This window comes from Nerophis ophidion, linkage group LG22 (genome assembly GCF_033978795.1).
Source record: "Nerophis ophidion isolate RoL-2023_Sa linkage group LG22, RoL_Noph_v1.0, whole genome shotgun sequence".
Lineage (NCBI taxonomy): Eukaryota > Metazoa > Chordata > Actinopteri > Syngnathiformes > Syngnathidae > Nerophis > Nerophis ophidion.
The window spans coordinates 4010285-4080335 of record NC_084632.1 but is presented as its reverse complement, the minus strand read 5'-3'; the positions used below and the strand labels follow the sequence as shown (position 1 = coordinate 4080335).

At 40.4% G+C, this 70051-nt stretch overlaps 3 protein-coding genes across 7 annotated transcripts in view; 2 read left to right on the top strand and 1 right to left on the bottom strand.

Moving 5' to 3' along the window:
- Nucleotides 1-11593: 11593 nt before the first annotated feature.
- On the bottom strand, nt 11594-44082 carry clcc1 (chloride channel CLIC-like 1). 3 transcript variants are annotated; one of them, XR_009803637.1, is made up of 11 exons: nt 43650-44082; nt 41941-42051; nt 39933-40043; nt 36436-36657; nt 26905-27045; nt 26745-26844; nt 20522-20619; nt 17339-17485; nt 15081-16487; nt 14610-14740; nt 11594-13563 (listed from the first exon to the last, which is right to left on the bottom strand). XR_009803637.1 is itself a non-coding variant. In XM_061883053.1 (10 exons), the coding sequence occupies exons 1-10, from the start codon at nt 43776-43778 to the stop codon at nt 14660-14662; spliced, it is 2547 nt and encodes an 848-aa protein (XP_061739037.1). In that variant the 5' UTR covers nt 43779-44082; the 3' UTR covers nt 14419-14659. The 3 variants fall into 3 exon arrangements, 2 of the variants coding, with proteins under 2 accessions (XP_061739037.1, XP_061739038.1); XM_061883053.1 differs by lacking the exon at nt 11594-13563 and having other exon boundaries at nt 14419-14740; XM_061883054.1 differs by lacking the exon at nt 11594-13563 and having other exon boundaries at nt 14419-14740; nt 41941-42048; nt 43650-44081.
- On the top strand, nt 43676-59615 carry plaat1 (phospholipase A and acyltransferase 1). Of its 3 annotated transcripts, XM_061883057.1 has the most exons (6): nt 43676-44134; nt 48897-48948; nt 51343-51392; nt 51555-51693; nt 54578-54846; nt 59411-59615. In XM_061883057.1, exons 3-6 carry the CDS (start codon nt 51366-51368, stop codon nt 59510-59512), a joined length of 537 nt encoding a protein of 178 aa, XP_061739041.1. In that variant the 5' UTR covers nt 43676-44134; nt 48897-48948; nt 51343-51365; the 3' UTR covers nt 59513-59615. The 3 variants fall into 3 exon arrangements, with proteins under 3 accessions (XP_061739041.1, XP_061739042.1, XP_061739040.1); XM_061883056.1 differs by lacking the exon at nt 43676-44134 and having other exon boundaries at nt 48735-48948; XM_061883058.1 differs by lacking the exons at nt 43676-44134; nt 51343-51392 and having other exon boundaries at nt 48733-48948.
- Nucleotides 59616-65020: 5405 nt separating this feature from the next.
- Nucleotides 65021-70051, top strand: part of LOC133540446 (uncharacterized) — a 7217-nt gene continuing 2186 nt past the window's right edge. The window contains exons 1-2 of the mRNA XM_061883052.1: nt 65021-65310; nt 69977-70051. The exon at nt 69977-70051 is cut by the window's right edge and continues 2186 nt beyond it. Coding sequence (XP_061739036.1) covers nt 65094-65310; nt 69977-70051 — 292 coding nt within the window. The 5' untranslated portion in view covers nt 65021-65093. The remainder of the gene's footprint in view (nt 65311-69976) is intronic.

Here is a 70051-nt window from a genome sequence, read left to right as displayed (position 1 = left end):
TAGCATTACTGCTAATGTAGCATCATTTGAAAAGTCACCCGCTAAAGAATGAAAAGTGCTTGAAACTCCGCATGTCAACATCTCCGTTCTGTGCCACACCCACAAAATGCCAAGGCAACCATTTCCACATAAACACCGTATTTCCACATCAACACCGTATGAAAAAAAAATAGTCAACAACAGAAGGAGATAAGGTCCGCAGGAACCTACCACATAGTGAAGGACATACACTATTTGATTTCCTATTATGCAGCTCATTTTCATTTGACACTTACTGAAATATCTTGTGTGACATCATGCACAAAAGTGCACTTATTTGTTTTTAACTATTGTAGTGGCGTTCTGTACAAAAAGTGCACTTTAATTTAGTGTTGTTTTGATATGTCATCTTAGTGACATCATGCACAAAAGTGCACTCATAGCTTATTTTAAAATGTCTCTGACAATCTTGCACTTTCTGTTTTGGAAATGACATGAATGTTTGTGCCACTGCTTAATAACTGTTTAATAAATACACTTTTGGTAAATTGACTTGGTTGTGATTTCGCTCTCTGCATTAAATGAGATTTTCTTATTTAAACGGGGATAGCAGGTCCATTCTATGTGTCATACTTGATCATTTCGCGATATTGCCATATTTTTGGCGAAAGGATTTAGTAGAGAACATCGACGATAAAGTTCGCAACTTTTGGTCGCTAAGAGAAAAGCCTTGCCTGTACCGGAAGTAGCAGACGATGACGTCACCCGTTGATAGCTCCTCACATCCTCACATTGTTTTAAATAGGAACCTCCAACAAAAAGAGCTATTCGGTCCGAGAAAACGAGAATGTCCCCATTAATTTGAGCGAGGATGAAAGATTCCTGTTTAAGGATATTGATAGCGACGGACTAGAAAAAAAAAAAAAAACGAGATTGCATTGGGACGGATTCAGATGTTTTTCAATCAATCAATCAATGTTTATTTATATAGCCCCAAATCACAAATGTCTCAAAGGACTGCACAAATCATTACGACTACAACATCCTCGGAAGAACCCACAAAAGGGCAAGGAAAACTCACACCCAGTGGGCAGGGAGAATTCACATCCAGTGGGACGCCAGTGACAATGCTGACTATGAGAAACCTTGGAGAGGACCTCAGATGTGGGCAACCCCCCATCCCCTCTAGGGGACCGAAAGCAATGGATGTCGAGCGGGTCTAACATGATACTGTGAAAGTTCAATCCATAGTGGCTCCAACACAGCCGCGAGACACATTTTAGACACATTTACTAGGATAATTCTGGGAAATCCCTTATATTTCTATTGTGTTGCTAGTGTTTTAGTGAGATTAAAAGTACCTGATAGTCGGAAGGGTGTGTCCACGGGTGTCTTGAGGCCAGTGTCTGATGGAAGTCGGCGGCAGCTGTACGGACGGCACAAGCTCAGCAGATCTCCGGTAAGTGGCGACTTTTTACCACAATTTTCTCACCGAAAACTGCTGGTTGACATTTGGTCGGGATCCATGTTCTCTTGACCGCTCTTATTCATAGGAAAGCTTCATCACCGGGAATTTTAAACAAGGACTCACCGTGTGAGCTAGGCTTCCCAACTCCATCTTTCTATTGTGACTTCTCCATTATTAATTGAACAAATTGCAAAAGATTCAGCAACACAGATCTCCAAAATACTGTGTAATTATGTGGTTAAAGCAGACGACTTTTAGCTGTGTGTGTGTGCAGCGCTCATACTTCCTAACAGTCCATGACGTCACACGTACACGTCATCATTACACGATGTTTTCAACAAGAAACTCCCGGGAAATTTAAAATTGCAATTTAGTAAACTAAAAATGCCGTATTAGCATGTGTTGCAATGTTAATATTTCATCATTGATATATAAACTATCAGACTGCGTGGTCGCTAGTAGTGGCTTTCAGTAGGCAAAGTAGCATATATGAATGCAGTATGAAGAAGAATGTTTTAATGTAGACACATAGAATCATCATACTGCTGTGATTATATGCATCAAGTGTTCATTCAAGGCTAGGGCAAAATATGGAGATATATATGTTGTATCGCCATGTGGTCTAAAAATATCGAGACATTAAAAAAAAAGGCCATATCGCCCAGCCCTACTTGCAGTGTATGTTAAACGTCGATGGAGGGTTTTGAAGTTGCTTTAGAGCAGAGGTGACCATTGCGTTGATCGCGAGCTACTGGTGGATCGTGGAGGGTGTCAGTCGATCTCCAGCCAGGCAGTTAAAAAATAGATCTAAAAATTGGCGATCATCAATCTTTACCAAGACGTCACTTGATTGACATTCATGGCACCTGAGGGTCTTGTAGCGATGACGCTGGCTGCCGAGAGAAGGGTGAGAAACACTTTATTTCCACAGGCTCTCTCGCCGTACCTGCTGTCAAAACTCTAAAGACTGACCGCACAGTTCCTGTCTACGCAATAAAAGCCATGCTTCATCTGGTCTGCGCTAACAAAATAAGAGTCTCAGAAAGCTAGCGGCTCGGACAGGTTAGCTAGCGAGGGTCGGCCGACCTATCTCACGAGATCTGGCTCCTTGATTAACACGTTGGTTTCCTACCTGGTCAACAAAATGCTCCAAGTTTATCAACACTTACGCCATACAAAGAAGGAGTTCTACAAAGAATGAGAAGTTAGCAAGGTATGGAGTTTGCCGCCAATGTATTTCTTGTAAAGCAGGGGTAGGGAACCTATGGCTCTGGAGCCAGATGTGGCTCTTTTGATGACAGCATCTGGCTCTCAGATAAATCTTAGCTGACATTGCTTAACACGATAAGTAATGAATAATTCTGCTGGAATTCACAGTGCTAAAAATAAAGTTCTAAATATAAAACATTCTCATGCATTTAAATCCATCCATCCGTTTCCTACCGCACCTGTTCAAGAAGTCGCATTAATGGTAAGAAGTACTTTATGTCACTATGGGGGGGGGGCAGCTTGCTGCGGGGTCGTTCTCCCAGGAAGGTAGACGGACTACTCGGGACTAGGCATTAAGGTAAAAACATGACTTAATTTAAACTAAAAAAAGATACAAACAAAAATCGCTCACAGCGGAGGCACAACTTGGGCTAAGGAAGAAAGCTAACACATAAACAGACTATGAACATAAATCAAACAAAACTTACTTGGCATGGCATGAAGCACGAAACTATGGCAAGGCATGAAACAAGTCAGCACAGAGCAAGAAAAGATCATATTGACGCCAGGGCGACTGACTGGCAAAGACAAGCTTAAATACTGCCTCTGATTAGTGCTCGGGAAGCAGGTGAGTGGGCATTTTGTCCACCAGAGACAGGTGGACAAAATGAATAACCAAGGAAACCAGACAAGGGAGTGGAACAAAACAGGAACTTAAAGAGTCCAAAGGACAAACAGCACATGGCCAAACAAAAACATGATCAACAGACATGACATTTTATTTATTATTGGTTAGCTTCAGAATAACAATGTTATGAAAAAGAATAAGAGACTTATTACACTCTAAAAATGTTGGTCTTACTTAAAAATGCACACATTTAGTTGTATTCAGTGTTAAAAAATATGATATGGCTCTCACGGAAATACATTTTGCAATATTTGGCTTTCATGGCTCTCTCAGCCAAAAAGGTTCCCAACACCTGTTGTAAAGTGTTTAAAAAGGAGTATGGAAGTTAGACAAATAAGATGCTAAAAAGAACCACTTTCATTTGGTATTGGACAGAAAGGAGTGGGTTTTTTCTCCGTTCAAAGATGTGGACGTTATCAGCACTGCTGTCTGATTCCAATCAATGCAAGTCATCAGAATCAGGTCATACATCAGGGGTCACCAACGCGGTGCCCGTAAGGACCAGATGAGTCGCCCGCTGGCCTGTTCTAAAAATAGCTCAAATAGCAGCACTTACCAGTGAGTTCCCTCTATTTTTTAAATTGTATTTATTTACTAGCAAGCTGGTCTCGCTTTGCTCGACATTTTTAATTCTAAGAGAGACAAAACTCAAATAGAATTTGAAAATCCAGGAAAATATTTTAAAGACTTGGTCTTCACTTGTTTAAGCAAACTCATTTATTTTTTTACTTTGCTTCTTATAACTTTCAGTAAGACAATTTTAGAGAAAAAATACAACCTTAAAAATGATTTTAGGATTTTTAAACACATTATTAAACACATATCAAACACAAAATGAACATTGCAATTTAGTAAAATTGCAATTCAGTAAACTAAAAAGGCCGTATTGGCATGTGTTGCAATGTTAATATTTCATCATTGATATATAAACTATCAGACTGTGTGGTCGCTAGTAGTGGCTTTCAGTAGGCCTTTAAAGCCACTACTAGCGACCACGCAGTCTGATAGTTTATATATCAATGATGAAATATTAACATTGCAACACATGCCAATACGGCCTTTTTAGTTAATCCATCCATCAATTTTCTACCGCTTATTCCTTTTTGGGGTCGCGGGGGGTGCTGGCGCCTATCTCAGCTACAATCGGGCAGAAGGCGGGGTACACCCTGGACAAGTCGCCCCTCATCGCAGGGCCAACACAGATAGACAGACAACATTCACACACTAGGGACCATTTAGTGTTGCCAATCAACCTATCCCCAGGTGCATGTCTTTGGAGGTGGGAGGGGCCTATCCCCAGGTGCATGTCTGTGGAGGTGGGAGGAAACCGGAGTACCCGGAGGGAACCCACGCAGTCACGGGGAGAACATGCAAACTCCACACAGAAAGATCCCGAGCCTGGATTAAAACCCAGGACTGCAGGAACTTCGTATTGTGAGGCAAACGCACTAACCCCTCTGCCACCGTGAAGCCCCCTTTTTTTTTTAGTTAACTAAATTGCAATTTTAAATTTCCCGGGACTTTTTTCTTGAAAACGTTGTGTAATGACGACGTGTACGCGTGACGTCACGGGCTGTTAGGAAATATGAGCGCTGAGCACACACACAGCTAAAAGTCGTCTGCTTTAACCGCAAAATTACACAGTATTCTGGACATCTGTGTTGCTGAATCTTTTGCAATTTGTTCAATTAATAATGGAGAAGTCAAAGTAGAAAGATGGAGTTGGGAAGCTTTAGCCACACAAACACATGGTGATTCCTTCTTTAAAATTCACAGAGTTGAAACTTTGCTAAATAAATAAATGGGTTGTACTTGTATAGCCCTTTTCTACCTTCAAGGTACTCAAAGCGCTTTGACATTACTTCCACATTTACCCATTCACACACACATTCACACACTGATGGAGGGAGCTGCCATGCAAGGCGCTAACCAGCACGCATCAGGAGCAAGGGTGAAGTGTCTTGCTCAAAGACACAATGGACGTGACGAGGTTGGTACTAGGTGGGAATTGAACCAGGGACCCTCGGGTTGCGCATAGCCACTCTTCCACTGCGCCATGCCGTCCCCAATGGATCCGATCAGAGCGGACATGGATCCCAACTGAATGTCAACCAGCAGGTTTCGGTGAGTAAATTGTGGTTAAAAAGTCGCCAGTTACCGGATATCAGCTGAGCTTGTGCCATCCATACAGCTGCAGTCAACATCCGGTCGTGGACGTACACTTCCGAACTATCGGGTACTTTTAATTCACTAAAGGAAGGACAGCTCCAGACTTGAGAAACTGATCAGGCGGGGCGGTTCTACAATGGGAATGAAAGTGGACTCACTGGTGAGTGTGGCAGAGAAGAGGACTGTTGACAAACTAGTGAGCATCCTGGATGATGCCAGTCACCCTCTGCATAGTGTTATCAGTAGCCAGAGGAGCCTGTTCAGTTCTAGACTGCTTCATCCCAAGTGCAGGACTAATAGACTCAAAAACTCCTTTGTCCCACACGCCATTAGACTGTACAACTCCTCTCTGGGGCGGGGGGCAAGGGGTACTCAAATGACAGGGGATGCAAAACAATAACAGTGCAATACATTTTCATAACATGGTCACTTATACTTGCGGTCATGACCCAAAGCTCATGACCATAGGTGAGGATGGGAATGTAGATCGACCGGTAAATTGAGAGCTTTGCTCTCCGGTTCAAGTCCTTCTTCACCACAACGGATCGAACGCCTCCCTAGGGAGGTGTTTAGGGCACGTCCAAGCGGTAGGAGGCCACGGGGAAGACCCAGGACACGTTGGGAAGACTATGTCTCCCGGCTGGCCTGGGAACGCCTCGGGATCCCCCGGGAAGAGCTAGACGAAGAGGCTGGGGAGAGGGAAGTCTGGGTTTCCCTGCTTAGGCTGTTGCCCCTGCGACCCAACCTCGGATAAGCAGAAGAAGATGGATGGATGGATGGAACATGGTCACTACTGCCTACATTGTCTTGTTATATTCTTATTTTACTGTTATATTTTTATTCCCATTGTTGCTTTTTATTTTTTATTGTTATTGTAATATTTCTCTATTTTGTTTCCATTTAAATCCCCATTATTTACTTTTTACTTTTATTTAGATTGATCTCAACTCTGTAGACTGCTGCTGGAATTTTAATTTTCCTGAAGGAACTCTCCTGAAGGAATCAATAAAGTACTATCTATCTAAAACACTAGCAACACAATAGAAAGATAAGGGATTTCCCAGAATTATCTTAGTAAATGTCTCTAAAAACATCAGAATCCGTCTCAATGCAATCGCTTTTTTTTATTTTTATCTAGTCCGTCGCTATCGTTATCCTCAAACACGAATCTTTCATCCATCCATCCATCCATTTTCTACCGCTTATTCCCTTTCGGAGTCGCGGGGGGTGCTGGCGCCTATCTCAGCTACAATCGGGCGGAAGGCGGGGTACACCCTGGACAAGTCGCCACCTCATCGCAGGGCTTCATCCTCACTCAAATTAATGGGGAAATTGTGGTTTTCTCAGTCCGAATAGCTCTTTTTGTTGGAGGCTCCCATTAAAATCAATGTGAATATGTGAGGAGCCATCAACATGTGACGTCATCGTCTGCGACTTCCGGTAGCGGCAGGGCTTTTCTCCAGTTGCGAACTTTATTGTGGATGTTCTCTACTAAATCCTTTCAGCAAAAATATGGCAATATCGCGAAATGATCAAGTATGACACATAGAATGGACCTGCTATCCCCGTTTAAATAAGAACATCTCATTTCAGTAGGCCTTTAAGTGTTGAAAGTTAAACAAAAATAATAATAAAAATGTATCACTTTCTGAGGGGGGCACATTTTGGATTCCAAATATACTTAGTGGTATTTTATTTATCTTTTCACTGTGATTATTCCAAAATATAAAATAATTAAAATCAATGGTGTACTGCATTATTGATCTTTTAGGGCTCTAATTACTAAATACTGCATATTTCAGTTTTACTATGAATAACAAAGTTGTTGTTTTTTTTAAGTTGATATAAAGATTTACTGTAAGCGTTAAAAAAAAAAAAAATAATGTAACAAACAGTTCAGGGTGTCCCTCCAGTGTTGACGTAAGAGGTCTATATAAAGGTGGGTTGTGGAAGAAGGTGAGATAGGTATATGGAGAGAGGTGTAAAGAAGGGAACAATAAAGTGGTGGAGACCGGACCTGCTCTCATGACTCCCTTTTATTATTTTATTTTATCAGTACCCAAATTATGCGAACCCAGGACACTCGGCTACATTGGTGGCAGCGGTGGGATTATTTTAACTGCTGTGTTAAAAAAAAGAAAAGAAAAAGAAGAAAGTTTTACACGGGACACGTGAGTTTCCAGTTAGCTGCTAAGCTTCCCGGCCGTTTTGCGGACACGTGGTGTGGCGACCACGACCCTTTTCAAGCCCGGAGGCGCTGTTTGACGGACACTCACACGGCATGAAAGTCGAAAGTGGACTTTTGTTTTAACCGCTCCTTTCACCGACGGAGGGAGCCGACCGTGACTGCAACCAGGAGCTGGTGAGGATTTTCGGATCCTCCCGACTCGTCCCGTGGGAGACTGGGGGCAGCTTTTAAACAAAGACAATTAACCTCCGTCTTGTGTTAGGGTCGGCACCGACCCGTTTTGGTTTTTAAATGCATAAAAACACCACATACATTTATTTTTTTGCATCAAAGCTTTTTGACTTTGTCAGGAACCTCTTTGTCAAAAAAATAAAACATTTTAATTTTTTTCACTAAATTATAAAATGCTCTGGTAGAAATTATGCCCTTGGTGTTGTTAGGGTCGGTTTCGACCCAGTTATAAAAATAAGATGATAAAGCAATGATAAGAGCCAAAACTGAACACACTGCCAGCCAGCTCCTCTCCCAATCATGTGAGCTTTAGTGGATTCTCATTTTACCTTGTTATCCTGTACAAAAACAAACAAAAGACGGACACTAAAAGTGTCACTTTTTGCCACTCTGATTTTGTTTTTTTATTAGTTTTGGAACTAGTAATCTATTTCTCTTGGGTTTCATTTGCTTGATTGGTTGTTGTTTGTTTGATGTTGGATTTCTGTTGCTGAAAAAAATACTTTTTAGCCTTTTTCTTGAAGTAAATATATATGGGTCGAAATTGACCCGTAACACCATAGATGTTACTATAGTTAAAATTCTTAAAATGAAAAAATAAATAAAACACATTTATTTAAGAGATGTGTTCTAATACCCCTTAGTAATAGTTAGGTAACACAACAACCTTTTTTAATTTATATAATTCTCTTGAGGTTCGTTTTACCATTTTTAAAAATTGAAATCGAGGGGTATACTGACAAAATAAGGCCCAATGGCCCCAACCAAAAATATTACAACCAATATTTTCAAGGATAAGGAAGCCAAACGAGGTAACCAAGAGATGAGAAACAAATTGGATGATAGATAATTGTTTTTAGTGTATTTTACAGCTGATTTAAGACATGGGTCAAAACCGACCCGTTAACATAAGAGATGGTAACAGAAAGCTAACACAAGAGGAAGGTTAATGGACCGGTTCGGGGCCAACCTGTCGGCGAGTGTGCGTGCTCCGGGGGAGAGCGTGGAGGTGTTTGCTGCGGGCGTGGCCCGGCTGGTTGCCGAGGCGTTCCCGCGGTCTTGCTGCCGGCCCTTCGCGCCAAGATTCAGCCGAGGGTGGCGTGAGAAGTACAGAGCGTGTCGGACCCGTCGGTGCCCTTAACGTCCCCGTGGGCGGGTCCCAGGTTTGTCGGCCCACGGAGGGTGATCATGGACGTTCTGGATGTGGCCCGGATGTTCCCATGGGGGGCCCAGGGTGTTTCCCCTTCAATTAGACTCTGTATGTTGCTTGAAAAAAAATAAAAATAAATAACGCGTACCACTGCCTATAACCCCAAGTCTGATGGCATGATGGAGCGTCATAAACGAACTATCTCACAAATGGACTATCTTGCAGGGGGTCACTGGGGCGACCTCCTGCGCACAACCGGACTATCTCGCAGGGGGTGAAGTCTGGGTTTCCCTGCTTAGGCTGTTGCCCCTGCGACCCGACCTCAGATAAGCGGAAGAAGATGGATGGAAAATGGTCACTACGGCCTACTTTGTCTTGTTATATTCTTATTTTACTGTTATATTTTTATTCCCATTGTTGCTTTTTATTTTTTATTGTTATTGTAATATTTCTTTATTTTTTTTCCATTTAAACCCCCATTATTTACTTGTTACTTTTATTTAAATTGATCTCAACTCTGTAGACTGCTGCTGGAATTTTAATTTTCCTGAAGGAACTCTCCTGAAGGAATCAATAAAGTACTATCTATCTATGTAAAACACTAGCAACACAATAGAAAGATAAGGGATTTCCCAGAATTATCTTAGTAAATGTCTCTAAAAACATCAGAATCAGTCTCAATGCAATCGCTTTTTTTTTTTTCTTGTCCGTCGCTATCGTTATCCTCAAACACGAATCTTTCATCCTCACTCAAATTAATGGGGAAATTGTGGTTTTCTCAGTCCGAATAGCTCTTTTTGTTGGAGGCTCCCATTAAAATCAATGTGAATATGTGAGGAGCCATCAACATGTGACGTCATCGTCTGCGACTTCCGGTAGAGGCAGGGCTTTTCTCCAGTTGCGAACTTTATCGTGGATGTTCTCTACTAAATCCTTTCAGCAAAAATATGGCAATATCGCGAAATGATCAAGTATGACACATGGAATGGACCTGCTATCCCCGTTTAAATAAGAAAATCTCATTTCAGTAGGCCTTTAAGTGTTGAAAGTTAAACAAAAATAATAATAAAAATGTATCACTTTCTGAGGGGGGCACATTTTGGATTCCAAATATACTTAGTGGTATTTTATTTATCTTTTCACTGTGATTATTCCAAAATATAAAATAATTAAAATCAATGGCGTACTGCATTATTGATCTTTTAGAGCTCTAATTACTAAATACTGCATATTTCAGTTTTACTATGAATAACAAAGTTGTTGTTTTTTTTAAGTTGATATATTTACTGTAAGCGTTAAAAAAATAATAATAATGTAACAAACAGTTCAGGGTGTCCCTCCAGTGTTGACGTAAGAGGTCTATATAAAGGTGTGTTGTGGAAGAAGGTGAGATAGGTATATGGAGAGAGGTGTAAAGAAGGGAACAATAAAGTGGTGGAGACCGGACCTGCTCTCATGACTCCCTTTTATTATTTTATTTTATCAGTACCCAAATTATGCGAACCCAGGACACTCGGCTACAATAATAATAAAAATAAGAAAATCTCATTTCAGTAGGCCTTTAAATGTGCTGACACTTCTTTGGTCCTGCCACTAGATGGAGATGTTGACCGGTTCAAGATGGCGGCCCCACGGCTCTGAATGCAGCGTCGATAAATAAAACAAACCTTTCACCGGCTCGGAGAGGTTAGTTAGCGAGGGTCGGCCGACCTATATCACGACATCTGGCTCCTTGATTAACTTGTTGGTTTCTTACCTGGTCAACAAAATGCTCCAAGTTTATCAACACTTACGCTAGAAAGAATGAGAAGCTAATGCTAAACACTCTTTTCTAACCTCATGACAATGGGTCTAACCTTCAATAAACACAGCCATCCTTTAAGTTTTAGTGACTGTTAATGAGTTAAATCTACACTTACAATAATTTCAAACAACACAATTTATCCTTAATGTAATTTATAAAATATATTAAACACTCACCTTTATAGTAAAGTTTCTTTGTTGAAAACAAGAGTCCAAGCGGCGCCATAAGATCACTCCGCGTCTAGTCACCTGTTGGCACCGGCTGGGCGGGTCAGCTTCATAAGATCCATCCGCAATGAAAAATAGTACGCTTTTGTTCAGCGTTTTTCTCAACATTTTAGATTGAATGTAAACACACAACTTACCTTCATGTGTTATGTTTCCGCCTTTGAACATTAAAATGGTTTAAAAATGTTTTTGTAGGATTGAAAGAGGAGATTTTTCCACTTTCACTTGCATGCCATCCTCCTCCTACCCCCTGCTGGTCAAATAACGCCCACACACTATGGAACATGTGATCAATAACTAATATGCACTTAATAAGGTTGAGATTATGAACAAAAAGCATCTTGGGGCTTTTGAGGGAACCAATTTTTGTTTCGTCGGCTGGGGGTCTCGAAATGTAACCCTAAGGAATAGCGGGTCTATACTGTGTTTTTAGAAACACCCAAGTCCTGTTAAATAAAGGATCTTTGACTGGCATAGGCATCATGTTTGGATGACTTTTATACCCCAATATTTCATCCATTAAATAAATAAAAAAAAACATGAATATGAAGAGCCTTGTAGTGTCATTTTACACAAAATAAAATAAGGCATTTGTTGACTATCCCTGGGTTGTTACCTCAAAAATAAATGATTGCAACAAGAAAATGAAAATAATTTCCCAAAATACAGTCAAGTCGTGAATAAAAATAAATACATAGTCATGTTGCAAAGTTCTCCAGTGAATTAGTCGCACCAAATAAATGAGAATCAATAAAAAAATAAAAAATAATCGCTTTGAAAAATGATTGAAAGCATTTGTTGTGAGCAAAGTTTCAAAAAAGCAACTCAATGATTGAGTTTATTGATAGTTAATTAGTAGAAGAAGTGAGTGTTACTATCGGATGAATAATTAGTTTGTTGATAGTTGATTAGTACAAAAAGTGAGTGTTTCTGTCAGATGAATTATTAGTTTATTGATAGTTGCTTAGTACAAAAGTGGGTTTTACTGTCAGATGAATTATTAGTTTATTGATAGTTGATTAGTACAAAAAGTGAGTGTTACTATCAGATGAATTATTAGTTTATTGATAATTGCTTAGTACAAAAGTGGGTTTTACTGTCAGATGAGTTATTAGTTTATTGATAGTTGATTAGTACAAAAAGTGAGCGTTACTGTCAGATGAATTATTAGTTTATTGATAGTTGCTTAGTACAAAAGTGGGTTTTACTGTCAGATGAGTTATTAGTTTATTGATAGTTGCTTAGTACAAAAGTGGGTTTTACTGTCAGATGAATTATTAGTTTATTGATAGTTGCTTAGTACAAAAGTGGGTTTTACTGTCAGATGAGTTATTAGTTTATTGATAGTTGATTAGTACAAAAGTGGGTTTTACTGTCAGATGAGTTATTAGTTTATTGATAGTTGCTTAGTACAAAAAGTGAGCGTTACTGTCGGATGAGTTATTAGTTTATTGATAGTTGCTTAGTACAAAAGTGGGTTTTACTGTCAGATGAATTATTAGTTTATTGATAGTTGCTTAGTACAAAAGTGGGTTTTACTGTCGGATGAGTTATTAGTTTATTGATAGTTGCTTAGTACAAAAGTGGGTTTTACTGTCAGATGAATTATTAGTTTATTGATAGTTGCTTAGTACAAAAGTGGGTTTTACTGTCAGATGAGTTATTAGTTTATTGATAGTTGATTAGTACAAAAGTGGGTTTTACTGTCAGATGAGTTATTAGTCTATTGATAGTTGCTTAGTACAAAAAGTGAGCGTTACTGTCGGATGAGTTATTAGTTTATTGATAGTTGCTTAGTACAAAAGTGGGTTTTACTGTCAGATGAATTATTAGTTTATTGATAGTTGCTTAGTACAAAAGTGGGTTTTACTGTCGGATGAGTTATTAGTTTATTGATAGTTGCTTAGTACAAAAGTGGGTTTTACTGTCAGATGAATTATTAGTTTATTGATAGTTGCTTAGTACAAAAGTGGGTTTTACTGTCAGATGAGTTATTAGTTTATTGATAGTTGATTAGTACAAAAAGTGAGCGTTACTGTCAGATGAATTATTAGTTTATTGATAGTTGCTTAGTACAAAAGTGGGTTTTACTGTCAGATGAGTTATTAGTTTATTGATAGTTGCTTAGTACAAAAAGTGAGCGTTACTGTCGGATGAGTTATTAGTTTATTGATAGTTGCTTAGTACAAAAGTGGGTTTTACTGTCAGATGAATTATTAGTTTATTGATAGTTGCTTAGTACAAAAGTGGGTTTTACTGTCGGATGAGTTATTAGTTTATTGATAGTTGCTTAGTACAAAAGTGGGTTTTACTGTCAGATGAATTATTAGTTTATTGATAGTTGCTTAGTACAAAAGTGGGTTTTACTGTCAGATGAGTTATTAGTTTATTGATAGTTGATTAGTACAAAAAGTGAGCGTTACTGTCAGATGAATTATTAGTTTATTGATAGTTGCTTAGTACAAAAGTGGGTTTTACTGTCAGATGAATTATTAGTTTATTGATAGTTGATAGTATAAAAAGTGAGTGTTACAGTCAGATGAATTATTAGTTTATTGATAGTTGCTTAGTACAAAAGTGGGTTTTACTGCCAGATGAATTATTAGTTTATTGATAGTTGCTTAGTACAAAAAGTGAGCGTTACTGTCAGATGAGTTATTAGTTTATTGATAGTTGCTTAGTACAACAAGTGAGCGTTACTGTCAGATGAGTTATTAGTTTATTGATAGTTGCTTAGTACAAAAGTGGGTTTTACTGTCAGATGAATTATTAGTTTATTGATAGTTGATAGTATAAAAAGTGAGTGTTACAGTCAGATGAATTATTAGTTTATTGATAGTTGCTTAGTACAAACGTGGGTTTTACTGCCAGATGAATTATTAGTTTATTGATAGTTGCTTAGTATAAAAAGTGAGTGTTACTATCAGATGAATTATTAGTTTATTGATGGTTGCTTAGTACAAAAAGTGAGCATTCCGTTCAGATGAATTATTAGTTTATTGATAGTTGCTTAGTACAAAAGTGGGTTTTACTGTCAGATGAGTTATTAGTTTATGGATAGTTGCTTAGTACAAAAGTGGGTTTTACTGTCAGATGAATTATTAGTTTATTGATAGTTGATAGTATAAAAAGTGAGTGTTACAGTCACATGAATTATTAATTTATTGATAGTTGCTTAGTACAAACGTGGGTTTTACTGTCAGATGAATTATTAGTTTATGTTGCTTAGTACAAACGTGGGTTTTACTGTCAGATGAATTATTAGTTTATTGATAGTTGCTTAGTATAAAAAGTGAGTGTTACTATCAGATGAATTATTAGTTTATTGATGGTTGCTTAGTACAAAAAGTGAGCATTCCGTTCAGATGAATTATTAGTTTATTGATAGTTGATTAGTACAAAAGTGAGTGTTGCTGTCAGATGAATTATTAGTTTATTGATAGTTGATTAGTACAAACCTGGGTTTTACTGTCAGATGAATTATTAGTTTATTGATGGTTGATTAGTATAAAAAGTGAGCGTTACTGTCAGATGACCGGCTTGGTGTCATGATGTTTGCTGCTCTGGTGTGCCAAGCGTCTCCACGTCCTTCAAACATATTGAGTCTCCACTTGAGGTTGTTTGTTCCTGCAAGAACATCAACAAATCACTGGGGTAAAAAAAAAAAAAAAAGTACTCACATAAACTTCATGAATTATTTTATATTTGAAAAGCTTTTATCGAGACGTGTCTTATTTTTTTATGAAAAAGGACTGGGTCTGTGTTTATGAAGAAAGATGCTTATTTAGATCACTGTACTTGGTACTCAGGTATAACACTTCTATTGGAGCAACTAAAAAAAAAAATCAAGAGCATTGTGGGAGCTCCTTTTAAAAGTGCTGACTTTCACAGAAGAGTAGTAACAATTAGTGGTGCTTTGGCTGGTGCAGGATAATAATTTAATCTTCAGCAGTAAAAGTTGTCTTACCTTGCCTCCATCTTCAGGTGTGTGTTTATGCTGGTCAGTACTGCCCACCAGTTCCTTTGTTTTGATGTCATGCTGAGAGGCCACACCATCTTCAGGTGTGTGTTTATGCCTGTCAATACTGCCTACTAGTTCCTTTGTTTTGGTGTCATGCTGAGATGCCACACCATCTTCAAGTGTGTGTTTATGCTTGTCAATACTGCCCACCAGTTCCTTTGTTTTGGTGTCATGCTGAGAGGCCACACCATCTTCAAGTGTGTGTTTCTGCTGGTCAATACTGCCCACTAGTTCCTTTGTTTTGATGTCATGCTGAGATGCCACACCATCTTCAAGTGTGTGTTTATGCTTGTCAATACTGCCCACTAGTTCCTTTGTTTTGATGTCATGCTGAGATGCCACACCATCTTCAAGTGTGTGTTTCTGCTGGTCAATACTGCCCACCAGTTCCTTTGTTTTGGTGTCATGCTGAGATGCCACACCATCTTCAAGTGTGTGTTTATGCTTGTCAATACTGCCCACCAGTTCCTTTGTTTTGGTGTCATGCTGAGAGGCCACACCATCTTCAAGTGTGTGTTTCTGCTGGTCAATACTGCCCACTAGTTCCTTTGTTTTGATGTCATGCTGAGATGCCACACCATCTTCAAGTGTGTGTTTATGCTTGTCAATACTGCCCACTAGTTCCTTTGTTTTGGTGTCATGCTGAGATGCCACACCATCTTCAAGTGTGTGTTTATGCTTGTCAATACTGCCCACTAGTTCCTTTGTTTTGATGTCATGCTGAGATGCCACACCATCTTCAAGTGTGTGTTTATGCTTGTCAATACTGCCCACTAGTTCCTTTGTTTTGATGTCATGCTGAGATGCCACACCATCTTCAAGTGTGTGTTTCTGCTGGTCAATACTGCCCACCAGTTCCTTTGTTTTGGTGTCATGCTGAGATGCCACACCATCTTCAAGTGTGTGTTTCTGCTGGTCAATACTGCCCACCAGTTCCTTTGTTTTGGTGTCATGCTGAGAGGCCACACCATGTCCTTCCCGGGTCTCCGGCCTGCTCTGGGCTTGAGTGTCGCTGTCGGTTCCTGAGGGACTGTGGTCTCCCTGACCCATCTCCACGCCCTGTCTACTGTCCAACTCGTACTCGCCGTGCGTACTCGCCGTGCGTAGCGTCTCCACAAACATCCTGCTGACAACTGCCCGGGCTCTGTGAGAGCCGTTCGTGGGCGATGAGGCCTCGTTACCACGGATCTGTGGAGAGCGTGGGCGTGCGTTCACTTCCTCGGCGCGACCCCCGTCCTCGATTGACCGGCGACCAGGCTGATCCGGTTCTGGGAGAGGCGGGTCAGTTCGATGGCGTAGAGGTGCGGTGATACCGTAGCGGAAGGCGGCCTGCACGCTTCCGTACATGAACACCTGAAACAAAGATGACAACGTCTTTGATTCGCAAACTGAAAAATAATCCAGTGTATTACTAATCTAGATACACTTTCGGGGTCCTAATATATCAATCAAATTTTCGCTAAGATGGGTAGAGGTATTAATCGAGTAGCAACAATATTGCTACTACGGATCATTTTAACAAAAACTCCTCAAAACAGCCCACTGCCTATAATATGGGCTTTTTAAACATAAGATCCTTGTCTCCCAATAACGTTTTGGGAGACAAGGGCGGTCATTAGAGACAAAAATGTTAACCGTCATTGGTCTCAGCGAAACCTGGTTCAAACCAGACGATTTTTTTGCGCTGAATGAGGCCTCTCCTCCTAACTATACCAATGCGCATATTGCTCGTCCCCTTAAAATGGCTTATCGGTTTAATAACTTTTTTTTTCTCTTTCCCTTTTTCTTTTCTTTTATTTTAATTGGATTTGCATATGTTCTACATCTGGATCTGTGTACTGTTATTTTATTTTTATTTATAGAATTGTCTTTCTTTTCCTTTTTCCTTTCTTTTATTGTAACTGTATCTGTATACTGTTATCTTATTATTATGAGAATGTTATTTTTCTTTTCCATTTCTTTTATTTGTAACTGGATTCATCTATGTTTTGTAACTGGATCGGTGTATTATTATTTTACTTTGAACTTTTGAAAAGGACCCCAGGAAGACTAGTCTGGCATTTGTGCGTCGGCTAAATTTTAATTTTCCTGAGGGAACTCTCCTGAAGGAATCAATATAGTACTATCTATCTATCCATCTATCTATTTAATCTAATGGGGATCCTCAATCAACAATAGACAATAAACAATCCAAGAGTCTTTACCAAAATGGAAAGCACGATGGTGAGGAGGACTGGGATCTGCAGCGTTATTGGGAGATCTTGGAGGAGCGCTCGGAGGAACTCGCTGATCCCGTGGCCGATGTGTTTGAGTGGCTCGGTGATGAAGGTCGTCATGGTTACTGAAATCGCCTGCAAAGGAGTGAGAGACACTACATTTAGCCAGCTAGATCAAAGTGGATGAAAGGTGTATCTTGTTTGTTCAATGAAGGTATTTGGAGCGCAGCTCCGCCTCCACAAGCCCAGGGAGTGACTGTGCAGTACCACACGTACAAACCAACATTTATCGCTTCATTAAATGCGAAGAATACACAACTTAGAGAGACTTTCCTGTGGCTTGGCAACACTTTCAACACCACTGCTGTACTTCTTTCAACCAAAGTGGACATTTTCTGAACGCTAATTTATTTTTTTGCACATGGAAGAAAAAAAAGAAAAAAATAGAGCAAAAAGACATAACGTAATGAAAAAAGCAGAAATGTTGATGCTAATAATGAATAAAAACAAAGATTTGTCTTTGTTTAGGGCTATATAAGTAAACATTGATTGATTGATTTAGTCTTTTTATTAGCATATTTCATTAGACTGCCACCATGTTGAAAGACTATTATTAAGAATATTGTTTGTTTTATACACTTGAAGGCTCCACGCTACTTCTCTTCTTTTTACAATGTCAAATAGATTAATTAATATTTATTAGCGTTGCTGTTTTTTTAATGTATTTTTTGCCAGCTCATACTGTTATGTCCATTCTAATCCTAAATATTCCACACTTGGTTGAAATGTATTTCCAACATGTTTACAGTATCAATATAAGTCACTTTCTCTTTACATATCCAAAAAGGAGTAGGAAGAAGCAAGGCTTATCTAATCTGCCCCCTTTCCCACTATTTAGCAATAACTAAGACATACACTAGATTGCCAAAAGTATTTGGCCACCCATCCAAATGTTGAGAATCAGGTATCAAATCAAACACTTAGGCATGGAGACTGTTTCTACAAACATTTGTGAAAGAATGGGCCCGCTCTCAGTGATTTCCGGCATGGAACTGTCACAGGATGCCACCTGTGCAACTAATCCAGTTGCGAAATTTCTTCGCTCTTAAATATTCCAAAGTCAACTTTCGGCTTTAGTATAAGAAAACGGAAGAGTTTGGGAACAACAGCAACTCAGCCACGTAAACTGACAGAGGGGTCAGCGGAGGCTGAAGCGCATAGTGCAAAGACATTCTGCACGGTCAGTTGCCACAGAGCTCCAAACTTCATGTGACCTTCCAATTAGCCCACGTACAGTACGCAGAGAGCTTCATGGAATGGGTTTCCATGGCCGATCAGCCCGATCTAAGCCATAAATCACCAAGTCCAATGCAAAGTGTGGGATGCAGTGGTGTAAAGCACATCGCCACTAGCTTGTAATGCAGTGGAGACACGTTCTCTGGACTGATAAATCACGCTTTTCCATCAGTTCAACCCAGAAGTTTTTGAATCACTTCCACTTTTCAATAAAGGAGTTAGTTTAAAAGTCTGTTTTTTTTTTAAATGGTGGTATCGAACCAGTATGGAGAAATGTAAAAATGGATAGGTCTAGACCAGGGGTCACCAACCTTTTTGAAAGCAAGAGCTACTTCTTGGGTACTGATTAATGCGAAGGGCTACCAGTTTGATACACACTTAAATAAATTGCCAGAAATAGCCAATTTGCTCAATTTATCTTTGATATATACTGTATATATATATATATATATATATATATATATATATACACACATATATATACATATATATATATATATATATATATATATATATATATACTCACATATATATACATATATATATATATATATATATATATATATATATATATATATATATATATAAATGGGTATTTTTGTCTGTCATTCCGTCATACATTTTCTTTCCTTTTACGGAAGGTTTTTTGTAGAGAATAAATGATGAAAAAAAACTCTTAAATGAACGATTTAAAAGAGGAGAAAACAGGGAAAAAAATGAAAATTTAATTTTGAAACGTAGTTTCTCTTCAATTTCGACTCTTTAAAAGTCAAAATTCAACCGAAAAAAAGAAGAGAAAAACTACCTAATTCGAATCTTTTGGAAAAAAATTAAAAATAATTTATGGAACATCATTAGTAATTTTTCCTGATTAAGATACATTTTAGAATTTTGATGACATGTTTTAAATAGGTTAAAATCCAATCTGCATTTTGTTAGAATATATAACAAATTGGACCAAGCTATATTTCTAACAAAGACAAATCATTATTTCTTCTACATTTTCCAGAACAAAAATTTTGAAATAATTTGGTTCTAAAGATTTTCTAGATTTACCAGAATAATTTTTTGAAATTTTAATCATAATAGGTTTGAAAATATATTTCACGAATATTCTTCGTTGAAAAAACCGAAGCTAAAATGAATAATTAAATTTAAATGTATTTGTCATTCTTTACAATAAAAAAAATGTATATATTTGAACATTGATTTAAATCTTTAGGAAAGAAGAGGAACGAATTTAGAAGGTATATGTTTTTAAAAATCCTAAAATCATTTTTAAGGTTGTATTTTTTCTCTAAAATTGTCTTTCTGAAAGTTATAAGAAGCAAAGTAAAAAAATAAATGAAGACAAAGTCTTTAAAATATTTTCTTGGATTTTCGAATTCCATTTGATTTTTGTCCCTCTTAGAATTAAAAATGTTGAGCAAAGCGAGACCAGCTTGCTAGTAAATAAATACAATTTAAAAAATAAAGGCAGCTCACTGGTAAGTGCTGCTATTTGAGCTATTTTTAGAACAGGCCAGCGGGCGACTCATCTGGTCCTTACGGGCGACCTGGTGCCCACGGGGACCGCGTTGGTGACCCCTGGTTTAGACTATTGTGAAGTCTACAGACCATTTCTGGTCTTTTTGGACACCTGTGCAGACAAGTACTTATCGCTCTTCTCGACGAGCAGCAGGTGCTCTCAGGATTCGATTCAGAATCGATTCAACCGGCAACAAATTAGAGTGGAACCTCAATCTACTAACCCCTCATTGTACTGACTTTTACATTTTTATGAACCTCAGATTGAATAGAAATATGCTTTGGTGTAGGAAGGTGTCATTCATCAAGATACCGTAGCAGACTGGACCACTTTGTGGCAGAACCTACCTTGGTGGGAGGTACCAGCAGAATGGGGTCCACCATCAGGACCTCGTAGTATTTCTTGCAAGGGTCGTCCTGCAAAGTCCACGTGCTTCTGAACCACTCTGCAAAGAGGCACACACAATGGTGATTTATTGTTATCAAAAAACCAACAATGTATTGTCTTTTATCATACAATGCAATACAAGCAGTCCTGCGGTGTGTTTGTGTGTGATATCATGTGCGACACAAGCAGTCCTGCAGCATGTTTACTTGTGTGTGATATCATGTGCGATACAAGCAGTCCTGCAGCATGTTCACTTGTGTGTGATATCATGTGCGATACAAGCAGTCCTGCAGCATGTTTACTTGTGTGTGATATCATGTGCGACCCAAGCAGTCCTGCAGCATGTTTACTTGTGTGTGATATCATGTGCGACACAAGCAGTCCTGCAGTGTTTACTTGTGTGTGATATCGTGTGCGATACAAGCAGTAGTGCAGTGTGTTTGTGTTAAGTTAAAGTTAACTTTGTGTGTGATATCATGTCCAATAAAAACAGTCCTGCAGTTTGTGTGTGATATCATGTGCGATACAAGCAGTCCTGCAGCGCGTTTACTTGTGTGATATCATGTGCAATACAAGCAGTCCTGCAGTGTGTTTATGTGTGATATCATGTGCGATACAAGCAGTCATGCAGCGTGTTTACTTGTGTGTGATATCATGTGCGATACAAGCAGTCATGCAGCGTGTTTACTTGTGTGTGATATCATGTGCGATACAAGCAGTCATGCAGCGTGTTTACTTGTGTGTGATATCATGTGTGATACAAGCAGCCTTGCAGTGTGTTCTTGTGTGATATAATGTGCAATACAAGTAGTCCCGCAGCGTATTTACTTGTGTGTGATATCATGTGCGATACAAGCAGTCCTGCAGCGTGTTTACTTGTGTGTGATATCATGTGCGATATAAGCAGTACTGCAGTGGTTTTGTGTTAAGTTAAAATTAACTTTGTGTGTGATATCATGTGCAATACAGGCATTCCTGCAGAGTGTTTACTTCTGCGTGATATCATATGCGATACAAGCAGTCCTGCAGTGTTTACTTGTGTGTGATATCGTGTGCAATACAAGCAGTCCTGCAGCGCGTTTATTTGTGTGTGATATCATGTGCAATACAAGCAGTCCTGCAGAGTGTTTACGTGTGTGATATCATGTGCGATATAAGCAGTACTGCAGTGGTTTTGTGTTAAGTTAAAATTAACTTTGTGTGTGATATCATGTGCAATACAAGCATTCCTGCAGAGTGTTTACTTCTGCGTGATATCATATGCGATACAAGCAGTCCTGCAGAGTGTTTACTTCTGCGTGATATCATATGCGATACAAGCAGTCCTGCAGTGTTTACTTGTGTGTGATACCATGTGCGATACAAGCCGTCCTGCAGCGCATTTATTTGTGTGTGATATCATGTGCAATACAAGCAGTCCTGCAGTGTGTTTATATGTGATATCATGTGCGATACAAGCAGTCATGCAGCGTGTTTACTTGTGTGTGATATCATGTGCGATACAAGCAGTCATGCAGCGTGTTTACTTGTGTGTGATATCATGTGTGATACAAGCAGCCTTGCAGTGTGTTCTTGTGTGATATAATGTGCAATACAAGTAGTCCCGCAGCGTATTTACTTGTGTGTGATATCATGTGCGATACAAGCAGTCCTGCAGTGTTTACTTGTGTGTGATATCATGTGCAATACAAGCAGTCCTGCAGAGTGTTTACGTGTGCTCTCAATTTACCGGTCGATCTACGTTCCCATCCTCACCTATGGTCATGAGCTTTGGGTCATGACCGAAAGGATAAGATCACGGGTACAAGCGGCCCAAATGAGTTTGGGTCTCTCCCTTAGAGATAGGGTGAGAAGCTCTGCCATCCGGGAGGAACTCAAAGTAAAGCCGCTGCTCCTTCACATGGAGAGGAGCCAGATGAGGTGGTTCGGGCATCTGGTCAGGATGCCACCCGAACGCCTCCCTAGGGAGGTGTTTAGGGCACGTCCGACCAGTAGGAGGCCACGGGGAAGACCCAGGACACGTTGGGAAGACTATGTCTCCCAGCTGGCCTGGGAACGCCTCGGGATCCCCCGGGAAGAGCTGGACGAAGTGGCTGGGGAGAGGGAAGTCTGGGTGTCCCTGCTTAGGCTGCAGCCCCCACGACCCGACCTCAGATAAGCAGAAGAAAATGGATGGATGGATGGAGGGATTGTTTTCCATCACCTGCCCACTTCCACTACACAACAGCCACAGAGCAAACCCACTAAACCTATTTGTGACGGCCATGTTTTCTCCTGTGGTAGCCACCTCCTTGTTCCTTTAGGGCAGGGGTGTCCAAAGCGTGGCCCGCAGCTAATTGTTTACCGGCCCGCCACACAATCTGGAAATGCTATTGCAAAAATAAAAAGGAACATTAAAAATATTGGAATGAGGTGAAATCTAACGAGAAAAAGTTGCCATGTTGACACAAAGTTGCCCTGCAGGCTGTTTTTTTTTTATTTGTCTTTATTTTACCATGAATTGATTAACGTGGACCCCGACTTAAACAAGTAGAAAAACTTATTGGGGTGTTACCACTTAGTGGTCAATTGTACGGAATATATCCTGTACTGTTTACAAGTTTCAATCAATCTATTATTTTTATTTTTTTTGGGGCAATGCTCAAAACAAATAATAATGACAAAAAAAAACATGTTATAATGAATTATTTTCAAAGCTCCAATTAGTTCAAATATTTCACTTAAAAAAAATGTTTTATGTGGTAAATATTGCATATATTGTGCAGTTGTCATATAAAAACAAAGTTTTCTTTGACAAAAGACACCCGTGGACACACCCCTCCGACTATCAGGTACTATTTAACTCACTAAAACACTAGCAACACAATAGAAAGATAAGGGATTTCCCAGAATTATCCTAGTAAATGTGTCTAAAAACATCTGAATCGCTCACAATGCAATCGCCTTTTTTTTTTTTTTTACTTTGTTTATTTTATTTTATTTTTTTAATCCTTCACTATCAATATCCTCAGCCACAAATCTTTCATCCTCACTCAAATTAATGGGGAAATTGTCGTTTTCTCGGTCCGAATAGCTCTTTTTGTTGCAGGCTCCCATTTAACTCACTAAAACACTAGCAACACAATAGAAAGATAACAGATTTCCCAGAATTATCCTAGTAAATGTGTCTAAAAACATCTGAATCGCTCACAATGCAATCGCTTTTTTTTTTTTAACTTTATTTATTTATTTTTTTCTAGTCCTTCACTATCAATATCCTCAGCCACAAATCTTTCATCCTCACTCAAATTAAAGGGGAAATTGTCGTTTTCTCGGTCCGAATAGCTCTTTTTGTTGCAGGCTCCCATTATAAACAATGTGAGGATGTGAGGAGCTCTCACACGGGTGACGTCATCGTCTGCTACTTCCGGTACAGGCAAGGCTTTTTTATTAGCGACCAAAAGTTGCGAACTTTATCGTCGATGTTCTCTACTAAATCCTTTCAGCAAAAATATGGCAATATCGCGAAATGATCAAGTATGACACATAGAATGGACCTGCTATCCCCGTTTGAATAAGAACATCTCATTTCAGTAGGCCTTTAAGTGTTGAAAGTTAAAAAAAACCCTAATAAAAATGTATCACTTTCTGAGTGGGGCACCTTTTGGATTCCAAATATACTTAGTGGTATTTTATTTATATTTTCACTGTGATTATTCAAAAATATAAAATAATTAAAATCAATGGTGTACTGCATTATTTATCTTTTAGGGCTCTAATTACTAAATACTGCATATTTCAGTTTTACTATGAAAAACAAAGTTGTTGTTTTTTTTTAAGTTGATATAAAGATTTACTGTAAGCGTTAAATAAAAAACATAATAATACAAATTTGACTTATTTTTAACATTTTATCAACTGAGACCCTTCATGGTCCCCGGGACCCCTAAAGGTAAAATACATTTTAAAAATACAAATATTTTGTTATGGTTTGAATAATAAAAATATCAAAATGGCCCCTGCATGCTTTAATTTTTCCGTATGCGGCCCTCAGTGGAAAAAGTTTGGACACCCCCGATTTAGAGACTCCGTTGTTCCATCAAAAAATGAGCCGCTTCGTCCAAACATTTGCCTCACGCCGTTGCTGCGTGTAGGAGCCTAAATGCTGTTTAAGTTCATTCACATTTTATGGAAGGTGCTTTATGTTTACTGAGCCAAAAGGGAACTATTAATTTATTTGCATAATACGAAAATGTAAATATTGAATGCTTTGAGTAATTATAAGGCTCACTTTATTTGTAATTAATACATTTTTCTAAATAATTTGATGACGTAACTGTTTTAATTGCATATATGGCGGAAGAGGAGTAAGATGGTTTTGGACGCAAGGTGTTATGGGTAATGGCAGTCAGGTGCACAGTTTTTTGACCTCACTCTTACTTTTTCTAACTCTTTCTTACTGTAACAAACAAACTTTATTTTGCCATTTATTGGTTCCCACATCGTTATTGTTTTACGTTTTTGAAGGATTAAGTTGATAAGTAAACATTATAAAACGAAGAGGAGCGTCCGGTGTTTTGTTTGCTGTTGCCGCAGTAAGCGGAGGCAGGAGAAAGTAGAGCGTCAAGCTAAGGCTTCATTAGGAATCTACACTGCGCTAGTAAACTATTAAGGGCCCCCATTTGGCCAGTTCCTTATCTGTTTTTAAGAAGCAGCTGCGCTCCTTTCTAGGAGAGAAGAGCTGTTTTTGCTCTACAAAAGCGGACTCTTTTTTGTTTGGATTTAGACCTCTTCTTGCTGATGTGATGGTTGCGTTGTAAGGGCTGGTCTCCTGAAGCTTCAGTAAAAGGTGGTAGTGTACCATTTTGTCTCTGGGGTCCTTTTTACTCCACATATACAGTATGTCATCCAGAAGAACTTGGTGTGTTTAATTCCCTGAGCGTGCGACAAGTGTCAAGGTGGTCTTAAAGGCCTACTGAAATGAGATTTTCTTATTTAAACGGGGATAGCAGGTCCATTCTATGTGTCATACTTGATCATTTCGCGATATTGCCATATTTTTGCTGAAAGGATTTAGTAGAGAACATCCACGATAAAGTTCACAACTTTTGGTCGCTAATAAAAAAGCCTTGCCTGTACCGGAAGTAGCAGACGATGTGCGCGTGACGTCACGGGTTGTGGAGCTCCTCACATCTGAACATTGTTTACAATCATGGCCACCAGCAGCGAGAGCGATTCGGACCGAGAAAGCGACGATTTCCCCAGTATTTGAGCGAGGATGAAAGATTTGTGGATGAGGATAGTTACAGAGAAGTACTAAAGAAATTTAAAAAAAAAAGACAGGGCAGTGGGAGCGATTCAGATGTTATTAGACACATTTACTATGATAATTCTGGAAAATCCCTTATCTGCTTATTGTGTTACTAGTGTTGTAGTGAGATTATACTGTCGTACCTGAAAGTCGGAGGGGTGTGGCCACGAGTGTGATTGATTGATACTTTTATTAATAGATTGCACAGTTCAGTACATATTCCGTACAATTGACCACTAAATGGTAACACCCGAATAAGTTTTTCAACTTGTTTAAGTCGGGGTCCACGTTAATCAAATCATGTGGTGACCGCCAGTGTCTCTGAGGGAAGCCACGGAGGAGGCAAGAGAGTCGCAGCCGCCTCTTTTACATGTCCACGGTAAGAGCCGACTTATCACCACAATTTTCTCACTGAAACCTGCCGGTTGACATGTGGTCGGGAACCATGTTCGCTTGACCGCTCTGTTCCATAGTAAAGCTTCACCTTCGGGAATGTAAACAAGGAAACACAGGCTGTGTTTCTGTTGCTAAAGGCGGCCGCAATTCACCGCTTCCCACCTACATCTTTCTTCTTTGACGTCTCCATTATTCATTGAACAAATTGCAAAAGATTCAGCAACACAGATGTCCGGAATACTGTGTAATTATGCGATTAGACCTGGAAAAAAATGTCCGCTACAATCCGAGACATCACGCATACTGACGTTTTCAACGGGATACTTCGCGCGAAATTTATAATTACAATTTAGTAAACTAAAAAGGCCGTAATGGCATGTGTTGCAATGTTAATATTTCATCATTGATATATAAACTATCAGACTGCGTGGTCGCTAGTAGTGGCTTTCAGTAGGCCTTTAATGTCTGGCGGACAAATAAGTTGCATATCCACACACCTTTCAGATTATCACTCCAGTCGATGGCCTTCACTCCCGTGCACTTGTCGTTGCTGCTGTCCATCATCACCATGTTCTTTTGGTGCTCGGCAAAGGCGGTCTGATGGGGAAAGGTGAGGTGGCGTGAGGAATAAAAGAGGACAGAGTGGACCTTCCTCACCTTGTACAGGTACAGCCAGTTCCACACGATGCTGACTAGAAAGCAGACGACGAAGAGGCGCTTGAACTGCACACACCAGGAGACGCAGGACCACAGCTCGGTGCTCACGGCCACCACCAGGACCAGAACTGCCAGCAACAACTAAAACCACAGGGAACAAAAATGTTTGAATAAGCACCGGCTGACTGATGTCTGACATTAGAAAAATAGGCAATATATATATTTTTTTGTTGAATCCTTTATATTGGTAAGATGTTTTATGCTAAAAAGCTGCTGTGCTAATCTGTCCTATGTTTTGACTACAATCCATCCATCCATCATCTTCCGCTTATCCGAGGTCGGGTCGCGGGGGCAGCAGCCTAAGCAGGGAAGCCCAGACTTCCCTATCTCCAGCCACTTCGTCTAGCTCTTCCCGGGGGATCCCGAGGCGTTCCCAGGCCAGCCGGGAGACATAGTCTTTCCAACGTGTCCTGGGTCTTCCCCGTGGCCTCCTACCAGCTGGACGTGCCCTAAACACCTCCCTAGGGAGGCGTTCGGGTGGCATCCTGACTAGATGCCCGAACCACCTCATCTGGCTCCTCTCCATGTGGAGGAGCAGCGGCTTTACTTTGAGTTCCTCCCGGATGGCAGAGCTTCTCACCCTATCTCTAAGGGAGAGCCCCGCCACCCGGCGGAGGAAACTCATTTGGGCCGCTTGTACCCGTGATCTTATCCTTTCGGTCATGACCCAAAGCTCATGACCATAGGTGAGGATGGGAACGTAGATCGACCGGTAAATTGAGAGCTTTGCCTTCCGGCTCAGCTCCTTCTTCACCACAACGGATCGATACAACGTCCGCATTACTGAAGACGCCGCACCGATCCGCCTGTCGATCTCACGATCCACTCTTCCCCCACTCGTGAACAAGACTCCTAGGTACTTGAACTCCTCCACTTGGGGCAGGGTCTCCTCCCCAACCCGGAGATGGCACTCCACCCTTTTCCGGGCGAGAACCATGGACTCGGACTTGGAGGTGCTGATTCTCATTCCGGTCGCTTCACACTCGGCTGCGAACCGATCCAGTGAGAGCTGAAGATCCCGGCCAGATGAAGCCATCAGGACCACATCATCTGCAAAAAGCAGAGACCTAATCCCGTGGCCACCAAACCGGAACCCCTCAACGCCTTGACTGCGCCTAGAAATTCTGTCCATAAAAGTTATGAACAGAATCGGTGACAAAGGACAGCCTTGGCGGAGTCCAACCTTCACTGGAAACGTGACCGACTTACTGCCAGCAATGCGGACCAAGCTCTGACACTGATCGTACAGAGATCGGAATGCCATAATAAGACAGTCCAATACCCCATACTCTCTGAGCACTCCCCACAGGACTTCCCGAGGGACACGGTCGAATGCCTTCTCCAAGTCCACAAAGCACATGTAGACTGGTTGGGCAAACTCCCATGCACCCTCAAGAACCCTGCCGAGAGTATAGAGCTGGTCCACAGTTCCACGACCAGGACGAAAACCACACTGTTCCTCCTGAATCCGAGGTTCGACTATCCGGCGAAGCCTCCTCTCCAGTACACCTGAATAAACCTTACCGGGAAGGCTGAGGAGTGTGATCCCACGATAGTTGGAACACACCCTCCGGTCCCCCTTCTTAAAGAGAGGGACCCCCACCCCGGTCTGCCAATCCAGAGGTACCGCCCCCGATGTCCACGCGATGCTGCAGAGTCTTGTCAACCGAGACAGCCCCACAGCATCCAGAGCCTTAAGGAACTCCGGGCGGATCTCTTCCACCCCCGGGGCCTTGCCGCCGAGGAGCTTTTTAACTACCTCAGCGACCTCAGCCCCAGAAATAGGAGAGTCCACTACAGATTCCCCAGGCACCGCTTCCTCAAAGAAAGACGTGTTGGTGGGATTGAGGAGGTCTTCGAAGTATTCCCTCCACCGATCCACAACATCCGCAGTCGAAGTCAGCAGAACACCATCCGCACCATACACGGTGTTGATAGTGCACTGCTTCCCCTTCCTGAGGCGCCGTATGGTGGTCCAGAATCGCTTCGAAGCCGTCCGGAAGTCGTTTTCCATGGCTTCCCCGAACTCTTCCCATGTCCGACTTTTTGCCTCCGCGACCGCTGAAGCTGCACACCGCTTGGCCCGTCGGTACCCGTCCACTGCCTCCGGAGTCCTATGAGCCAAAAGAACCCGATAGGATTCCTTCTTCAGCTTGACGGCATCCCTCACTGCTGGTGTCCACCAACGGGTTCTGGGATTACCGCCACGACAGGCACCAACAACCTTGCGGCCACAGCTCCAATCAGCCGCCTCGACAATAGAGGTTCGGAACATGGTCCACTCGGACTCAATGTCCCGCACCTCCCTCGTGACATGTTCAAAGTTCTCCCGGAGGTGTGAATTGAAACTCTCTCTGACAGGAGACTCTGCCAGACGTTCCCAGCAGACCCTCACAATGCGCTTGGGCCTGCCAGGTCTGTCCGGCATCCTCCCCCACCATCGCAGCCAACTCACCACCAGGTGGTGATCGGTAGAAAGCTCCGCCCCTCTCTTCACCCGAGTGTCCAAAACATAAGGCCGCAAATCCGATGACACAACTACAAAGTCGATCATGGAACTGCGGCCTAGGGTGTCCTGGTGCCAAGTGCACATATGGACACCCTTATGTTTGAACATGGTGTTTGTTATCGACAAACTGTGACGAGCACAGAAGTCCAATAACAAAACACCACTCGGGTTTAGATCCGGGCGACCATTCTTCCCAATCACGCCTCTCCAGGTTTCACTGTCGTTGCCAACATGAGCGTTGAAGTCTCCCAGTAGGACAAGGGAATCACCCTGAGGAGCACTTTCCAGTACTCCCTCGAGTGTACCCAAAAAGGGTGGGTACTCTGAACTGCTGTTTGGTGCGTAAGCACAAACAACAGTCAGGACCCGTCCCCCCACCCGAAGGCGAAGGGAAGCTACCCTCTCGTCCACTGGGTTGAACTCAAACGTACAGGCTTTGAGCCGGGGGGCAACCAGAATTGCCACCCCAGCCCGTCGCCTCTCACTGCCGGCAACGCCAGAGTGGAAGAGGGTCCAGTCCCTCTCGAGAGAAGTGGTTCCAGAGCCCTTGCTGTGCGTCGAGGTGAGTCCGACTATATCCAGCCGGAACTTCTCTACCTCGCGCACTAGCTCAGGCTCCTTCCCCCCCAGTGAGGTGACGTTCCACGTCCCAAGAGCTAGCTTCTGTAGCCAAGGATCGGACCGCCAAGTGCCCTGCCTTCGGCTGCCGCCCAGCTCACAATGCACCCGACCTCTATGGCCCCTCCTATGAGTGGTGAGCCCATTGGAGGGATGACCCACGTTGCCTCTTCGGGCTGTGCCCGGCCGGGCCCCATGGGGACAGGCCCGACCACCAGGCGCTCGCCATCGTGCCCCACCTCCGGGCCTGGCTCCAGAGCGGGGCCCCGGTGACTCACGTCCGGGCGAGGGAAATCTGGGTTCATTTCGTTGTAATTCCATAGAAGTCTTTGAGCTGCTCTTTGTCTGATCACTCACCTAGGACCTGTTTGTCTTGGGAGACCCTACCAGGGGGCATGAAAACCCCCAGACAACATAGCTCCTAGGATCATTGGGACACGCAAACTCCTCTACCACGGTAAGGTAGCAGCTCAGAGAGGAGCTGCTACCTGAGGAGCTGGTCATTGACTACAATGACCACAAATATTTCTTCCAGTTGCTAACAATCTTTACAAGTTTAAACAGGCGCAATATGAGAATCCAGGCTAATATTGGCATGCTTTTATTCTGAAGCTTAGTTTGCACTAGGGTTGTCCCGATAACAATATTTTGGTACCGGGACCAGAACGTATTTCTGCTTGTATCGCACATGATATCACACACGCAAAGACTCTGCAGGACTGCTTGGGTCGCACATGATATCACACACAAGTAAACATGCTGGAGGGCTGCTTGTATCGCACATGATATCACACACAAGTAAACATGCTGGAGGGTTGCTTGTATCGCACATGATATCACACACAAACAAACTGCAGGACTGCTTGGGTCGCACATGATATCACACACAAGTAAACATGCTGGAGGGCTGCTTGTATCGCACATGATATCACACACAAGTAAAAATTCTGCAGGGTTGCTTGTATTGCACATGATAGACACAAGTAAACACACTGCAGGGGTGCTTGTATCGCATGATATCACACACAAGTAAAAACTCTGCAGGACTGCTTGTATGGCACATGATATCACACACGCAAAAACTCTATAGGACTGCTTGTATCGCACATGATATCACAAACAAGTAAACATGCTGGAGGGCTGCTTGTATCGCACAGGATATCAAACACAAGTAAAAATTCTGCAGGACTACTTGTATCGTACATGATATCACACACAAGTAAAAACTGCTGGACTGCTTGTATCGCACAAGAAAATGGCTGCAGGATTGCTTGTGTCGCACATGATATCACACACAAGTAGACATCCTGCAGGATTGCTTGTATCGCACATGATATCAGACACAAGTAGACACGCTGCAGGGCTGCTTGTATCGCACATGATATCACACACAAGTAAAAACTCCGCAGGGCTACTTGTATCGCACATGATATCACACCCAAGTAAAAACTCTGCAGGACTGCTTGTATCGCTCGTGATATCAAACAAAGCAAAAGGCTGCAGGACTGCTTGTATCGCACAAGTAAACATTCTGCAGGACTGCTTGTATCGTACATGATATCACACACAAGTAAAAACTCCGCAGGGCTACTTGTATCGCACATGATATCACACACAAGTAAAAACTCTGCAGGACTGCTTGTATCGCTCGTGATATCAAACAAAGCAAAAGGCTGCAGGACTGCTTGTATCGCACAAGTAAACATTCTGCAGGACTGCTTGTATCGTACATGATATCACACACAAGTAAAAACTCTGCTGGACTGCTTGTATCCCACATGATATCACAAACAAGTACACATTCTGCAGGACTGTATCGCACATGATATCACACACAAGTAAACACGCTGCAGGGCTGCTTGTATCGTACATGATATCACACACAAGAAAAAACTCTGCAGGACTGCTTGTAGAGCACATGATATCTCACAAAGAAAAAGGCTATAGGACTGCTTGTATCACACATGATATCACATACAAGTAAATATTCTGCAGGACTGCTTGTATCGCATATGATATCTCACAAAGAAAAAGGCTACAGGACTGCTTGTATCACACGTGATATCACATACAAGTAAATATTCTGCAGGACTGCTTGTATCGCACATGATATCACACACAAGTAAACATGCTGGAAGGCTGCTTGTATCACACATGACATCACGCACAAGTAAAAAACTCTGCAAGACTGTATCGCACATGATATCACACACAAGTAGACATTCTGCAGGACTGCTTGTATCGCACATGATATGTGAAGTGAATTGAATTATATTTATATAGCGCTTTTCTCAAGTGACTCAAAGCGCTTTACATAGTGAAACCCAATATCTAAGTTACATTCAAACCAGTGTGGGTGGCACTGGGAGCAGGTGGGTAAAGTGTCTTGCCCAAGGACACAATGGCAGTGACTAGGATGGCACAAGCGGGAATTGAACCTGCAACCCTCAGGTTGCTGGCACGGCCACTCTACCAACCGAGCTATTATCACACACAACTTAACACGCTGCAGGACTGCGTGTATCGCACATGATATCACACATTTTCCATGAAACCCCATAGCAGGACTGCATGTATCGCACATGATATCACACATTTTCCATGAAAGCCATGTTTCTATAATGCTATCAAACTAACCGAGCTATTATCACACACAACTTAACACGCTGCAGGACTGCGTGTATCGCACATGATATCACACATTTTCCATGAAACCCCATGGTAGGACTGCACATGATATCACACATTTTCCATGAAACCCCATAGTAGGACTGCACATGATATCACACATTTTCCATGAAACCCCATAGCAGGACTGCATGTATCGCACATGATATCACACATTTTCCATGAAACCCCATAGCAGGACTGCATGTATCGCACATAATATCACACATTTTCCATGAAACCCCATAGCAGGACTGCATGTATCGCACATATCACACATTTCCCATGAAACCCCATAGCAGGACTGCATGTATCGCACATGATATCACACATTTTCCATGAAAGCCATGTTTCTATAATGCTATCAAACCAACCGAGCTATTATCACACACAACTTAACACGCTGCAGGACTGCGTGTATCGCACATGATATCACACATTTTCCATGAAACCCCATAGTAGGACTGCACATGATATCACACATTTTCCATGAAACCCCATAGTAGGACTGCACATGATATCACACATTTTCCATGAAACCCCATAGCAGGACTGCATGTATCGCACATGATATCACACATTTTCCATGAAACCCCATAGCAGGACTGCATGTATCGCACATAATATCACACATTTTCCATGAAACCCCATAGCAGGACTGCATGTATCGCACATGATATCACACATTTTCCATGAAAGCCATGTTTCTATAATGCTATCAAACCAACCGAGCTATTATCACACACAACTTAACACGCTGCAGGACTGCGTGTATCGCACATGATATCACACATTTTCCATGAAACCCCATAGCAGGACTGCATGTATCGCACATGATATCACACATTTCCCATGAAACCCCATAGCAGGACTGCATGTATCGCACATGATATCACACATTTCCCATGAAACCCCATAGCAGGACTGCATGTATCGCACATGATATCACACATTTCCCATGAAACCCCATAGCAGGACTGCATGTATCGCACATGATATCACACATTTCCCATGAAACCCCATAGCAGGACTGCATGTATCGGACATGATATCACACATTTTCCATGAAAGCCACGTTTCTATAATGCTATCAAACCAACCGAGCTATTATCACACACAACTTAACACGCTGCAGGACTGCGTGTATCGCACATGATATCACACATTTCCCATGAAACCCCATAGCAGGACTGCATGTATCGCACATGATATCACACATTTTCCATGAAACCCCATAGCAGGACTGCATGTATCGCACATGATATCACACATTTTCCATGAAACCCCATAGCAGGACTGCATGTATCGCACATGATATCACACATTTTCCATGAAAGCCATGTTTCTATAATGCTATCAAACTAACCGAGCTATTATCACACACAACTTAACACGCTGCAGGACTGCGTGTATCGCACATGATATCACACATTTTCCATGAAACCCCATGGTAGGACTGCACATGATATCACACATTTTCCATGAAACCCCATAGTAGGACTGCACATGATATCACACATTTTCCATGAAACCCCATAGCAGGACTGCATGTATCGCACATGATATCACACATTTTCCATGAAACCCCATAGCAGGACTGCATGTATCGCACATAATATCACACATTTTCCATGAAACCCCATAGCAGGACTGCATGTATCGCACATATCACACATTTCCCATGAAACCCCATAGCAGGACTGCATGTATCGCACATGATATCACACATTTTCCATGAAAGCCATGTTTCTATAATGCTATCAAACCAACCGAGCTATTATCACACACAACTTAACACGCTGCAGGACTGCGTGTATCGCACATGATATCACACATTTTCCATGAAACCCCATAGTAGGACTGCACATGATATCACACATTTTCCATGAAACCCCATAGTAGGACTGCACATGATATCACACATTTTCCATGAAACCCCATAGCAGGACTGCATGTATCGCACATGATATCACACATTTTCCATGAAACCCCATAGCAGGACTGCATGTATCGCACATAATATCACACATTTTCCATGAAACCCCATAGCAGGACTGCATGTATCGCACATGATATCACACATTTTCCATGAAAGCCATGTTTCTATAATGCTATCAAACCAACCGAGCTATTATCACACACAACTTAACACGCTGCAGGACTGCGTGTATCGCACATGATATCACACATTTTCCATGAAACCCCATAGCAGGACTGCATGTATCGCACATGATATCACACATTTCCCATGAAACCCCATAGCAGGACTGCATGTATCGCACATGATATCACACATTTCCCATGAAACCCCATAGCAGGACTGCATGTATCGCACATGATATCACACATTTCCCATGAAACCCCATAGCAGGACTGCATGTATCGCACATGATATCACACATTTCCCATGAAACCCCATAGCAGGACTGCATGTATCGGACATGATATCACACATTTTCCATGAAAGCCACGTTTCTATAATGCTATCAAACCAACCGAGCTATTATCACACACAACTTAACACGCTGCAGGACTGCGTGTATCGCACATGATATCACACATTTCCCATGAAACCCCATAGCAGGACTGCATGTATCGCACATGATATCACACATTTTCCATGAAACCCCATAGCAGGACTGCATGTATCGCACATGATATCACACATTTTCCATGAAACCCCATAGCAGGACTGCATGTATCGCACATAATATCACACATTTTCCATGAAACCCCATAGCAGGACTGCATGTATCGCACATATCACACATTTCCCATGAAACCCCATAGCAGGACTGCATGTATCGCACATGATATCACACATTTTCCATGAAAGCCATGTTTCTATAATGCTATCAAACCAACCGAGCTATTATCACACACAACTTAACACGCTGCAGGACTGCGTGTATCGCACATGATATCACACATTTTCCATGAAACCCCATAGCAGGACTGCATGTATCGCACATGATATCACACATTTCCCATGAAACCCCATAGCAGGACTGCATGTATCGCACATGATATCACACATTTCCCATGAAACCCCATAGCAGGACTGCATGTATCACACATGATATCACACATTTTCCATGAAACCCCATAGCAGGACTGCATGTATCGCACATGATATCACACATTTTCCATGAAAGCCATGTTTCTATAATGCTATCAAACCAACCGAGCTATTATCACACACAACTTAACACGCTGCAGGACTGCGTGTATCGCACATGATATCACACATTTTCCATGAAACCGCATAGCAGGACTGCATGTATCGCACATGATATCACACATTTCCCATAAAACCCCATAGCAGGACTGCATGTATCGCACATATCACACATTTCCCATGAAACCCCATAGCAGGACTGCATGTATCGTACATGATATCACACATTTTCCATGAAAGCCATGTTTCTATAATGCTATCAAAAGGATATCAATGTTGGATGGGACACCCTACTTGCCAGTAATAAGACGACAGTGGACATAACTAGACTACAGACAGTATGTCACTATTTATGATGTCTTTATTGGTCTGCTTGTGTCATTCACCTTTTCTAAATCTACGGCAAAACCAATGTTGTTAGCACCTTTCCAGTATTTTCTCTGGCACACTGACTCATAAAGGAATTGTTTTACCAAATGCCAACTTTCATCCTCCTTACCTTCAATAACGTGTCCAGCTCCACGCCAAAGGTGTCTTCAAAGCGCCACCTCCAGGCTGGGTAGTCGTGTGCCCGAAGGTCCACCAGAAGCTGGCTGAGGGCGCTGTCCAGAGCTCCTGTTTGCCAGCTCTCTTCTCCTTCCAGGAACATCTCCATCTCTGACACGCCCTGTCTGGACACTTTGATGTGGGCGTCGTAATGCAGCTCTGTCGAGTCTGCAGGCTGCAGGAGGACAAGTGACAGTATATTAGGGATGGACCGGAATGAAAATTTGTGGCCGAAGCCGAAGCCGGATAAATCTTAAACGCTTGGCCGAAGGCCGAATACCGAATAATGAATGCAGTTTTTCAAATAAAAATTAATATTGCATAAATAGCCTAGAATAAATATTTAGACATGTTTTTCAAATAAAGTATTTTTTTTAATGAATACTGACATTTTTTTAAATATTCCAGTAGCCTTTGCTTTTCAAAAAAAGCACAGTTTTTCATTTATATTAGGCCTTCAAACAAAACATGCATTCCAAAAACAAAATAAAGTGCATTAAAGTGGATAAACCCACAACAAATGAATTATTGTCCTTTTGGCAAAAGTCTGCTTAGCCACAGTAGATATGCTAATAATGTAAACAGAATGCTCAAGTAAATCTCAATTAAGTGTGTGCTTGTAACCTCATACACTTATACAGGTAGCCTACACAACAGGCTAATAATGTAAACAGAGGCCCCACTAAATCTCAATAAGTGTGTGCTTGTAACCTCATACACTTATACAGGTACACAACATATCCCAACGTCACTGCACGTTGGTTGATTGCGTCAAAAACTTGCGTCACACGCCACTGTTCTTAACTCATTCCACCGAAGGCCGAATGTGGCTTTTTTTTGCCATATTCGGCCGAATATATTCGGTTACCGATTAATCGGTGCATCCCTACTGTATATTCCAGTGTTTTTCAACCTTTTTTGAGGCAAGGCGCATTTATTGCGTTGAAAAAATCCGGACTCACGTAGGGCCGGGCGATATATCGATATATACGATATATCGCAGGTTTGTCTCTGTGCGATATAGAAAATTACTATATCGTAATATTCGAATATGTTCTCACACGGTTTCTTTAAGCTGCGTGCATTACATTACTGGCGTTTCTCACTCCTTCTCGTCTATCCTTCTCACAGAGATGTAAAATAAGCCTGCCTTCTTACATACGTCACGTAATGTCGCGCATGTAGCGTCACACGCTCTCGCCGAGAGCTAACGTTAGCCACGCTGAGGCAGGTGGAGTTGCTTTTAGCTGCGTGCATCACACAACAGGCGTTTCTCACTCCTCCTCGTCTCGCATTCTCACAGATACGGAAAACAAGCCCGCCTTCTTACATACTTTACATACTCTCGCGAGTCTAGCGTCATAGCTAGCGTCCGCCCCCCTCTACATCGACGGCGAGGAGGTGGAGAGAGTCAGCTCCTTCAAGTTCCTCGGCACCCTCGTATCTGCTGACCTGTCCTGGACCCAAAATACAACTGCGGTCATCCGGAAGGCCTAGCGGAGACTCCGTTTCCTGAGGGTGCTGAGGAAGAACGGACTGGAGAGGCAGCTGATGGTGACCTTCTATCGCTCGGCTGACGTACTGCATAACAGTGTGGTACGCCAGCTGCACTGAAGCAGACAAACAGGCGATTTAGAGGGTCATAAAGTCGGCACAAAAAAATCATCGGCTGTCCCCTGCCCTCCCTGAAGGACTTACACAACTCCCGTTGCCTCAACAGAGCAAAAAACATTACCAAGGACAGCACACACCCTGGCTTCAACCTGTTCGACTTGCTACCATCAGGCAGGCGCTACAGGTGCGTCAGAGCCAGAACAAACAGGCTCAGAGACAGCTTCTTTCCCAAAGCTGTCACCGTGTTGAACTCTAACTTATAATAATAATAATAATAATAATAATTCACCCCTATACAATATCATGCCCCAATACCCCACTGTGCAATACTACCCTTCCAGTGCAATACGTCCGTCACTGCAGGACTGCTTGGGTCGCACATGATATCACACACAAGTAAACATGCTGGAGGGCTGCTTGTATCGCACACGATATCACACACAAGTTAAAATTCTGCAGGACTGCTTGTATTGCACATGATAGACACAGGTAAACACACTGCAGGGCTGCTTGTATCGCACAATATCACACACAAGTAGAAACTCTGCAGGACTGCTTGTATTGCACATGATAGACACAGGTAAACACACTGCAGGGCTGCTTGTATCGCACGATATCACACACAAGTAGAAACTCTGAAGGACTGCTTGTATGGCACATGATATCACACACGCAAAAACTCTACAGGACTGCTTGTATCGCACATGATATCACAAACAAGTAAACATGCTGCAGGGCTGCTTGTATCGCACAGGATATCACACACAAGTAAAAACTTTGCAGGCCTGCTTGTATCGTACATGATAGTTATTGTTATTTATTACTTCGGTACTCCTGTCTTGATTTGTATTTTGTACAGTATTTGTATTTTGTACTTCTATAGTGTTTTGTATATTGTACAGAATTGCTTATTATTTTTATTGGATAGTAGTCTGTTTATTTCGATTGTTAGTTTTTCCTTTTTACCTCTTATGTCATTTATTTCACCCCATATTTGTTCCCACTACCGCACCTTAAGTTGGAGTCTTTAATCTCGTTATATGCAAATATAATGACAATAAAGTTCATTTTATTCTATAGCTCTCGCCGATCAGAGAGAGAGAGATGGTGCGAAACTTATCACAAATGGAGGAAGAACGATAAATGCCCAACATAAAGAGCTGGGGGTCCATCATCTGGCGGTGGTTTGGTTTCAAGTGGGAAGATATTCAGCCGACAACAGCAATATGCTGTTCAATGTAAATACTATGATGATTAACCTGTGTGATGACTGTATTATGCTGATAGTATACTGTATATTTCTACCATGAGTTGAAAAACTTATTGGGGTGTTACCATTTAGTGGTCAATTGTAGGGAATATGTACTGTACTGTGCAATCTACTAATAAAAGTATCAATCAATCAATGCAAAGTATGCAGCAGAAGTGTTACTACAAAAAGGTAGCAACACTATTAATTCGTTCTTTCATTTAAAAAGTCACCCGTGAGAGAGTGAGTATTTAATGAATACACTTTTGGTCATTGACTTAGTTGTGATTTCCCTCTCTGCATGAAAGATTAAAAGTAGAATATATGAATGCAGTATGAAGAAGAATGTTTGAATGTAGACACATAGAATCATCATACTGCTGTGATTATATGCATCAAGTGTTCATTCAAGGCCAAGGCAAAATATCGTAATATGTATCATATATCACAATATGGCATACAAATATTGTGATATTAATAAAAGCCAATATCGCCCAGTCCTAGACTCACGCCACCAGCAGAAATCATAAACGGTAAACAAATGGAGGTTCCATGACTACATGAAAGCCTGTGGAAGGAGAACATACCAATCCCAGTCTGGTAATGTCTCTCACAAGTCTCCGGATGAACCTTTTAAAGACTGGGATGCAGGTGGGCTGCTGCAGAAGGCTCTCCACTCTCTTCTCCCCGACTTGAATCTGATGAAACAACAAAGTCAAATGTCATCTGCCGTATTTTTCGGACTATAAGTCGCAGTTTTTTTTCAAAATTTGGCCGGGGGTGCGACTTAGACTCAGGAGCGACTTATGTATGAAATTATTAACACATTACCGCAAAATATCAAATAATATTATTTAGCTCATTCACATAAGAGACTAGACGTATAATATTTCAAGGGATTTAGCAATTAGGAGTGACAGATTGTTTGGTAAAGGTATAACATGTTCTATATGTTGTAGTTATTTGAATGACTCTTACCATAATATGTTAGGTTAACATAGCAGGCACCTTCACAGTTGGTTATTTATGTCTCATATAAAGTACACTTATTCAGGCTCCCTCTCCTGACGATTGAGGGAACCCCTCATGAAACACTTCTGTAGAGATGAAGTAGTCTTGTGATTTTCCCCCCCCACACACACACACACACACACACACATATATATTGTAGGAGCCATTTAAGGCAGTGGTCCCCAACCTTTTTGTATCCGCGGACCGGTTAACGCTTAATAACTTGTCCCGCAGGCCGGGGGGGGGGTCCTTTTTTTTTTCTTTCTTCTTTGTCATGAAAAAGGCACGTTTCTGTCATGAAAAAGGGAGTTTTTTGTGGTTGGTGCACTATTTGTAAGTGTATATTGTGTTTTTTATGTTAATTTAATAAATAAAAAAATTAAAAAAATTTAAAATTCACTCCCTCAAACCTGTTGAGTAGTGACAATAAATTAAAACATATATATATAAGTATACATACATATATAAGTATACATATATATATATATATATATATATATATATATATATATATATATATATATAGCTGTAATTCATTGAAAATCAGGTATTTTTTTGATATAATGATTGATTGATTGAGAATTTTATTAGTAGATTGCACAGTACAATACATTTTCCGTACAATTGTAACACCCCAATAACTTGTTCAATTTGTTTAAGTCGGGGTCCATGTTAATCAATTCATGGTAAATATATATATATATATAATAAATACTTGAATTTCAGTGAATTACAGCTATACAGTATATATATAGTGTTTCCCACAGGTCAGGCATCTATTTGTGGTGGTGGTGGAGGTGGGGGGGTGCAGCGGCGGCGATGACCAAGAAGAACGCGGAGTTGGAATATAATTACAACACTTTATGTACATATTTATATACATATGTATATAATATTTACATATTTATATAATATGTAACTACAAGCTCCATTGACAGACAGAGTCCCATTGCTTTTATGAGCGGTCAAGCGAGTCGAAAGCCGGAAAAGAAAAGAAAATTATTTTATTTTTATTTTTTTATTTGTGGCGCCAGTAAGTCTTTCGTGGCGGGCCGCAAGAAATAAATGAATGTGTGGGAAACCCTGATATATATGGGCAGCACGGTGGAAGAGGGGTTGGTGCGTCTGCCTCACAATACGAAGGTCCTGAGTAGTCCTGGGTTCAATCCCAAACTCGGGATCTTTCTGTGTGGAGTTTGCGTGTTTGCGTGGGTTCCCTCCGGGTACTCCGGCTTCCTCCCACCTCCAAAGACATGCACCTGGGGATAGGCCCCTCCCACTTCCAAAGACATGCACCTGGGGATAGGTTGATTGGCAACACTAAATGGTCCCTAGTGTGTGAATGTGATGTGAATGTTGTCTGTCTATCTGTGTTGGCCCTGCGATGAGGTGGCGACTTGTCCAGGGCGTACTCCGCCTTCCAACAGATTGTAGCTGAGATAGGCACTAGCGACCCCAAAGGGAATAAGCGGTAGAAAATGGATGATTGATGGATATACGCGTTTGCAAATCATTGTGCTCCAGTACTTCCACACAGCATGTCCCGTGTAACAAAACTGTAAAGTTGACACTTTATCGACTAACCTGAGTTCGTAGATCGGCCACTTGTTTGTAGCACAATGACGTCATCTCGGTCTGCCCAGGGTCGTGAGCGCTCGCGTCTCCTGAAGTTGCTCCATTAAAATGTCTCGCCTGCTGGAAGAAACATTGTTAAAGGCCTACTGAAAGCCACTACTAGCCACCACACAGTCTGATAGTTTATATATCAATGATGAAATATTAACATTGCAACACATGCCAATACGGCCTTTTTAGTTTACTAAATTGCAATTTTAAATTTCCCGCAGAGTTTCTTGTTGAAAACGTCGCGGAATGATGACACGTGCTTGTGACGTTTTTGGTTGGAGGGGACATATAAGTCCAGCACCACACACAGCTAAAAGTCGTCTCTTTTCATCGCATATTTACACAGTAATTTGGACATCTGTGTTGCTGAATCTTTTGCAATTTGTTCAATTAATAATGGAGACGTCAAAGAAGAATGCTGTTGCAGCTGCCTTTAGCACCGAGACACAGCCAGTGTTTCTTTGTTTGATGTGATTTAGGGCTATATAAGTAAACATTGATTGATTGATTGATTGATTGATTGATTGATGTGAAGCTTTGACACAGGCGAACATGTTTCTCTACGTCAACCAGCATATTTTTGGATGGGGAAATTGTGACGTTAAGTCGGCTCTTACCGGAGACATCAGTGGATTACTGGACCCGCTCCTGCAGCAGCTGTCAAAAAAGGCAGCTGTGAGCTTGGCTCTTCCATGGCTTCCATCAAAGACACTGGCGTTCACCGCAGCCATCCGACTTTGAGGTATGACTTTACATGGCGTAGTGGGTAGAGCGGCCGTGCCAGAAACCTGAGGGTTGCAGGTTCGCTTCCCACCTATTGACATCAAAGTCGCTGCCGTTGTGTCCTCGGGCAGGAGACTTCACCCTTTGCCCCCGGTCCCGCTCACACTGGTGAATGAATGATGAGTGAATGATTGGTGGTGGTCGGAGGGGCCGTAGGCGCAAACTGGCAGCCACGCTTCCGTCAGTCTACCCCGGGGCTGCTGTGGCTACAGATGTAGCTTACCACCACCAGGTGTGAATGAATGATGGGTTCCCACTTCTCTGTGAGCGCTTTGAGTATATAACAATAGAAAAGCGCGATATAAATCTAATTTATTATTATTATTATTATTACAATCTCACTAAAACACTATTGAAACAATATGCAGATAAAGGTTCGTCCAGAATTATCCTCGTAAATGTGTCTAATTACATCTGAAACGCTCACACTGCTGCTGCACGGAGCTGTCGCTTTTTCTTTTTTTTTGTGTGCTTCACTCTAACTTTCCTCATCCACTAATCTTTCATCCTCGCTGAAATTAATGGGGAAATTGTCGCTTTCTCGAAAATAGCTCTCGCAGCTTGAGGCTATGATTATAAACAATGTGAGGATGTAAGGAGCCCTCATACCGGTGACGTCACGCGCACATCGTCTGCTACTTCCGGCACAGGCAAGGCTTTTTTATTAGCGACCAAAAGTTGCGAACTTTATCGTGGATGTTCTCTACTAAATCCTTTCAGCAAAAATATGGCAATATCGCGAAATGATGAAGTATGACACATAGAATGGACCTGCTATCCCCGTTTAAATAAGAAAATCTCATTTCGGTAGGCTTTTAAATAAAAGCTCTACTCGTGGTTTGGCTTTATAATAATAATAATAATAATAATAAAAAGTTGCAAACCTCAACGGGCTTTCTCATGGTTTTGGAGGTGGCGTCGTAGTTGAGCATGTCGTGCGGATCCAACCAGTCGTCGTCCGCCTCCTGACTCCACGCCAATGTCAGGCAGGCGAAGAGGAGGATGAAGAACATCCTGGCGGGGAAAAGCAGGATTATTTCCCCGCTTACCTGCGACCTTTGTGGGCTTGTTCTTTTCACTCAGCTCCCCACACGTCCGTCATGCAGCTAGCTGGCCGACATTCAACGTCATAAGTGTTCAAAAAAAAAAAAGTTTTTTTTATTTAACATTCACTTAAAAATTATTTAAACTGTGTGTGAATGTTAAATTTACGCACTTAAAACGAGAAATATTATTAGGCGGTTCCTGCTAACAATTCGCTCATTTGTTAGTCACAACACGGAAGTGGCCTCTTCTTCTTCCGGAGCTGATAAGTGACGTCACGCGTCGCGTCAGCGCTGTCACGCCAAATTTCTTCTCCCTTCAAAATGTAAGTTTCTTATTTTTGTATTCTATTTTTATTATTTTGAACTTACACCCCCCTGGCGCTGTTTTGTACTGTTTTCATAGTGTTTTATAATGTTTTATATTGTTGTTTGACTTATTGTTTGTAATTGTTGAAATTTATAAATAAACCTTTAAAAAAAAAAAAAAAAAAAAGATGAATAATACAGTCAGTGCCCTGAAAATAAGAATTCCAAACATTCTCTAGCTCTGACAAGCAAACATCATGCTGTCTTTCAAATTATAATTATTTACTCAACTTGTGGCTTTGCACTTTGTTATATGTACATATTGCGTTGTATTTCAGTTTCTTGATTGGGTTTACAACACCCTGGCGCTGTTTTTGTACTTATTGTAATTATTATTACTTCGCAATCCTTTGCAAATGTTGACATTTATAAATAAAGGTTTATCAAATTCAAAACAATTAAATAAAATAAAAATAAAAATGAAACAAATCAAATAAAATATTGCCGGGAAAAGAGTACAGTAAATTAGGGTTTGTTGTGTGCTTGTATCACATCTTGTGCAATAAAGAGTAGACACACAAATAAGTTGTTTGAGCTTACATTCCTGGAATATTAAAATATGTTTATGTTTGTAAATGTTGAACATATTCAATAAAGGTATATGAAGAAAAATAAAAAAAATAATGTAAGTTTCTTAATACCCGTCCTATCTTTTGTGCCTTTAAAAAAGATCTGGAACTTTACATTAAAACGCTCGCCACCTCTAACAACAAAAAAGCTGTGAAAACGATGATGGTGTGTTCCAAATTTAAGTTGTTTGATGAATCTGAATAAGCCTACGGCTTTGCATTTTGTTTATTATATATATATATTTTTTTTTTGTATTCTATTTTTATTATTTTGAACTTACAACCCCCTGGCGCTGTTTTGTACTGTTTTCATAATGTTTTATAATGTTTTATATTGTTGTTTGACTTACTGTTTGTAATTGTTGAAATTTATAAATAAACCTTTAAAAAAAAAAAAAAAAAAAAGCCTTCCCGCCCATTTACTACCGGGGTCATGATTAATACAGACATTTTGTTAACGCTATATTCTAAAAATATAACACTATATTATAAAAAATACAGAGGTTTTGTTAACGCTATTATAAAAAAAAATTAAAAAACTATTTACAAACACAAGCTATGGGATGACATAAGAGGAAACGTGACCCCGGAAGTAAATGCGTCATCCCATAGCTTGTGTTAGTAAATTGTTTTTTAATTTTTTTTTATAATACAGCATTAACAAAACGTCTGTATTTTTATAATATAGCGTTATATTCTATAATATAGCGTTAACAAAACGTCTGTATTAATCATGACCATCCATCCATCTTCTTCCGCTTATCCGAGGTTGGGTTGCGGGGGCAGCAGCCTAAGCAGGGAAGCCCGGACTTCCCTCTCCCCAGCCACTTCGTCTAGCTCTTCCCGGGGGATCCCGAGGCGTTCCCAGGCCAGCTGGGAGACATAGTCTTCCCAACGTGTCCTGGGTCTTCCCCGTGGCCTCCTACCGGTTGGACGTACCCTAAACACCTCCCTAATCATGACTCCGGAAGTAAATGGGGGGGAAGATTTGTGTAGGGGGGAAGCATTTTGGCGTGACAGCGCCACCCTCTGGTAGGAAGACAAACCAGCCAACTGCCTTATTGGATATGGATTAGATGAGTTTATTTCAAAATGACTAAGGGTGTGGAAAAAAAATCGATTCGAATACGAATCACGATTCTCACCTTGTGCGATTCAGAATCGATTCTCATTTTTAAAAAAATCGATTTTTTTTTATTTTTTTTAGCCTTCCCGGTAAGGTTTATTCAGGTGTACTGGAGAGGAGGCTACGCCGGATAGTCCAACCTCGGATTCAGGAGGAACAGTGTGGTTTTCGTCCTGGTCGTGGAACTGTGGACCAGCTCTATACTCTCGGCAGGGTTCTTGAGGGTGCATGGGAGTTTGCCCAACCAGTCTACATGTGCCTTGTGGACTTGGAGAAGGCATTGGACCGTGTCCCTCGGGAAGTCCTGTGGGGAGTGCTCAGAGAGTATGGGGTATCGGACTGTCTTAGTGTGGCGGTCCACTCCCTGTATGATCAGTGTCAGAACTTGGTCCGCATTGCCGGCAGTAAGTCGGACACGTTTCCAGTGAAGGTTGGACTCCGCCAAGTTTGTCCTTTGTCACCCATTCTGTTCATAACTTTTATGGACAGAATTTCTAGGCGCAGTCAAGGCGTTGACGGGTTCTGGTTTGGTGGCTGCAGGATTAGGTCTCTGCTTTTTGCAGATGATGTGGTCCTGATGGCTTCATCTGACCGGGATCTTCAGCTCTCACTGGATCGGTTCGCAGCCGAGTGTGAAGCGACCGGAATGAGAATCAGCACCTCCGAGTCCGAGTCCATGGTTCTATCCCGGAAAAGGGTGGATTGCCATCTTCGGGTTGGGGAGGAGACCCTGCCCCAAGTGGCGGAGTTCAAGTACCTAGGAGTCTTGTTCACGAGTGGGGGAAGAGTGGATCGTGAAATCGACAGGCGGATCGGTGCGGCGTCTTCAGTAATGCGGACGTTGTATCGATCCGTTGTGGTGAATAAGGAGCTGAGCCGGAAGGCAAAGCTCTCAATTTACCGGTCGATCTACGTTCCCATCCTCACCTATGGTCATGAGCTTTGGGTCATGACCGAAAGGAGAAGATCACGGGTACAAGTGGCCCAAATGAGTTTGGGTCTCTCCCTTAGAGATTGGGTGAGAAGCTCTGCCATCCGGGAGGAACTCAAAGTAAAGCCGCTGCTCCTCCACATGGAGAGGAGCCAGATGAGGTGGTTCGGGCATCTGGTCAGGATGCCACCCGAACGCCTCCCGAGGGAGGTGTTTAGGGCATGTCCGACCGGTAGGAGGCCACGGGGAAAACCCAGCACACGCCTCAGGATCCCCCGGGAGGAGCTAGACGAAGTGGCTGGGGAGAGGGAAGTCTGGGTGTCCCTGCTTAGGCTGCTGCCCCCGCGACCCGACCTCGGATAAGCAGAAGAAGATGGATGGATGGAAGGATTGTTTAGTTTTTGTTGTTTTTTAATCAATCCAACAAACCACTACACAGCAATACCATAACAATGCAATCCAATTCCAAAACCAAACCTGAGCCAGCAACACTCAGAACTGCAATAAACAGAGCAATTGAGAGGAGACACAAACACCACACAGAACAAACCAAAAGTAGTGAAACAAAAATGAATATTATCAACAACAGTATCAATATTAGTTATAATTTGGGACGGCGTGGCGCAGTGGAAGAGTGGCCGTGCGCAACCCGAGGGTCACTGGTTCAAATCCCACCTAGAACCAACCTCGTCACGTCCGTTGTGTCCTGAGCAAGACACTTCACCCTTGCTCCTGATGGGTGCTGGTTGGCGCCTTGCATGGCAGCTCCCTCCATCAGTGTGTGAATGTGTGTGTGAATGGGTAAATGTGGAAGTAGTGTCAAAGCGCTTTGAGTACCTTGAAGGTAGAAAAGCGCTATACAAGTACAACCCATTTATCATTTATTTATTAATTTCAGCATAGCAGTGATTAAAAATCCCTCATTGACATTATCATTAGACATTTATAAAAATAATTAAAAAAAAACACTAGTGTCACAGTGGCTTACACTTGCATGGCATCTCATAAGCTTGACAACACAATATTTTCACACAGATAAAATAAGTCACATTTTTGATTCGTTTAATAGTTAAAACAAATTTACATTATTGCAATCAGTTGATAAAACATTGTCCTTTATAATTATAAAAGCTTTTAAAAAAAATCTACTACTCTGCTAGCATGTCAGCAGACTTCCATCAGAGCAACTGGCGGTCACCACACCCCTCCGACTTTCGGGTATGACTTTATAATCTCACTAAAACCACTAGTAACACAATAAGTAAATAAGGGATTTTACAGAATTATCCTAGTAAATGTGTCTAATAACATCTGAATTGCTCCCACTGTCGTCACTTTTTTTTTTTCCTAGTGCTTCACTCTTACTTTCCTCATCCACAAATCTTTCATCCTCGCTCAAATTAATCGGGAAATTGACGCTTTCTCTATCTGAATCGCTCTAGCTGCTGGTGGCTATGATTATAAACAGTTTGAGGATGTGAGGAGCTCCACAACCCGTGACGTCACGCGCACATCGTCTGCTACTTCCGGTACAGGCAAGGCTTTTTTATTAGCGACCAAAAGTTGCGAACTTTATCGTGGATGTTCTCTACTAAATCCTTTCAGCAAAAATATGGCAATATCGCGAAATGATGAAGTATGACACATAGAATGGACCTGCTATCCCCGTTTGAATAAAAACATCTCATTTCAGTAGGCCTTTAAAAAGAAATGATTATATTTTGTTGATCTTAAGAGTGGATTTTGTTTACATGACCACATGTGGCATTCAGTCACCATGCATTGTCACAATTGTCCAATGGGGCAAGTGAATGTGACAATGTGTGTGCGTGTGTGTGTGTGTGTGTGTGTGTGTGTGTGTGTGTGTGCGTGTGTGTGTGTGTGTGTGTGTGTGTGTGTGTGTGTGTGTGTGTGTGTGTGTGTGTGTGTATGTGTGTGTGTGTGTGTGTGTGTGTGTGTGTGCCACATCCGAGCGCAAACCACTAAGCGACAACGTCCGCGTGACCTCCAGCTTCTACCTTGTCTTCACACAAACTTCACCTGTACCTGTCTGACAGTTTTCCTGCCAAACGATTTCTTTGCGGTTTTTATAGACTCATGATGGAGGATTAAAATGGCCAAGAAGAAAAAAGTGCCAGTGTTTGAGTAAGTACATATTTTCTACAGTATTATCAGTAACAACCAGGTGAATATTAATTATGTAACATGACAGTATTTTGTATAGTATGAAAAGTATCGACGTCATAAATATGAGTGATGCAACATGAAACTGGAGAGTATTTTCTACAGTAGTAACAGTGATAACTTAAAACATATTCCATTATTATGTAGTTATGTAACATGAGAGTATTTTCTACAGTAATAACATAGTAAATATGAATTATGTAACATGTAACATGAGAGTATGTTCTACAGTAATCACATAGTAAATATGAATTATGTAACATGTAACATGAGAGTATGTTCTACAGTAATCACATAGTAAATATGAATTATGTAACATGTAACATGAGAGTATGTTCTACAGTAATCACATAGTAGATATAAATTATGTAACATGAGAGTATTTTTTTACAGTAATGACATAGTAGATATGAATTATGTAACATGTAACATGAGAGTATGTTCTACAGTAATCACATAGTAGATATGAATTATGTAACATGTAACATGAGAGTATTTTTTTACAGTAATGACATAGTAGATATGAATTATGTAACATGTAACATGAGAGTATGTTCTACAGTAATCACATAGTAGATATGATTTATGTAACATGTAACATGAGAGTATTTTCTACGGTAGTAACATTGTAAATATTAATTATGTAACATGTAACATGAGAGTATTGTCTACGGTATCAGCAGTAATAACATAGTAAATAGGAATTATGTAACACGACAGTATTTTATACAGTAACAACGTAAAAATATCCAATTCATATGTAAATATGTAACATGACAGTATTTTATACAGTAATAACATAGTAGATATGAATTAGGTAATATGTAACAAGCGGTAGAAAAATAGATGGATGGATGGTAACAGAGTATTTTCTACAGTAAGAACATAATCAATATGAATTATGTAACATGTAATAGAGAGTATTTTCTAGAGTAATAACATAATAAATATGAATGACGTTAAATGAGAGTATTTTCTACATTAATAACATAGTAAATTTGAATTATGTAACATGTAACATGAGAGTATTGTCTACGGTATTAACAGTAGTAACATAGTGAATAGGAATTATGTAACAGGAAAGTATTTTATACAGTAATAACGTAAAAAAAAAAATTATTATCTAATTATATAACATTTTCTACAGTAATAACATAGTAAATATGAATTATGTAACATGTAACAGAGAGTATGTTCTACAGTAATAACATAGTAAATATGAATTGCCGGTATGTAACATGTAACAGAGAGTACTTTCTACAATAATAACATAATAAATATAAATTACGTAACATGAGAGTATTTCCTACTGTAATAACATAGTAAATATGAAATATGTACCATGTAACATGAGAGTATTGTGTACGGTATTAACAGTATTAACATAGTAAATGGGAATTATGCAACAGGACAGTATTTTCTACAGTAATAACGTAAAAAATATTTAATTATTATGTAATTATGGAACATGAGAGTATTTCTATAGTTATAACATAGTAAATATGAATTATGTAACATGTACCATGAGAGTATGTTCTACAGTATAATAACATAGTAAATATGAATGATGTAAAATGAGAGTATTTTCTACAGTAATAACATAATAATTATAAATTACGTAACATGAGAGTATTTTCGACAGTGATAACATAGTAAATATGAATCATGTAAAATGAGAGTATTTTCTACAGTAATAACATAGTAAATATGAATTATGTAACATGTAACATGAGAGTATTGTCTACGGTGTTAAAAGTATTAACACATTAAATAGGAATTATGTAACATGACAGTATTTTATACAGTAATAACGTAAAAAATATATTTAATTATTATGTAGTTATGTAACATTTTCTACAGTAATAACATAGTAAACAGGAATTATGTAACATGTATGTATTTTCTACAGTATTAGCATAATACATATAAATGACGCAACATGAGAGTATTTTCTACAGTGATAACATAGTAAGTATGAATAGTGTAACATGTAACATGAGAGTATTTTCTACGGTATTAACAGTATTAAAATAGTCAACTTGAAGAATGTGATGTTTATTTTTGTTTTTCATGTAACAAAACACGGACTCAGGCTTTTTTTCTGTCCGCTTCCTCATTGTGTCGACGCTATTGTGGCAGCAAAAGTGGCACGGCTGTGTGCATTGTGTGTGTGTGTGTGTGTGTGTGTGTGTGTGTGTGTGTGTGTAAGAGCAAAACAAGCAACTGGCATTCTCCGAGCCTTATTCCCCCCCGCAAAGCCACTTTTACTAATAACCTGACAGGTTTATTGCTGGAATAAGATTGCCAAGTAAACTTTCAGTTTCAGTCCTATTCTGTGCTTTTGTCCTTGGTCAGAACTTGTGGAAGTATGTTGTGGGATGGATAATCAACAACACAGATCTACTGTGAGTGGCCGGCAATTTGAAATGTGGTTGATATGTGAGAGTAGATATTGGATCTATTTATAGTGTGTGTGTGTGTGTGTGTGTGTGTGTGTGTGTGTGTGTGTGTGTGTGTGTGTGTGTGTGTGTGTGTGTGTGTGTGTGTGTGTGTGTCCTTGCGTGCAGATGGCCTCCAACGACCCTGACCCCGCCGACCCCTGCGGTGACCCCCAGCCGGGTGACCTGATCGAGATCTTCCGACCGGCCTATCAGCATTGGGCGCTCTACTTGGGCGACGGTTACATCATCAACTTGACTCCTGTCGGTCAGTCTCCACCAAACTTTCACGCCACTTCATTGTTTATGTTTATGTTTGTGGTAAACATCTGGAAATATGTCTAATGTACCTTGAAAACATTGCCAGGTGAAGCAAAATTTTACACACACACACAAAGTTACTTGATAATTGATATATTATGTCAATTATGTGATCATTTGTTGCGTACATAGTTAGTAAATATAACATTATTTATTGTCTATATAGGTAATAAATCATAACAATATGTATTGTGTACATAGTTAGTCAATTATAACATTATTTATTATAAAGAAAGTCATTTATAACATTATATATTATGTACATGGTCAATAACATAGTAAATTATAACATTATTTATTGTGTACATAGTAAATTATAACATTATCTATTGTGTACATAGTTAATACATTATAACATTATTTATTGTTTACATAGTAAATCATAACATTATGTACTGTGACTATATAATTAGATAATAATTAATTTGACTACAGTCAATTATAACATTAATTATCATGTACATAGTCAATTATAACTTGATTTATTGTGTACTTAGTAAATTATAACTTCAATTATTGTGTACATAGTAAATTATAACATTATTTATCGTGTACATAGTAAATTATAACATTATATATTGTGTACATAGTTAATACATTATAAAATTATTTATTGTTTACATAGTAAATCATAACATTATGTATTGTGTACATATATGTACACAGTGCATAATGTTATAATTGACTACAGTCAACTATGACAATATTTATCATGTACATAGTCAATTATAACAATATTTATTGTGTACTAAGTAAATTATAACATCAATTATTGTGTACATACTAAATTATAACATTATTTATTGTGTACATAGTAAATTATAATATCATTTATTGTGTACATAGTCAATTATAACATTATCTATTGTGTGCAAAGTTGATACATTATAACATTATTTATCGTGTACATTGTCAATTATAACAATATTTATTGTGTACTTAGTAAATTATAACATCCATTATTGTGTACATACTAAATTATAACATTATTTATCGTGTACATAGTCAATTATAACAATGTTTATTGTGGACTTAGTAAATTATAACATCAACAATTGTGTACATAGTAAATTAGAACATTATTTATGGTGTATATAGTAAATTATAACATTATTTATTGTGTATATAGTCAATTATGACAATATTTACTGTGCACATAATTAATTATTACATTATTTATCGTGTACATACTAAATTATAACATTATTTATCGTGTACATAGTCAATTATAACAATATTTATTGTGTACATAGTAAATTATAACATCAACAATTGTGTACATAGTAAATTATAACATTATTTATCGTGTACATTGTAAATTATAACATTATTTATTGTGTATATAGTCAATTATGACAATATTTATTGTGTACATCATTAATTATTACATTATTTATCGTGTACATAGTCAATTATAACATTTTTATTGTGTATATAGTAAATTATAACATTGTTTATTGTGTACATAGTAAATTATAATATTATTTGTCATGTACATAGTCAATTATAACATTATTATTGTGTACATAGTCAATTATAACATTATTTATTGTGTGCAAAGTTGATACATTATAACATTATTTATTGTGTACATAGTAAATTCCAACAGTATTTATCGTGTACATAGTCAATTATAACATTATTTATTGTGTGCAAAGTTGATACATTATAACATTATTTATTGTGTACATAGTAAATTCCAACAGTATTTATCGTGTACATAGTCAATTATAGCAATATTTATTATGTACTTAGTAAATTACAACATTAATTATGGTGTACATAGTAAATTATAACATTTTTTATTGTGTATATAGTCAATTATAGCAATATTTATTATGTACTTAGTAAATTATAACATTATTTATTGTGTACATAGTAAATTATAATATTATTTATTGTGTACATAGTCAATTATAACATTATTTTTGTGTACATAGTAAATTATAACATTATTTATTGTGTACATAGTAAATTATAACATTATCTATTGTGTGCAAAGTTGATGCATTATAACATTATTTATCGTGTACATAGTAAATTCCAACAGAAGTTATGGTGTACATAGTCAATTATAACAATATTTATTATGTACTTAATAAATTATAACATTAATTATTGTGTGCGTGGTATATTATAACATTTTTTACCATGTACATAGTAAATAATAACACTATTTATTGTGTACATAGTAAATTATAACATTGCTAATTGTTTACATAGTAAATTATAACAATATTTACTATGTACATAGTAAATAATAACTATTTATTGTGTACATAGTACATTGTAACATTATTTATCGTGTACATAGTACATTATAACATTATTTATCGTGTACGTAGTACATTATAACATTATTTATCGTGTACATAGTATATTATAACATTATTTATTGTGTACGTAGTACATTATAACATTATTTATTGTGTACATAGTACATTATAACATTATTTATTGTGTACATAGTACATTATAACATTATTTATCATGTAAATAGTTAGTGAATGTGACCAATATTAATTGTGTACAATTAGTAATGTGTACTAATTGGCAGGGCCTGGTTTTCAAAGTAAATAATAATAATTCCAAGTGTTTGAGGACATTTAACTGCATTGTTTGCTTCAATGTCTTCATGCATTTTAAATGAGACATTTTATATCGGCGTTATAAAAAATGACATTTTAGATATTTTCTACATACGAAATAATCAGAATATTCCCGACTCTGAGTTTATTTTTGGTGATTTTAACTGCAACATTTTACTCGGCATTGTGAAAATGAAAGAAGACAATTAAAAGACTGAAGAGCGGACGCCATGTGTCCTGCAGACGAGAGGCAGGCGGCCGCCATGTCCAGCGTCAAGTCCGTCTTCAGCCGCAAGGCGGTGGTGCGCATGCAGCTGCTGAAGGAGGTGGTGGGCGCCGACTGTTACCGCGTCAACAACAAGTATGACCACACGCACACGCCGCTGGCCGTCCATGACATCATCCAGCGAGCGCAGCTCCTGATTGGCCAGGAGGTGTCCTACGACCTGCTGGGCAGCAACTGTGAGCACTTTGTCACCTTGCTGCGCTACGGCCAGGGAGTGTCCGAGCAGGTGTGTGTCAGGGGCCACACTCGGGGCCACACCAGCAACAATTATATACATACATTTATATATATCAACATACAGACTGTCAGGGGCCACACTCGGGGCCACACCCGCAACAATTATATACATACATGTATATATATCAACATACAGACTGTCAGGGGCCACACTCGGGGCCACACTCGCTACAATTATATACATACATTTATATATATCAACATACACACTGTCAGGGGCCACACTCGGGGCCACACCTGCAACAATTATATACATACATTTATATATATCAACATACAGACTGTCAGGGGCCACACCAGCAACAATTATATACAGACATTTATATTTATCAACAAACAGACTGTCAGGGGCCACACTCAAGGCCACACTTGCAACAATTATACACATACATATCAACATACAGACTGTCAGGGGCCACACTCGGGGCCACACCCACTATAATTATATACATACATTTTTATATATTTACATACAGACTGTCAGGGGCCACACTCAGGGCCACACCTGCAACAATTATATACATACATTTATATATATCAACATACAGACTGTCAGGGGCCACACCAGCAACAATTATATACATACATTTATATTTATCAACAAACAGACTGTCAGGGGCCACACTCAAGGCCACACTTGCAACAATTATACACATACATATCAACATACAGACTGTCAGGGGCCACACTCGGGGCCACACTCGCTACAATTATATACATACATTTATATATATCAACATACAGACTGTCAGGGGCCACACTCGGGGCCACACCCATAACAATTATATACATACATTTATATATATCAACATACAGACTGTCAGGGGCCACACTCGGGGCCACACCCGCTACAATTATATACATACATTTACATATATCAACATACAGACTGTCAGGGGCCACACTCGGGGCCACACTCGCAACAACCATATACATACATTTATATATATCAACATAAAGACTGTCAGGGGCCACACTCTGGGCCACACCAGCAACAATTATATACATGCATGTATATATATCAACATACAGACTGTCAGGGGCCACACTCAGGGCCACACCCGCTACATTTATATACATACATTTATATATATCAACATACAGACTGTCAGGGGGCCACAGCCAGGGCCACACCCGCTACATTTATATACATACATTTATATATATCAACATACAGACTGTCAGGGGCCACACTCGGGGCCACACCCGCAATAATTATATACATGCATGTATATATATCAACATGCAGACTGTCAGGGGCCACACTCGGGGCCACACCCGCTACAATTATATACATACATTTATATATATCAACATACAGACTGTCAGGGGCCACACTAAGGGCCACACCAGCTACATTTATATACATACATTTATATATATCAACATACAGACTGTCAGGGGGCCACAGTCAGGGCCACACCCGCTACATTTATATACATACATTTATATATATCAACATACAGACTGTCAGGGGCCACACTCGGGGCCACACCCGCAATAATTATATACATGCATGTATATATATCAACATGCAGACTGTCAGGGGCCACACTCGGAGCCACACCCGCTACAATTATATACATACATTTATATATATCAACATACAGACTGTCAGGGGCCACACTAAGGGCCACACCAGCTACATTTATATACATACATTTATATATATCAACATACAGACTGTCAGGGGCCACACTCGGGGCCACACCCGCAATAATTATATACATGCATGTATATATATCAACATGCAGACTGTCAGGGGCCACACTCGGGCCACACTCGGGCCACACCCGCTACAATTATATACATACATTTATATATATCAACATACAGACTGTCAGGGGCCACACTAAGGGCCACACCAGCTACATTTATATACATACATTTATATATATCAACATACAGACTGTCAGGGGCCACACCCGGGGCCACACCAGCTACAATTATATACATACATTTATATATATCAACATACAGACTGTCAGGGGCCACACTCAAGGCCACACTTGCAACAATTATATACATACATTTATATATATATCAACATACAGACTGTCAGGGGCCACACTCAGGGCCACACCAGCAACAATTATATACATACATTTATATATATATCAACATACAGACTGTCAGGGGCCACACTCGGGGCCACACTTGCAACAATTATGTACATACATTTATATATATATCAACATACACACTGTCAGGGGCCACAGTCAGGGCCACACCCACTACAATTATATACATGTGTATATATATATACATACAATTATATATATCAACATACAGGCCGTCAGGGGCCACACTCAGGGCCACACCCGCAACAACTATATACATACATTTATATATATCAACATACAGACTGTCAGGGGCCACACTCGGGGCCACACCCGCAACAATTATATACATACATTTATATATATCAACATACAGACTGTCAGGGGCCACACTCGGGGCCACACCCACTACAATTATATACATACATTTATAAATATCAACATACAGACTGTCAGGGGCCACACTCGGGGCCACACCCGCTACAATTGTATACATACATTTATATATATCAACATACACACTGTCAGGGGCCACACCCGCTACAATTATATACATACATTTACATTTATCAACATACAGGCCATCAGGGGCCACACTCAGGGCCACACCCGCAACAACTATATACATACATTTATATATATCAACATACAGACTGTCAGGGGCCACACCCGCAACAACTATATACATACATTTATATATATTAATATACAGGCCGTCAGGGGCCACACTCAGGGTCACACCCGCAACAACTATATACATACATTTATATATATCAACATACAGATTGTCAGGGGCCACACCCACTACATTTATATACCGGTACATACATTTATATATATCAACATGCAGACTATCAGGGGCCACACTCGGGGCCACACCCGCTACAATTATATACATACATTTATATATATCAACATACAGACTGTCAGGGGCCACACCCGCTACACTTATATACATAGATTTACATTTATCAACATACAGGCCGTCAGGGGCCACATTCAGGGCCACACCCGCAACAACTATATAAATACATTTATATATATCAACATACAGACTGTCAGGGGCCACACCCGCAACAACTATATACATACATTTATATATATTAATATACAGGCCGTCAGGGGCCACACTCAGGGTCACACCCGCAACAACTATATACATACATTTATATATATCAACATACAGACTGTCAGGGGCCACACTCGGGGCCACACCCACTACAATTATATACATACATTTATATATATCAACATAAAGACTGTCAGGGGCCACACTCTGGGCCACACCCGCAGCAATTATATACATGAATTGTATATATATCAACATACAGACTGTCAGGGGCCACACTCAGGGCCACACCCGCTACAATTATATACATACATTTATATATATCAACATACAGACTATCAGGGGCCACACTCAGGGCCACACCCGCTACAATTATATACATACATTTATATATATCAACATACAGACTGTCAGGGGCCACACTCTGGCCACACCCGCAACAACCATATACATACATTTATATATATCAACATACAGACTGTCAGGGGCCACACTCAGGGCCATACCCACTACAATTATAAACATACATTTATATATATCAACATACAGACTATCAGGGGCCACACTCAGGGCCACACCCGCTACAATTATATACATACATTTATATATATTAACATACAGACTGTCAGGGGCCACACTCGGGGCCACACCCACTACAATTATATACATACATTTATATATATCAACATAAAGACTGTCAGGGGCCACACTCTGGGCCACACCCGCAGCAATTATATACATGAATTGTATATATATCAACATACAGACTGTCAGGGGCCACACTCAGGGCCACACCCGCTACAATTATATACATACATTTATATATATCAACATACAGACTATCAGGGGCCACACTCAGGGCCACACCCGCTACAATTATATACATACATTTATATATATCAACATACAGACTGTCAGGGGCCACACTCTGGCCACACCCGCAACAACCATATACATACATTTATATATATCAACATACAGACTGTCAGGGGCCACACTCAGGGCCATACCCACTACAATTATAAACATACATTTATATATATCAACATACAGACTATCAGGGGCCACACTCAGGGCCACACCCGCTACAATTATATACATACATTTATATATATTAACATACAGACTGTCAGGGGCCACACTCAGGGCCACGCCTGCAAAAATGATATACATTTTTACATATCAACATACAGACGGTTAATGAATTATAAGTCAATTACTGCCCTCATGTGGATTATACGTGTAATGCATCTGATCTGAAACAAATGACACTGATGACGTCCAAGACTCAAAGACATATGTATCACTTATGATACATTAGGCTTTATAGAGTTAAGTGGTGTGCCAATACTTTTGTCCAGATGCTTTATTGACGAACATCTTTTATTTTTTGCATTGATGAGATTGTCTGTCATGGTTGCCAGGCAACAAGAGCCATGGGGGCCATCAGTTTGGTGACGGCGGCGGCGAGCGCCTTCTCTGTCCTGGGACTGATCAACACTCGATCCAGGAACAGACCCTTCTGACGTCTTCTAAAGATTCTGCTTTTACAAATCCCCTCCGGAAGGTCACATGTCAGGGATCGGGAATTAAAAATGAAGTTACAAAAAACTTAAAAAATCATAGTTTTGCCGTTTTTTTTTTGCAAATGTTGGTATTGTTGTGCTGGGAAATTGTCGTCATTGAAGGATTTTGCCTTAAATTTGCTGATTATAATCAAAATATTGTCAAATATAAGACGTTTTAATGAAATGTAGCAACATTTTTCACCTTCAAAAATTAATTATTAATTTTTCAAACTTCCACAATCCACACATTTTTCAAACCATAACATAATAGTGTGAGAGTCCAGTACATAGTGGATCTTACATAATAGTGTTAGTCCAGTCCATAGTGGATCTAACATAATAGTGAGAGTCCAGTCCATAGTGGATCTAACATAATAGTGTGAGAGTCCAGTCCATAGTGGATCTTACATAATAGTGTTAGTCCAGTCCATAGTGGATCTAACATAATAGTGAGAGTCCAGTCCATAATGGATCTAACATAATAGTGAGAGTCCAGTCCATAGTGGATCTAACATAATAGTGAGAGTCCAGTCCATAGTGGATCTAACATAATAGTGAGAGTCCAGTCCATAGTGGATCTTACATAATAGTGTTAGTCCAGTCCATAGTGGATCTAACATAATAGTGAGAGTCCAGTCCATAATGGATCTAACATAATAGTGAGAGTCCAGTCCATAGTGGATCTAACATAATAGTGAGAGTCCAGTCCATAGTGGATCTAACATAATAGTGAGAGTCCAGTCCATAGTGGATCTTACATAATAGTGTTAGTCCAGTCCATAGTGGATCTAACATAATAGTGAGAGTCCAGTCCATAGTGGATCTAACATAATAGTGTGAGAGTCCAGTCCATAGTGGATCTTACATAATAGTGTTAGTCCAGTCCATAGTGGATCTAACATAATAGTGAGAGTCCAGTCCATAATGGATCTAACATAATAGTGAGAGTCCAGTCCATAGTGGATCTAACATAATAGTGAGAGTCCAGTCCATAGTGGATCTAACATAATAGTGTGAGAGTCCAGTCCATAGTGGATCTAACATAATAGTGAGAGTCCAGTCCATAGTGGATCTAACATAATAGTGAGAGTCCAGTCCATAGTGGATCTAACATAATAGTGTGAGAGTCCAGTCCATAGTGGATCTAACATAATAGTGAGAGTCCAGTCCATAGTGGATCTAACATAATGGTGAGAGTCCAGTCCATAATGGATCTAACATAATAGTGTGAAAGTCCAGTACATAGTGGATCTAACATAATAGTGTGAGAGTCCATTCCATAGTGGATCTAACATAATAGTGAGAGTCCAGTCCATAGTGGATCTAACATAATAGTGAGAGTCCAGTCCATAGTGGATCTAACATAATAGTGAGAGTCCAGTCCATAGTGGATCTAACATAACAGTGAGAGTCCAGTCCATAGTGGATCTAACATAATAGTGTGAGAGTCCAGTCCATAGTGGATCTAACATAATAGTGTGAGAGTCCAGTCCATAGTGGATCTAACATAATAGTGAGAGTCCAGTCCATAATGGATCTAACATAATAGTGAGAGTCCAGTCCATAATGGATCTAACATAATAGTGTGAGAGTCCAGTCCATAGTGGATCTAACATAATAGTGAGAGTCCAGTCCATAATGGATCCAACATAATAGTGAGAGTCCAGTCCATAATGGATCTAACATAATAGTGTGAGAGTCCAGTCCATAGTGGATCTAACATAATAGTGAGAGTCCAGTCCATAATGGATCTAACATAATAGTGTGAAAGTCCAGTACATAGTGGATCCAACATAATAGTGAGAGTCCAGTCCATAGTGGATCTAACATAATAGTGTGAGAGTCCAGTCCATAGTGGATCTAACATAATAGTCTGGGAGTCCAGTCCATAGTGGATCTAAGATAATATTGTGAAAGTCCAGTCCATAGTGGATCTAACATAATAGTGTTAGAGTCCAATCCATAGTGGATCTTACATAATATTATGAGAGTCCAGTCCATTGTGGATCTAACATAATAGTGTGAGTCCAGTCCATAGTGGATCTAACATAATAGTAAGAGTCCAGTCCATAGTGGATCTAACATAATAGTGAGAGTCCAGTCCATAGTGGATCTAACATAATAGTAAGAGTCCAGTCCATAGTGGATCTAACATAATAGTGTGAGAGTCCAGTCCATAGTGGATCCAACATAATAGTGAGAGTCCAGTCCATAGTGGATCTAACATAATAGTAAGAGTCCAGTCCATAATGGATCCAACATAATAGTGTGAAAGTCCAGTCCATAGTGGATCTAACATAATAGTCTGGGAGTCCAGTCCATAGTGGATCTAAGATAATATTGTGAAAGTCCAGCCCATAGTGGATCTAACATAATAGTGAGAGTCCAGTCTATATTGGATCTAACATAATAGTGTGAGAGTCCAGTCCATAGTGGATCTAACATAATAGTGAGAGTCCAGTCCATAGTGGATCTAGCATAATAGTGAGAGTCCAGTCCATAGTGGATCTAACATAATAGTGAGAGTTCAGTCCATAGTGGATCTAACATAATAGTGAGAGTCCAGTCTATATTGGATCTAACATAATAGTGTGAGAGTCCAGTCCATAGTGGATCTAACATAATAGTGAGAGTCCAGTCCATAGTGGATCTAGCATAATAGTGAGAGTCCAGTCCATAGTGGATCTAACATAATAGTGAGAGTCCAGTCCATAGTGGATCTAACATAATAGTGTGTGAGTCCAGTCCATAGTGGATCTAACATAATAGTGAGAGTCCAGTCCATAATGGATCTAACATAATAGTGAGAGTCCAGTCCATAATGGATCTAACATAATAGTGTGAAAGTCCAGTACATAGTGGATCCAACATAATAGTGAGAGTCCAGTCCATAGTGGATCTAACATAATAGTGTGAGAGTCCAGTCCATAGTGGATCTAACATAATAGTCTGGGAGTCCAGTCCATAGTGGATCTAAGATAATATTGTGAAAGTCCAGTCCATAGTGGATCTAACATAATAGTGTTAGAGTCCAGTCCATAGTGGATCTTACATAATATTATGAGAGTCCAGTCCATTGTGGATCTAACACAATAGTGTGAGTCCAGTCCATAGTGGATCTAACATAATAGTAAGAGTCCAGTCCATAGTGGATCTAACATAATAGTGAGAGTCCAGTCCATAGTGGATCTAACATAATAGTAAGAGTCCAGTCCATAGTGGATCTAACATAATAGTGTGAGAGTCCAGTCCATAGTGGATCTAACATAATAGTGAGAGTCCAGTCCATAGTGGATCTAACATAATAGTAAGAGTCCAGTCCATAATGGATCCAACATAATAATGTGAAAGTCCAGTCCATAGTGGATCTAACATAATAGTCTGGGAGTCCAGTCCATAGTGGATCTAAGATAATATTGTGAAAGTCCAGCCCATAGTGGATCTAACATAATAGTGAGAGTCCAGTCTATATTGGATCTAACATAATAGTGTGAGAGTCCAGTCCATAGTGGATCTAACATAATAGTGAGAGTCCAGTCCATAGTGGATCTAGCATAATAGTGAGAGTCCAGTCCATAGTGGATCTAACATAATAGTGAGAGTTCAGTCCATAGTGGATCTAACATAATAGTGAGAGTCCAGTCTATATTGGATCTAACATAATAGTGTGAGAGTCCAGTCCATAGTGGATCTAACATAATAGTGAGAGTCCAGTCCATAGTGGATCTAGCATAATAGTGAGAGTCCAGTCCATAGTGGATCTAACATAATAGTGAGAGTTCAGTCCATAGTGGATCTAACATAATAGTGAGAGTCCAGTCTATAGTGGATCTAACATAATAGTGAGAGTCCAGTCCATAGTGGATCTAACATAATAGTGTGAGAGTCCAGCCCATTGTGTATCTAAGAAATTAGTGAGAGTCCAGTCCATAGTGGATCTAACATAATAGTGAGAGTCCAGTCCATACTGGATCCAACATAATAGTGTGAATCCAGTCCATAGTGGATCTAACATAATAGTGATAGTCCATTCCATAGTGGATCTAACATAATAGTGAGAGTCCAGTCTATAGTGGATCTAACATAATAGTGAGAGTACAGTCCATAGTGGATCTAACATAATAGTGTGAGAGTCCAGCCCATTGTGTATCTAAGAAATTAGTGAGAGTCCAGTCCATAGTGGATCTAACATAATAGTGAGAGAGTCCAGTCCATAGTGGATCCAACATAATAGTGTGAATCCAGTCCATAGTGGATCTAACATAATAGTGAGAGAGTCCAGTCCATATTGGATCCAACATAATAGTGAGAGTCCAGTCCATAGTGGATCTAACATAATAGTGAGAGTCCAGTCCATAGTGGCTCTAACATAATAGTGAGAGTCCAGTCCATAGTGGATCCAACATAATAGTGAGAGTCCAGTCCATAGTGGATCTAACATAACAGTGAGAGTCCAGTCCATAGTGGATCCATGCGAACATGTGTTCTCTACATCAGCCAGCATGTTTTTGGATGGGGAAATTGTGATATATATATCTTACCGGAGACATCATTGGATTATTCATCGTCCTGCAGCAGCTGTCAAAAAAGGCAGCTGTGAGCTCGGCTCCTCGGCTTCTCTCTGAAACACTGGCGTGTTCACCGCAGTCATCCGACCTCGAGGTATGTCTTTACAATTTTTACAATCTCACTAAAACACCATTAAAACAATAAACAGATAAGGGATCTTCCAGAATGATCCTAGTAAATGTGTCTAATTACATCTGAAACGCTCACACTGCCTCCGCCCGGGGCCGTCGCCTTTTTTTTTCCATCCTCGCTCAAATTAATGGGGAAATTGTCGCTTTCTCGGTCCGAATTTCTCTTACTGCTGGTGGCTCCCTTTATTAATAATGTGAACATGTGAGGAGCTCCACAACCCGTGACGTCACACGCACATCGTCTGCTACTTCCGGTACAGGCAAGGCTTTTTTATTAGCGAGCAAAAGTTGCGAACTTTCTCTACTAAATCCTTTCAGCAAAAATATGGCAATATGGCGAAATGATGAAGTATGACACATAGAATGGAGCTGCTATCCCCGTTTAAATAAGAACATCTCATTCCAGTAGGCTTTTAAATCGGACGACTTTTAGCCGTGAGTGGTGCTGGGATAACATGTCCACTACAACCAATTACGTCACAAGCACGCGTCAGCATAAGTGTCATCATTCCGCGACGTTTTCAACAGGACACTTAGAATTGCAATTTAGTAAACTAAAGCGGCCGTATTGGCATGTGTTGCAATGTTAATATTTCATCATTGATATATTAACTATCAGACTGCGTGGTCGCTAGTAGTGGCTTTCAGTAGGCCTTTAAAATCAGTTTAGTATTTAGAAATGTTGAATTCAAATGTGCTCTCGACCGGTCCAAGATGGCGGCCCCGCGGCTCGTCAGCTCCTATTGCGTGTTTTATATGACGTCACGTCCGGCTCACGTCGGCCTCACTGAATATGTGTGGTGGTCAAGCTAGCGCCATTTGCCCTCTCGCCAAGAAACATGCCCTACGCTTGCGTGGTCTTCGGCTGTTCGAACCGTTCCAACCGCGAGAAGGACAAACGTTTCTTCAGAGTCCCCCGGGAGGTGACCAAGGAGGCCGGGAGAGTGCAAGGCTTTCGGAAACGACGACGAGAAAGATGGCTGTCGAACATAGCACTCAAGTCCAAGGGAGCTGAGTCCAAGAACGCGCGCGTCTGCAGTGACCACTTTGTCAGAGGTTTGTTTCATACATTTTAATATACTTTACTACTTTACTATTGTCTTAATATTATTTATATGTTTTACCAAACAGAAAGCAGAGAAGCTGGGTCAATGATACTAGTGGATTTAACATAATAGTGTGAGAGTTCAGTCCATAGTGGATCTAACATAATAGTGAGAGTCCAGTCCATAGTGGATCTAACATAATAGTGTGAGTCCAGTCCATAGTGGATCTAACATAATAGTGAGAGTCCAGTCCATAGTGTATCTAACATAATAGTGAGAGTCCAGTCCATAGTGGATCTAACATAATAGTGTGAGTCCAGTCCATAGTGGATCTAACATAATAGTGAGAGTCCAGTCCATAGTGGATCTAACATAATAGTGAAAGTCCAGTCCATAGTGGATCCAACATAATAGTGAGAGTCCAGTCCATAGTGGATCTAACATAATAGTGTGAGAGTTCAGTCCATAGTGGATCTAACATAATAGTGAGAGTCCAGTCCATAGTGGATCTAACATAATAGTGAGAGTCCAGTCCATAGTGGATCTAACATAATAGTGAGAGTCCAGTCCATAGTGGATCTAACATAATAGTGAGAGTCCAGTCCATAGTGGATCTAGCATAATAGTGAGAGTCCAGTCCATAGTGGATCTAACATAATAGTGAGAATCCAGTCCATAGTGGATCTAACATAATAGTGTGAGTCCAGTCCATAGTGGATCCAACATAATAGTGAGAGTTCAGTCCATAGTGGATCTAACATAATAGTGAGAGTCCAGTCCATAGTGGATCTAACATAATAGTGTGAGTCCAGTCCATAGTGGATCTAACATAATAGTGAGAGTCCAGGCCATAGTGGATCTAACATAATAGTGAGAGTCCAGTCCATAGTGGATCTAACATAATAGTGAGAGTCCAGTCCATAGTGGACCTAACATAATAGTGAGAGTCCAGTCTATAGTGGATCTAACATAATAGTGAGAGTCCAGTCCATAGTGGATCTAACATAATAGTGAGAGTCCAGTCTATAGTGGATCTAACATAATAGTGAGAGTCCAGTCCATAGTGGATCTAACATAATAGTGAGAGTCCAGTCCATAGTGGACCTAACATAATAGTGAGAGTCAAGTCTATAGTGGATCTAACATAATAGTGAGAGTCCGGTCCATAGTGGATCTAACATAATAGTGTGAGTCCGGTCCATAGTGGATCTAACATAATAGTGTGAGTCCGGTCCATAGTGGATCTAACATAATAGTGAGAGTTCGGTCCATAGTGGATCTAACATAATAGTGAGAGTCCAGTCCATAGTGGATCTAACATAATAGTGTGAGAGTTCAGTCCATAATGGATCCAACATAATAGTGAGAGTCCAGTCCATAGTGGATCTAACATAATAGTGTGAGAGTTCAGTCCATAGTGGATCTAACATAATAGTGAGAGTCCAGTCCATAGTGGATCTAACATAATAGTGAGAGTCCAGTCCATAGTGGATCTAGCATAATAGTGAGAGTCCAGTCCATAGTGGATCTAACATAATAGTGAGAGTCCAGTCCATAGTGGATCTAACATAATAGTGTGAGTCCAGTCCATAGTGGATCTAACATAATAGTGAGAGTTCAGTCCATATTGGATCTAACATAATAGTGAGAGTCCAGTCCATAGTGGATCTAACATAATAGTGTGAGTCCAGTCCATAGTGGATCTAACATAATAGTGAGAGTCCAGTCCATAGTGGATCTAACATAATAGTGAGAGTCCAGTCCATAGTGGATCTAACATAATAGTGAGAGTCCAGTCCATAGTGGACCTAACATAATAGTGAGAGTCCAGTCTATAGTGGATCTAACATAATAGTGAGAGTCCAGTCCATAGTGGATCTAACATAATAGTGAGAGTCCAGTCCATAGTGGATCCAGCATAATAGTGAGAGTCCAGTCCATAGTGGATCTAACATAATAGTGAGAGTCCAGTCCATAGTGGATCTAACATAATAGTGAGAGTCCAGTCCATAGTGGATCTAACATAATAGTGAGAGTCCAGTCCATAGTGGATCTAACATAATAGTGTGAGTCCAGTCCATAGTGGATCTAACATAATAGTGTGAGAGTTCAGTCCATAGTGGATCTAACATAATAGTGAGAGTCCAGTCCATAGTGGATCTAACATAATAGTGAGAGTCCAGTCCATAGTGGATCTAGCATAATAGTGAGAGTCCAGTCCATAGTGGATCTAACATAATAGTGAGAGTCCAGTCCATAGTGGATCTAACATAATAGTGTGAGTCCAGTCCATAGTGGATCTAACATAATAGTGAGAGTCCAGTCCATAGTGGATCTAACATAATAAAGAGAGTCCAGTCCATAGTGGATCTAACATAATAGTGTGAGTCCAGTTCATAGTGGATCTAACATAATAGTGTGAGAGTCCAGTCCATAGTGGATCTAACATAATAGTGTGAGAGTCCAGTCCATAGTAGATCTAACATAATAGTGAGAGTCCAGTCCATAGTGGATCTAACATAATAGTGAGAGAGTCCAGTCCATAGTGGATCTAACATAATAGTGTGAGTCCAGTCACCAATTCAAACCGTTTTCTTTTTTTTTATTGTTTAATTTGCATTGCCTCACACGACCAACACTACATGTGTTTCTACATGACGCCTGATAACACTCTGGGAGCCCTCACTTTGTTGCGCTCGTTATCCAGGTACTTTTCCGGCTATTATCCGCCGACCGCCGTGTTGGTGTAGGGAGGAAAAGCGGAACGACACACATTGCGGAAATAACATTATTCTCCGTGCGTGGGATAAATACAAATATATTCCACAACCCCAAACATGTCTTTTTCAAAGCCTGCAGTGAAGAGAAAGGTTAGTGATGTTCAAAGACAATTCCAGGAAAAATGTTGGACTTTTATAGAGGATGCAGGATAAAGTGACAGAAATGGACATTTTTGCATAGTATTATACATAAGGAAGTGTTTTGTAAAAAGCAGTCTGCTTTTGTATAAAGTTAAGTTAGGTTAAATGAAATTGTTATTATTTATCCTACGGTGTATAAAAAAATAATATTGAGTAAAATGTATTTGAAATATTGTCGATGTGGCCCTCCAGCAGTGCTCGGGTTGCTCATGCGGCGCCGAGTAAAAATGACATGCCCACCCCTGATTTACAGTGTTTTTACACCAAATTACTGCAGATCAAAACATTTTGTTTTTACGTTAACATTCTGAGCTGCCAGTTTTTTTTTTACCTGAAAATCTAAGTTCTTTTTTTTTTAAAGGTTCTCATAGTCATCATTGTCACCAACGTCCCACTGGGTGTGAGTTTTCCTTGCCCTTATGTGGGCCTACCGAGGATGTCGTAGTGGTTTGTGCAGCCCTTTGAGACACTAGTGATTTAGGGCTATATAAGTAAACATTGATTGATTGATTGATGTACATTAATGTAAATGGAAAATGGTGCCACTGAGGATTTTTATGGTACATTTCTGGCGAGTGAGCTGCCATCTAATTGATTGATTGATTGATTGAAACTTTTATTAGTAGATTGCACAGTTCAATACATATTCCGTACCATCCATCCATCCATCATCTTCCGGTTATCCGAGGTCGGGTCGCGGGGGCAGCAGCCTAAGCAGGGAAACCCAGACTTCCCTCTCCCCAGCCACTTCGTCTAGCTCTTCCCGGGGGATCCCGAGGCGTTCCCCGGCCAGCCGGGAGACATAGTCTTCCCAACGTGTCCTGGGTCTTCCCCGTGGCCTCCTACCGGTTGGACGTGCCCTAAACACCTCCCTAGGGAGGCGTTCGGGTGGCATCCTGACCAGATGCCCGAACCACCTCATCTGGCTCCTCTCCATGTGGAGGAGCAGCGGCTTTACTTTGAGTTCCTCCCCGATGGCAGAGCTTCTCACCCTATCTCTAAGGGAGAGACCCAAACTCATTTCGGCCGCTTGTACCCGTGATCTTATCCTTTCGGTCATGACCCAAAGCTCATGACCATAGGTGAGGATGGGAACGTAGATCGACCGGTAAATTGAGAGCTTTGCCTTCCGGCTCAGCTCCTTCTTCACCACAACGGATCGGTACAACGTCCGCATTACTGAAGACGCCGCACCGATCCGCCTGTCAATCTCACGATCCACTCTTCCCTCATTCGTGAACAAGACTCCTAGGTACTTGAACTCCTCCACTTGGGGCAGGGTCTCCTCCCCAACCCGGAGATGGCATTCCACCCTTTTCCGGGCGAGAACCATGGACTCGGACTTGGAGGTGCTGATTCTCATTCTCAATGAGAATATTCCGTACCATTGACCACTAAATTGTAACACCCCAATAAGTTTTTCAACTTGTTTAAGTCGGGGTCCATGGTAAATCTAAATCTCTTTAGAGTAAAACCTACTCACTTTTTTACAATGTAGCTTTGCGCACATGCCGTCAATGATTGTGCATCTAGAAAGAGGTCAGTGTGAATATGTACTAGGTTTGGTCGCCACCCTTTTGGCGGGTCGAGCAAAATAACACAAGTGACCAAATTTGGCCTGCGGGCCCCAATTTTGTTTGACTTTGTTTGCACATTTTGGACCTGCTCTATTGTGTTGCATGTCTGTGATTGGAATGTTTCATGTTTGTTCAACAATACCCAGACTTAACTCCCCACTTTGTCCATTCTTGTCAGGGCAACCTGGTAATCTCTACGACGATCAAGACGTGGACTGGGCTCCGACGGTGAAGATGGGTCACGACACGGTCA

Coding starts and splice junctions, on each gene's coding strand:
- clcc1 (XM_061883053.1), bottom strand. CDS start 43,778: ATGTTCTTCATCCTCCTCTTCGCCTGCCTGACATTGGCGTGGAGTCAG. Junction 27,046..36,435: donor AGCTGGACACGTTATTGAAG/GTAAGGAGGATG, acceptor CTGTGGTTTTAG/TTGTTGCTGGCAGTTCTGGT. Junction 26,845..26,904: donor ACTGGCTGTACCTGTACAAG/GTGAGGAAGGTC, acceptor TTTCCCCATCAG/ACCGCCTTTGCCGAGCACCA.
- plaat1 (XM_061883057.1), top strand. CDS start 51,366: ATGGATAATCAACAACACAGATCTACT. Junction 51,393..51,554: donor ATCAACAACACAGATCTACT/GTGAGTGGCCGG, acceptor CCTTGCGTGCAG/ATGGCCTCCAACGACCCTGA. Junction 54,847..59,410: donor GCCAGGGAGTGTCCGAGCAG/GTGTGTGTCAGG, acceptor CATGGTTGCCAG/GCAACAAGAGCCATGGGGGC.